This window comes from Lepisosteus oculatus, unplaced genomic scaffold, assembly GCF_040954835.1.
Source record: "Lepisosteus oculatus isolate fLepOcu1 unplaced genomic scaffold, fLepOcu1.hap2 HAP2_SCAFFOLD_74, whole genome shotgun sequence".
Lineage (NCBI taxonomy): Eukaryota > Metazoa > Chordata > Actinopteri > Semionotiformes > Lepisosteidae > Lepisosteus > Lepisosteus oculatus.
The window spans coordinates 1-63,198 of NW_027168298.1; the positions used below are offsets into that span (position 1 = coordinate 1).

Sequence of the window (63,198 nt, forward strand, 5' to 3'; positions counted from 1 at the left end):
AGACCGATTGCGAACGCGCTTGTTTTCTCTCTTTGACCAGCCCAGCTGCCCGCCACCCGAAAGCAGGGAAGCACAAAAATTGCAGGGAACTCATTCATGCTTCTCTCCGCGGGAATCTTTAGTAAAAGGCGAAAGATTTGTACGAAATGAAGAGAAACCAGAGTGCGTGGCTGCACAGCTGCAGGAGCCCAGGCCGCCTTCAAAGCCTCTGCGCTGCCGGTCGTGGTTTGCAATGCACCTGGCCTTACAAACGAGCCAGTGGGGCCCGTTCAGCTCCGGGCTCATCGCCTGCGGCTCACGGCTTGCGAGCGTGCCCAATCCGTGCGATAACTCGGAAAACACCCGGCCACACTGTGCCGGAAACGACGCACTCTGGGAAGCCGCTATGCAAAGCGAGGTCCCAAGATCCCCTGCGGCCGGACACTTCCCGCCCCCCAAAGAAATGAGCGCCAATCAGACAGCCGGAGACCGAGGACTCGCGGAGCAGACGGCCACAATTGCCATAACAAGAGTGATTGCGAACGTTTTTGTTTTCTCTCTTTGACCAGCCAGGCTGCGCCCCACCCGAAGGCAGGGAAGCACAAAAATTGCATGGAACTTATTCATGCTCCTCTCCACGGAAATCTTTAATAAAAGGCGAAAGATTTGTACGAGATGAAGAGAAACCAGAGTGCGTGGCTGCACAGCTGCAGGAGCCCAGACCGCCTTCAAAACCTCTGCGCTGCCGGTCGTGGTTGGCAATGCACCTGGCCTTACAAACTAGCCAGTGGGGCCCGTTCACCCCCGGGCTCATCGCCTGCGGCTCTCGGCTTGTGGGCGTGCCCAATCCGTGCGATAACTCGGAAAACACCCGGCCACACTGTGTCGGAAACGACGCACTGTAAGGCACCTTGAAGCGTGCACCCCCAACATTCTTCTTTGCACATCTGTGAAAGGTAAACTCTTGAGCAAACTCTGAACCAGCTCTAAGGAAACTAATCCGATTAGACGTTACTTTGACTCATCCTTTAAGGGACCCTTGATAATTGGAGAAATCAATGATTTCGAATGAATTCTGTATGCGTCAAAAGACAGCTATACACAGAAAACATGCAGGACACTGCTCATGATGTTTCCCGAGCCGAAACACAGTGCGTTTTTCCAAGCCATCTGACAAAGCCCGCCCACTGAAAACTGCAGCAGATCGTGTAAAGACGTTCAACTTTGTAACTACTGCACGCACAGGAAGCAGAATAAATTCCTCTTTTCAAACTGTCAAAGGTTTGCTTTGCGAACGCTGCAGGACATCGCAAAATCTCTTTTGAACGGGGACAAAAGATTTCTTATGGGGCGCAGTAAGTACAGACGTTTAAAAAGCTCCACTCATGCCGACGATGCAGCATGAAGAAGCGCAACCTAACGTTTGACAGACAAAAGCCGGGCGCCGCTACGAGCAATATGAAATCAAACTGACAGCACACGGCGTTTCGCGCTGACTCAAAAGTGATCTCGACAGACGCTTTTCTCTGCATAACACTGAAAGAGCTAAAGAGCGTTTCTGTTGAGACGTAACCCAGTGGGCAAAAGACGTATAATATACGTCTATTAAACGCATACCTTAGACGTCTAAATGTGGTCTGCAATTCGTCTAGAATGAAATTCTAATATACGTCTATTGTTATACGTCAATTATACGTCTATGATTAGATGTTCATTATACGTAAATGGTTGGAGTTCTATTATACGGATAAATTTAGAGGACTATTATACATATATGGTAGGAGTTCCGGATAACTTTAGAGGACTATTCTACGTATATGGTTGGAGGTCTATTATACGGATAACTTTAGAGGTCTATTATACGTATATGGGTAGAGGTCTATTATACGGATAACTTTAGAGGTCTATTATATGTATATGGTTAGAGGTCTATTATACGGATAACTTTAGAGGTCTATTATACGTATATGGGTAGAGGTCTATTATACATCAAAGTTAGGTTTTACAGGTGTAGAAACTAGTAAATCAACCCAATGATTTGGTTTAGAAATTTATTCTGAAAATACACATTCACACCTGAAAAATATGTATTTCAAATTATACATTGTATACAATCAATCAACAATCAACATATGGGCAATAATCATAAAAAACACAACTAGTCTTAAACTTCAGCTACAAATTCTGGTAATATGGCAATATACAGTATAGTAACGGCAAACACAAACTAATTACATTAACACACTAACTCAAAACCACATTTTGATTCAAATATACATTTTAAAATGTACAACTTCTATATTTCCAAGAAAAAAAAATATTACAATGGAAGTTAAGACAATTTTTGTCCACTATTTGCAAACCCTGTGTAATTGTCCTAACAGTTAGAACCAAAAACCTAGTATTTTCAGTGTCCAGATCTCCTGGCCCCCTGCCTTGCATATGCATTCTTCAAGTAACACATTGCGTGCTCCTTTATTTCTTTTTCTGCTGATTTAGGGCGGGACTTCAGCACCGCAGCTAGGAGAAAATTATATAATATTACTTCCCAAATTAATGATGATTAATATCTTCTTTAGTATAATCTAAAAAATGAACGGTTTACTAAGCTCAAAGCTGAAATAAATGTATAAAATTTGGCTTGCATCATAGAAGTTGAGCAATAAAGTCTGTCCTAATTAAAGAGTACCCAAAGTTTGAAAGTACAACATAGAATAAGAATAGAGAAACGGCAAAACGATTTAGTGTCATCTTCCCCATTCACACCATTCCCCATTTCGAATGAATTCTGTATGCGTTAAAAGACAGCTATACACAGAAAACATGCAGGACACTGCTCACGATGTTTGCCGAGCCGAAACACAGTGCGTTTTTCCAAGCCATTTGACAACGCCCGCCCACTGAAAACTGCAGCAGATCGTGTAAAGGCGTTCAACTTTGTAACTACTGCACGCACAGGAAGCAGAATAAATTCCTCTTTTCAAACTGTCAAAGGTTTGCTTTGCGAACGCTGCAGGACATCGCACAACCTCTTTTGAACGGGGACAAACGATTTCTTATGGGGCGCAGTAAGTACAGACGTTTAAAAAGCTCCACTATTTTTATGTGCCATTTTTTGCTTATTCACTTACTATTTTAATCAAAATAATATTAAGAAAGATCTGTATGTATTCAGATAGTATTATTATTGTTCATACTTACTCGTCAAAAGAGGATTGCTGAGATATTTGTGGATATACTTCTACGTTTGAAAAACGTGTCCAAAATGGTGACCAACGAATACTAGCAATGCATTGTGGTATATAACCGGAAAATATGCTGGGTTCGATATTTTCTCAACGTATGCGTTTATTAATGTTGTCGATATTATGGTTGAAATTTAACATTGATAATACATCGCGGCTATGTGCCCCCTGCTATGAGCTGATGTGCAATTTTAACGCATGCAGTTAGTAAGGATCGGTCACTGTTGTATGGTATTATATACAGTATAATGACATTATGGAATAGGATGGGGACAGGCCTGGCATCACGGGGGGAGGGAGGAATGTCGCCCCTTCAGTTTTGGGCAAAAAGATGTACCTAACTTACCTAGGAGTATACGGCACTCTGCACAGTGTACGAAGTAATTTTCGCAGTAATTAATTTATTATATTTACTATATTTATTATACACGTGTAAATTAATTACTGCGAAAATAATTTACTTCGTACACTGTGCAGAGTGCCGTATACTCCTAGTTGCGGCACACACGATACATACAGTAAAAAGCCTCAGGCACTGTGTTAGATGTGTTTTCGACGTTATATATGCGTTTATTAATGTCGTCGATTTTACGGTTGCAATTCGACGTTGAGTTTACGTCGAGGCGACGTATATATACGTATAGCCGTATTTTCGCCGTGAATATACGTATATTCGACGAATCAGTGCCCACTGGGTAAACTCTTCAGCAAACTCTGAACCAGCTCTAAGGAAACTAATCCGATTAGACGTTACTTTGACTCATCTTTTTATGCTCAGTGCTGGATTGCTCAAACTCCAGCTAGGGTTAGGGTTAGCATTCCCACGCTACTTAGACACTTTGTTTACGCTCAGTGCTTGATTTTGGGAACTTCAGGACGAGTGGGAATTTTCTCCTATCTGTCAATTCTGTTTTGTTTTGGAGACTCTTGGCTGCCTATGTTGTACAGTGCAGCGTGAAGGAAACATTTTCCAAAACTGTGTCAGCTCAAAAGTTGTAAGAAAACCTCTCCAGCTGCTTTAACTCTCTTCATTTTTGTCATTTAATGTGACACTCGATGTATAACTGGAGCCTCACATATGCAAATGGTGAGGCTCCAGTTCGACACCCAGTTCAACACCACTTTACAGTAAATGACAAAAGCATGGCAGACTGTGCCGGACCGGCAGATTACTTCCGCTTATTTTTACCATATTAAACAATGGAAATCCAACCACTTGCATTTGTGACACTTGATTTTGGCTGCACCTAAGACACTCTTAAATCTTCAAACACATTTCTCTTCTCCCGCAACACTCTTGTCTGTCGGCGCTATGTGGCAGCGTTGCATGACAACCCATCTCACCACGGAAAGGAACCTAACAGCTTTGGTAAGAGAGGAGAAAAGGACCTGGCCCGTACGCGGCTCAAACCCGCAACCTTGGCGTTACTAGCACCACCATCTAACCAACTGAGCTAACCGGCCTCACAACAGTGGTCCTCTCTGTGCTGCAAAAAATCAAACTCAGGGAATTTCTTTTGTCCTTTGAATAGAAAGCCGTGTAATTCAGTGTACGGGCTTTCTCGTGCAGTTTCATGGTTCTTGTAACCCAAATCCTACACTGGCCTGAAGTGCCCCCCCATTTCACAGCATTTTTCAGCTGATTTAAAATGTACCTAAAGGAGAAGCATTATTGAAGACCATCAATTACCAAGAGCTTTTGTCAAAGGTTTTGGTGGTCATTTTTAATGACCACAGAGCACTATGACCTCGGTTTTACATCTCATCCAAAAGACAGCGCCCTTTTACAACACAGCTTCTCCGTCACTATATTGGGACATTGGGACCCGTACAGACCTCAGAGTGAGCGCCCATTAACACCACTTCCAGCTGGAAGCTTTGTTTTTCCCTGTAGCTCACCCTCATCCAGGTACTGACCTGGCTCACACCTGCTTAGCTTCAGTGGGTTTTCAGTTGCGAGTTGCAAAAGTTGGGATGCAAGTGTAGCGGCAATGCTTGTTAATAAGACAGAATTAAGCGTTGGTATGCTGTCCTAAATGAAGCCCCATCTCACCCCCCATCTCTGTGGTGCAGCCACAGAGAAAGTATTCATGCAGACTGATTTAAGTTGTTTTCTTTTGATAAGGAACAGCTCCCAGACAGGGATGCACTTAGCTAAGCCTGGCTATCATGATCAATGGTCATCCATTGGCGCCTATCTGTCTAGGGAGTGCCGAATGGACATCTGGACTGCATTCTTAAGTGTCAAGAGTAAGTGACGTATATCTCACCTTGACCAACCAATCAGGGACTGGCAGGGCGTGGTAATACCACGTGGGTCTCCAATGCCCGCCAAACTCTCAACCAATCAGCACACATCTGTGTCTTGGTCAAAAAGGGAGCGCAAGCTCAGATCGGGGCTCTCCTTGGCCATTTTCGCGCATCCTCAGAGACAATCACGTGACAACTGCTGTTGTCTGCATAGGGACTTGGACTTTGTTCTAAGGGCGAGGCCAAGCATCCCGTACGTACTCAGAATTCTACTAACGTGAATGCTCCGTTTGATCAACGGCAGCCTACAGTTGGACCCTCGTCGACAACCTGAATAGCTTATTCAGAAGCAGCGCTGGACCGGGAACGAACCAGTTTCTTCCCAGGCAAAAGAGTGACTTGTGAGGACTCGCGGTCACACTCTGTGCATAGAGACTTTCTACTAGCCAGCCGGACTGCTGGTAGATCCCCTTGGAGCAACGACTGCCCTGCGCGCCGCAGTCAGATTCCTCCGCCCGTCCTACTCCGAGCTGCACCTTGACTGGTTGGCCGGTAGCCAGAGGACGCCGACACAACGCCCATTGGACAACCGCTGGAACAGAGGCTGCAACAGAGCTTGTCAGCTGGTTTGGTGTTCGTGCCGGGAAATTCCAAATCCATACACAGTGGATAAGTTAACCCCATGTTCTACATTGCGTCTCGAGAATTCAATTGTACCTCAACACAAGTTGTTATCAATTTAATTCATGAGTAATGTATTTACTTCCGAGTTTAGAGTAACAATGGGTAATAACACTGATTAGCGATTTGGTAACCGAACGATATATATTGACATATATTCTCTGTTGTGTATCTCTTTGTGTTTGCATCTCTTCGAGATTATATATCTTGTATATTGATAACCCTCACAGTAAGGTCTGCCGCTCGTATCCAGGCAGACTAGTATATGTTTGGTGCACAAATTATATTAATAAATGTATCTCGTGTATTGAACCCGTGTGTGTGCGTTGTTAGTTGTTCTGGCGATTGATTTTCTAAAAGCCCCAAGGAACAACCTCGTGATTACTGCTACAATTAATAATTGTCTCAGTAAACCCATCAAACCACTACATTTAATGGCGTCCCTGGGTGGGCGAGTTTAGAATGAAATGAGACTCAATTGCACAGAATAACTGATGTTGCTGTGAGTTCAAGTTCAGCACAGCACCGCGGCTTTTATACACGAATACCGGGTGTGCTGATAACTGCGTAAAGAAATCCCCCTGTTTTCTAGCGTTTAGTGTAACGTGTGCTGATTGGAAATCCATCTGCTCGGGTGTTTAGATTCCATACTGTATTTTGGTAAAAGGAAAAAAAGTAATACTCTTAAAGTTTCTCTGACGTAATGACAATGGCTGCTAAAATGTCTGAAGTGGAGTCGCTTATAAGTACTATTTCTAGCGACGACAATCCTGGTTACTGGAGCGGTATCGAAAAGTTGAACTTTGATGATATTGAGAAGCTGCAAGTAGATTTAGTAGCTAAGGTAGCGAACCAGCTTAACACAGGAGGGTCTGTGAACGCAGTTCAGGTCCTATCTAGTTTCGCCTTAAATCTAGCTAAACAGCTGGAACTGTCTTTGTCCGAGCTGACAAAGTTTCAAACGCTTCAGGGAAAGCTAGAAAGATATAAGGCGGAGCGAGTTGAGTTGTTGGATATAATCAGAGAAAAGAGAGTGAAAAGTGAGGAAAGTGAAGACAGACTCAGGGAAGTTTTAGGTAAATTAGATGACCTGTCTGCTAGAGAAACTGCGGCTGAGGTAGCTAGGAGAGACCTAGAAGCGAGCTTGAAAGAAAAAGAAAAAGAAATTGAGAGTTTAAATGAGCTCAGCCAGGAAAGGCAAAAGGAGTTAGATGCTGCCGTACTGGAAGCAAAACAGGCTAGATCCCACTTGCATGCCAGCCCACCTAGCAGCCCGGAGCGCTCACCCAGGAGGTTTCTCCCGGCCAGGGTCTGTGGTCGGATCGGCATGGGGGAGATCGCCGAGTCCTGCGCGAGACGCAAGGGCGATTCAATTCAGGCATAGACCCCCTGCTCCTGATCACGGCCGTCTCCCTGCCCGCGGAGAAACCGTAAAAATTAACCTCCACTCCCTGAGGCAGTTAGCCAAAGATGTAGAAAGGTTTGACCCGACAGTGTCAGGGAATAATGTGGAGACCTACATTGATGAGCTGAGATATACTTTGCAGTTTATGCCCGAAGCGTCCGAACAGGAAAAGGCTATGTTAGTAAGGAAAACTACCAGCCGAGCGTTCCACGAGTGGATGTCTAGACAAGGACCTGAGGTCTGTAATAGCTTTGAGGAGCTGTGTCAGGCAATGATCGGAGAATTTTCGGCTTTTATAGATCCCATATCTGCCGTGGCCACAGCGCACCATATTAAGCACGAAAAAGCTGAAGCCCCTCGCGACTATTACCCCTATTATATAATATTTTACTATTATATAACTAGTAAAATATTACCCCCGGTCCATTCTCTTCCAAAAGTGAGAAACACCTGTTTTCTACATTTTGTCTGTTTTAAAACCATATCTCTTTAAACCAAACCAAGAGTTTGTCTTTTGCACTGATATTCTGATTCATTTCAATTTCAAAGAAAAAAAAAACATTATCTTCCAAAGCATCATAAAATTGTCCATTCTTCCAGACTCTACTTCTCTCTTGTAGTAGTACAGCAGACCTTTCCAGGTGAGCAGATCACAGAGTCCGAAATATGCTTCCTCCATCAAGCAAAGTACCTGAACATGACTCGGTCTTCATAAAAGCGCCCCTGTAATAAAGAAATTAAATCCAAAATCAAGAGGGCAGTTGCCTACTGAAGTTCAAGAAGTCATCAATTTTAACCTAGCAACACATTAAAGGCTGCATCTATACAAGTACGATTCTAGAAATGCTCACCAGATTACGTTTTAAGAAAGAACTGCGCCTCAGGTTCCGCCGAGATCTTAACTCGGATGGCAGGATTCAGAGTCTGGAGTTCGGACTGATGGCGCACGGAGGGTCCACATACTGTGGATCCCTCAGTTTTCTTCCGCGTGTTTAAACCGCCAGCGTGTGGCTCTCCTGTCCCCGTGACCTCATTGCTCTGCTCTCACCTCTGTGCAGCTGAGCCCGACTCATGGTAACGTGGAAAAAAATATGCCCTCAACGTGGGATTTACTCTGGATCAAGGATAGATGTCACCTTTTTATCGTTGAACAGGATGTATGTGATGTGGCGACTAGGTTCAATTTTGTATCCTTTTAAAAGATTAAGGACTGGGGTGAGCGTGATTTATCACCCTTTCAGCTAAGAACCCGACGTGAGCACCGTTTAAGCTGCATAGACTCGGTCGTTTAACTCTTCTCCATTAGCAGGGTTAAGGTTAAAGAAAAAAAACATTGCTGACTTCTTTTTTTTGCCAGCCGCTAGCGCTGATTAACAATGTTTGTATTTCATGTTTTGCAAGTTCCATCAATTTTAAGAAAAACAAGTCGTTCAAGACAGGAAATGAATACTTGCATTTAATTAAGTTTAGCCGTAGGCAGTTGTCTGTAAGGACCAGTTCTGTTCGAGAAGACAGAACAAAGAAGGCACCACTGGGATTCGGACCCAGGATCTCCTGTTTAAGAGACAAGCGCTTTAACCAACTAAGCCACGGCGCCCCGGGAGTGTTGTCCTTTTGCAGCCACTTGGACACACCACTCAGACACATCTGCATTCGGTGTGTGCTCCGCCTGCTCGCTGAGCAAGTTGCCACCTTTACATACAATAGCAACATCGACACCAAGAGAAAGGATGACAAATGGCTTTTATCTGGAACTTTTCATGTCCAAGGAGCTCAATGTGCTTTCTGTGTACAACAGGGCCACTGAACTCCACACTGGCCACTGAACCACAGCAGTGGCTTGCTGGCTTGACATCTCCCAAGGAAATTGTTGAAATCGCATGTGGAACAGGAAAAGGACCCTCGAGTACGAGGGAAAAAAAAGAAAAAGATCATCTGGAGCGTGCCAACCCGTGTCTGGACAGCCCAGTTTCATTGACGAGGTGGCCGAGTGGTTAAGGCGATGGACTGCTAATCCATTGTGCTCTGCACGCATGGGTTCGAATCCCATCCTCGGCGCTCTCTATGTCTGACACGTGTGCCTGTTAGATGTTGGCCCTCCTTCTGTTTGCTCCAGTACTAGAGCTGTACATTTTCTAGCGGTGGCTGAACATGGTATAGTAGGCTAACGTCGGTATCGAGCAGTGGCAGTAACAGTATTTACGTGCCGCTGCTGCCAAGTGGCTCTGGGTTGAGACCGCATTTTCACTTACTTGCAGCACAAACGGAGAAAGCGATTTTTGACAGTCTCTCGAGAGACTGCGCTAGGTGTTTAGGGATAGACTTTGTCAGTTCCCCCTGGGATGATGGCCTCTCAAATAGTTTGTGATTCCTCTAGACGTTTATACAGTAGAAGCCTGCTTCGTGGCTTAAATCCAAGCTAAGGAAACGAGTTAGAGGTCTGATGCAGAACTGCACTGTATGTGTGAGGAAAGCTGCCCCCTTCTGTTCCATGTCGACCGAACAGAGGACTGTAAAGGATACGACCAAGAAACTTTAGGATGCTGGTTGGAATCCAGCTCCAAAGAAGCCCCTTTGGGTGTTATGTCATGAAAAAGTAAGAACAGAGAATCTCCCTTTGATCAAAAGCGCAACAGAACTGTTTTCCGTGGAGCAGGTTTCAGACCCGTAGACCTGTTTTATTTGTATGGCGTTCGTAAGCGCGCAAAACAAGGACAATTCCTGCGTCTAACACGAATGTAAATGCTTTTGAAAGTGCAGTGTGGTGCAGCTTGTAAAATCCTTGTCCACATTTGTGGTTTGTTGATGTTTTTTTTCTGTCTGCCAAAGTTGCATTTTGACATCCGGACGGTGAGACTTTATCATTTGAACGTGAAGCCAGCCTTAAACCCTCTGAGGCGTGTCTGTCTGCCGGCATGTATCTTGTGAAAGGTATTTTTTTTTTAACGGAGAGCGACTTTAAAAAGGTTTCCGCAGACACCTCGCACTCCGGAGGAGGAATGCGGCGGCGGCGAGCTCACTGTAGTTGTGGCCGAAGAGTTAAGGCGATGGACTTGAAATCCATTGAGGACTCTCTGCTCAGGTTCGAATCCTGCTGACTACGGCGTCTGCTGCACGTCGCCTTGTGCCTGTGTGGCAAAGGCGAAGTGCCGCTTCTCCTTTCCTGGTACTATAAAAATGCTACATCGCTTGGTCCTGCTTCCATGGAAAGCAGTTCTTCAGGTAATTCTACTCTCTTACCAAAGCTGTTAGGTTCCTTTCCGTGGTGAGATGGGTTGTCATGCAACGCTTCCACATAGTGCCGACAGACAAGTGTGTTGCGGGAGAAGAGAAAAGTGTTAGAAGATTTAAGAGTTTCTTAGGTGGAGCCAAAATCAAGTGTCACAAATGCAAGTGGGAAGATTTCCAATGTTTAATATGGTCAAAATAAGCGGAAGTTATCTGCTGGTCCGGCACAGTTTGCCATGCTTTTGTCATATACTGTAAAGTGGTGTCGAACTGGGTGTCGAACTGGAGCCGCACCATTTGCATATGTGAGGCTCCAGTTATACATCGAGTGTCACATTAAATGACAAAAATGAAGAGAGTTGTAGCAGCTGGAGAGGTTTTCTTACAACTCTTGAGCTGACACAGTTTTGGAAAATGTTTCCTTCACGCTGCACTGTACAACATAGGCAGCCAAGAGTCTCCAAAACAAAACAGAATGGACAGATAGGAGAAAATTCCCACTCGTCCTGAAGTTCCCAAAATCCAGCACTGAGCGTAAACAAAGTGTCTAAGTAGCGTGGGAATGCTAACCCTAACCCTAGCTGGAGTTTGAGCAATCCGGCACTGAGCGTAAGAAGATGAGTCAAAGTAACGTCTAATCGGATTAGTTTCCTTAGAGCTGGTTCAGAGTTTGCTCAAGAGTTTACCTTTCACAGATGCGCAAAGAAGAATGTTGGGGGTGCACGCTTCAAGGTGCCTTACAGCTGTAGGGAGTGATTCGAGACGATTCGTGGCGTGTGCTCGTTCCCATGTACCGTACGCCCCGGGGTGCAGTGCTAGGATGACGTACAATACCACTTGGGCACGTAACGGCGTTATGTGCAGGGTTTTCGTTTGTTCGTTTTGTTTTGCTCTGCTTTGCTTTGTTTTGCTTTCCATCGCGTTGGTAAGAGCGTAAATAAAAATGCGATTCCTGTGTCTACCACTAATGTAAGAGCTATTTCAAGTGCGACGTGGTGCGGCTTTTCAAATGCTTGTGGGCATTTCTCTGTTGTTGATTCTTTTTTTGTGTGTAACAAAGTGGCATTTTCATGTCCGGACGGGGAGACTTTATCATTCCGACATGAAGCCAGCCTTAAACCCTCTGAGGCGTGTCTGTCTGCCGGCACGTATTTTGTCAAAGGTATTATTTTTTTTTAACGGAGAGCGACTTTGAAAAGGTTTCCGCAGCCACGTCGCACTCCGTGTTAGATTAAAGGAGGAATGCGGCGATGGTGAACTCGCTGTAGTCGTGGCCGAGTGGTTAAGGCGATGGACTCGAAATCCGTTGGGGACTCCCCATGCAGGTTCAAATCTTGCCGACTACGGCGTCTGCCGCACGTCTCCTTGTGCCTGCGCGGCAAAGGTGAAGTGCCGCTTCTCCTTCCCTGGTACTATAAAAACACTAAATAGCTTGGCCCCGCTGCCATGGAAATGAGTTCTTCAAATAACCACACATCTTGCGTTCGCACCTCTGGTGTTCTACTTATGCCTTTGAAAACCTAATGAATAAAACTGAAAGAACCGACACAATATGTAGGTGCTCGTAAAGCATGCATTAAAGAACTGTTAACAGCAAGGGTTTCAGTGGGTTAACTGAGGAGAAGGCGTAATCGCTAATTGTTGACTTTTTATTTGGTGTTAGAAACACTCTTACTGTGCATGACGTGCAACAAATTTAGCCACAGAAATTGCATCACGCTTTCATGTATGCTATTGCAGACACCAACGTTGCCTAGATAGAAAACCGAAATAGCCGTGGGTTTGCTTGCTGGTCTGAAGGATCTCTCTTCGAATCTCTATCATTTGTCAATGGAAGTAAAAGGTGCTGCAATCTGATACGTTCAGAATCAAACCCGCAGCTGTTGTTCGACTTTATTTCTTGACTAATTACAACTGAGTGTCGCATGAGCAGTTACGTAAACTTGTCTGATATATTTGAACACAAATGCCTTTCTTCAATTAAAACTAACAGTACATTGTCAGGGACATTCAGTTCTATACAAACAAGAGACAGCACTCTCTTTTCTTTTCCCAGTGTTACTCATATCGGACTTTTTAAACCTAAAAAAAAATCGTTTTTTTTTCTTTCAATTATAACTGAAGTTTAAACAACTAGTGTTAAGTCCTTATTTTTCTGTAGTCAAAAAAAGCAAAAATTAACATTCAGGTCATGAAAAACTCAAAAAAACTCCCCAACCACTAAACTTTACCTCCCACCTGAGCGCCATCTTGAACGCCCCTACCACCAGAGAATGCTCACGATTTCGGAAGCTGTCTCCGGGACGTGCTGATTCCACACATCCTGAATAAATCATGATATTGTTAGTTGCTGTAGCTAGACGTTCAAATGAGTTTCATGGCCAGATGGACTGTTTCCTCCAGCGGTATAGTATTGCAGTGAGACAGCACGATGCCTGCAAGACTATGTCACGCTAAACGCCACAGATTGTGTTTGTCCGTTCGTGTCAGTCGTCCTGCAGCCACGGGAAGTGGGACACAAACATGCTGCAATGCTTTCAAGACGTTAGGATTTGTTTGTGCAACATCCAAGAAGAGTACTTGTGGCTTGAATGTGAACTGTACGTGCCCGCCCCCTTTCCGCTGTAGTGCATGAGTTCCTCCCGGCATGCCCTTCGTCATTGTTCTGTCATCTTGTATTTAAAGGGTTGTATCTCTGCTGCTGAAAATAAGCAACGGTTTTCTCACAACGCCCTTTGTTCCCAACGGAGCCCTTGTCTGTCATGAAATTCTTCAAAACCTCAAGCTAGAAGAAGAAGAAGACGACAAATATGAAGCGTTATAGCAACGACATGCCATGAGACGATCGATAACGATTTCCATAGGATCCCCGCGGTTGCCTGGCAACCGTCAGCTTTGCGCAGTGGCAGTATCGTAGCCTGTGAGGTTTAGCCGAGGCGCGATTATTGCTAGTTGAAAACTTTTCCCAATACCCCGCTTCCGCCGGTTTGCAATACAATCGGCGAAAGCAATTTTTGACAGTCTCGTCAGAGACTGAGCAAGGTGTTTAAAGACAGATTTGGTCACGGTGATATCATGGTAGAGAGAAACGAGCTTGTTACGTGTCAACAGAAACGCTCTTTAGCTCTTTCAGCTTTATGCAGAGAACAGCGTCTGTCGAGATTACTTTTGTGTCAGCGCGAAACGCCGTGTGCTGTCAGTATGATTTCATATTGCTCATAGCGGCGCCTGGCTTTTGTCTGTCAAACGTTAGGTTGCGCTTCTTCATGCTGCATCGTCGGCATGAGTGGAGCATTTTAAACGTCTGTACTTACTGCGCCCCATAAGAAATCGTTTGTCCCCATTCAAAAGAGATTGTGCGATGTCCTGCAGCGTTCGCAAAGCAAACCTTTGACAGTTTGAAAAGAGGAATTTATTCTGCTTCCTGTGCGTGCAGTAGTTACAAAGTTGAACGTCTTTACACGATCTGCTGCAGTTTTCAGTGGGTGGGCTTTGTCAAATGGCTTGGAAAAACGCACTGTGTTTCGGCTCGGGAAACATCATGAGCAGTGTCCTGCATGTTTTCTGTGTATAGCTGTCTTTTAACGCATACAGAATTCATTCGAAATCATTGATTTCTCCAATTAACAAGGGTCCCTTTTTGAACCTGCCAGAAGCATTCTTTCAATGTAACAGATTTACTCCGGGGAAGGGCAGCATGACATTGAGAGTAGCTCAAGCTTTCAGCACCTTTATCTGACTGCATGTATGCAGACACTGCTCAGAATCCCCTGTAAGATTCTCCTTCAATTCCGTTTTGCAGTGCTTTAGCTCTTTCAAAAGGCTTCGCTTTGCTAGTCACAATCCAAGGCTCATGACAGCATTTGAAAACATTCGCAACTGCGTTGGCCGGGATTCAAACCTGGGTTAACTGCTTTGAAGGCAGCTATGCGCAACACTGGCTCGCTCCAGAATAAATCTCACGTCGAGGGCATATTTTTTTCCATTTTACCGTGAGTCGGGCTCAGCTGCACAGAGGAGAGAGCAGAGCAATGAGGTCACGGGGACAGGGGAGTCACACGCTGGCGGTTTGAATACGCGGAAGATCACTGAGGGATCCTCAGTATATGGACCCTCCGTGCGCCATCAGTCCGCACTCCGGACTCTGAATCCTGCCATCCGAGTTAAGATCTCGGCGGAACCTGAGGCGCAGTTCCTTCTTAAAACGTAATCTGGTGAGCATTTCTAGAATCGTACTTGTATAGGTGCAGCCTTTAATGTGTTGCTAGGTTAAAATTGATGACTTCTTGTATTTCAGTAGGCAACTGCCCTCTTGATTTCGGATTTAATTTCTTTATTACAGGGGCGCTTTTATGAAGACAGAGTCATGTTCAGGTACTTTGCTTGATGGAGGAAGCTCATTTCGGACTCTGTGATCTGCTCACCTGGAAAGGTCTGCTATACTACTACAAGAGAGAAGTAGAGTCTGGAAGAAGGGACAATTTTATGATGCTTTGGAAGATAATGTTTTTTTTTCTTATACTGAAAATGAAAGGTAGTTGTTTCTATATGGACTCAGTCTTTGGAATTTGTATATTTATATATTTCAGTGAACCCTCAGCCATTCCTTCTGTATTGTAATTCAATTTCTCTTTTAAAATTCCTTCCCCACTTCTAGGACCTGCAGTTGCTGAACTCCACAATGGCTTCTATTGGAAAGTCTGTGACTGAGACCAAGTAAGTGTTCACTTTTTTATGAAACCATTATTTATTTAGGAGCAATGAGCAATTCTTATATAAATGCAATAAAATCATTATGCTCAAACTATGAGAGAGAAAATTAAGGATAATTTAAGAAATCAGTCTTAGCTTGTTTCTATACACAGATGGTATTATTTATTTTCAAAGGAAACCCGCGAGGATTCCCCTGGTGTGCAAGATGTGCCTGAATACTCTTGATCAGCTTCCTGCTCACTTGAAGAGGGCGTGTATGAAGCACGCCACGGCAGAAAAGATCAGGATGGCCTCTCAACAGGCGAGGGAGGACATGATGAATCACCTGAAGAACGGGGTCATCGTGGATTACCACAGAATAGAGATCGTGTCTGGTGAGGCAAACAGGATAGTGGTTGTAAGACTGCTAGAGTCCTTGGGCCTTTTTGTACATGGGAAGCCTGAAGACACATTGGCAAGGTGAGATATTTTTAATCTGTAAGGCTTCTGTAGTTTCTTTTTGAAATCATTGTTACAACATATTATGTAAAAGCATGTTGAAAAGAATCTACCTGCATTCCAGCGGCCCTGAGCAAGAGGCCGCTGTCCAGGAGGAAGAGATGCCAGAGGCTGCTCTAGAAACTGAAACAGAAGCAGATAAGGAAGGGGAAGATGTGAGCTCTGAAGAACTCTATCAGCAGTAAGACTTTTTATTTTTCAGATGTATCTATTTTTTACTAAAATTCTAATTTGTCTTATAGGTATAAAATGTTTAAACCGGTGTTTTATATCCTTACAGGCCCTGAGTAGTTAAAAAGTATCAGCAGGCCGGAAGAGAGTGGCCCAAGCTGGACTCTATAGAAAGCACTCCCTGGATGCTCCTCTCCTGATTGGATTCAAACAGTACCTTACCAAGGATCTGGGAGTGGCAAATTATTCTCAGGAGGTATTTATTTTTTAAAGGCATTTAAAATTAAGCAATGGTATCTTCATTGTAAATGTTTTTATTTCTTAGCTTAAAATTCACCCATGTGAAATGATGTGAGCCATAAACATCATGACTCTATATTTCCTACCTGAATCTATTCTACTTAAATTATTACATTATACACAATTTGAGTTCATTTTAAAAAGTAAAAGGTAATGAAAGGAATGCATTTTCATAAGAAAGATAATACCGATATGCATGTGATAATCTTCCTTATATCATGTAGTGCATCATTTGGACACTTTGTGGGCTTCAAATACAAAGAAAATCATGTTCTATGGTACAAGATAAATACAAAACTTAAGCTTTTATTTTAATTAGATTTCTTTATAAAGCATAAGCAATCATTTATTACATCGCTTCTTGAATTAAATCTTTTGACAAGAGGTAAGACTTCTGTTACATTTAAACCCATGTTTAGCTGTGTTTTTTAGATTTAACTGAACCAATTTCTGTGTGTGATTATGTCCTTGAATTCTGACAACATCACACTAAATTACATGATATAAAACAGCTAATGTTTCTAGAGATAAAGTTTCTGAGATGCTTCTAATTACTTTTTATTACCAGGGACAGTTTAATTCATCTTGTACAGTACTGTAAGACCAAGATGCTTTTTTTAAAAGTTATTTAACATTTTATAGAACTTTGTCTACTATGGCAACATGATGTGCTTGGTGAAACTTGGAAAAATACTGCTTGGCCACTTATCTTAAGATAAAGATAGGATAAAGGTTTATCTTTTGCACCTACCTGACCCCCAGGGAAGGCCAATGCTTTCTAAGTTGATGGTTCCCTACAGTAGACTGTACTTTAATTTCAAAGGTAATGTATATTGACCCAAATCAGTTTTGGAATCCAATCTACTAACGAGATGGAGCACATCCTTTTTTCAGGATTTTAGCATCATACGTTTGGTATATTTAGTCCCTAATGCTGAAAGAAATGATCATAGAACATTTGGACACTTTGTGGGCTTGAAATACAAAGCAAATCATGTTCTATGGTACAAGATAAATACAAAACTTAAGCTTTTATTTTAATTAGATTTGTTTATAAAGCATAAGCAATCATTTATTACATTAATATATGTGAAAATAACATTTTAGCATCATACGTTTAGTATATTTAGTCCCTAATGCTGAAAGAAATGATCATAGAACATGACATCTAACCTTACCTGCGGTGTTTTTAATCCCTATTGCTCAATGCACGGTGAAAGCATTCCATACATGTGTCTGACAATGAGGAATGGGCCCCTGAGACAGTCATTTGCCTGTTTCACAAACAGGGACCTGGACCTGGACCTAGACCTGGCCCGTACAGGGCTCAAACCCGCGACCTTGGTGTTATTAGCACCACGCTCTAACCAACTGAGCTAACCGGCCTCACGACAGTGCTCCTCTCTGTGCTGCAAAAAATCAAACTCAGGGAATTTCTTTTGTCCTCCTTTGAATAGAAAACCGTGTAATTCAGTGTACGGGCTTTCTCGTGCAGTTTCATGGTTCTTGTAACCCAAATCCTACACTGGCCTGAAGTGCCCCCCCATTTCACAGCATTTTTCAGCTGATTTAAAATGTACCTAAAGGAGAAGCATTATTGAAGACCATCAATTACCAAGAGCTTTTGTCAAAGGTTTTGGTGGTCATTTTGAATGACCACAGAGCGCTGTGACCTCGGTTTTACATCTCATCCAAAAGACAGCGCCCTTTTACAACACAGCATCTCCGTCACTATACTGGGGCATTGGGACCCGCACAGACCTCAGGGTGAGCGCCCCCCCGCCGGCACCATTAACACCGCTTCCAGCTGGAAGCTTTGTTTTTCCCTGTAGCTCATCCTCATCCAGGTACTGACCTGGCTCACACCTGCTTAGCTTCAGTGGGTTTTCAGTTGCAAGTTGCAAGGGGATGCAAGTGATGGTGCTCGCTGCAAAAGCCACCGCATTGGCCGGGAATCAAACCCGAGCCTCCCGCGTGGCAGGCGAGAATTCTACCACTGAACCACCAATGCTCAGTTCCTCGGCCTTCAAAAAAGACGCTTTTTTGGTGCTCTGTGCAAAACGCGTCGACATCTGCTTCCAGCTGCAAAATGCCATTTGCGGACCCTGAGGAACTTATTTCCAAGGCAGCGAGTACAAGCGATTGGGCGTTTTAAAACCACCAGGAACAGCAAAGAGGCGCGCTTCTTTGCTTGTGCCGAAACACACCGACTGAAGGCGGACAACGTAGTCGGCAGGATTGGAAGCTGTGCGGGGAGACCCCAATGGATTTCTAGTCCATGGCCTTAACCACTCGGCCACGACTACAGCAAGCCCCACCGCAGCTGCGTTCTTGCTACAATCTTACCTGGATCGCGAGGCGCCGGCGGAAGCCTATTTCAAAGTCGTTCTCCGTTTCAAAAAAACATTTCCAAAATACAAGCCTTGCAGACAGACACGCCTCAGAGGACTTAAGGGTGGCTTCATGTCGGAATGATAAAGTCTCCCCGTCCGGACATGAAAATGCCACTTTGTTACACACAAAAAAAGAATCAACAACAGAGAAATGCCCACAAGCATTTGAAAAGCCGCACCACGTCGCACTTGAAATAGCTCTTACATTAGTGGTAGACACAGGAATCGCCTTTTTATTTACGCTCTTACCAACGCGATGGAAAGCAAAACAAAGCAAAGCAGAGCAAAACAAAACGAACAAACGAAAACCCTCACGTCCCGCACTTGCATATAACGCTGTTACGTGCCCAAGCGGTATTGTACGTCATCCTAGCACTACACCCCGGGTCGTACGGTATATGGGAACGAGCACACGCCACGAATCGTCTCGAATCACTCCCTACAGCTGTAAGGCGCCTTGAAGCGTGCACCCCCAACATTCTTCTTTGCGCATCTGTGAAAGGTAAACTCTTGAGCAAACTCTGAACCAGCTCTAAGGAAACTAATCCGATTAGACGTTACTTTGACTCATCCTTTAAGGGACCCTTGTTAATTGGAGAAATCAATGATTTCGAATGAATTCTGTATGCGTTAAAAGACAGCTATACACAGAAAACATGCAGGACACTGCTCATGATGTTTCTCGAGCCGAAACACAGTGCGTTTTTCCAAGCCATTTGACAAAGCCCGCCCACTGAAAACTGCAGCAGGTCGTGTAAAGGCGTTCAACTTTGTAACTACTGCACGCACAGGAAGCAGAATAAATTCCTCTTTTCAAACTGTCAAAGGTTTGCTGCAGGACATCGCACAATCTCTTTTGAACGGGGACAAACGATTTCTTATGGGGCGCAGTAAGTACAGACGTTTATAAAGCTCCACTCATGCCGACGATGCAGCATGAAGAAGCGCAACCTAACGTTTGACAGACAAAAGCCGGGCGCCGCTACGAGCAATATGAAATCAAACTGACAGCACACGGCGTTTCGCGCTGACTCAAAAGTGATCTCGACAGACGATGTTCTCTGCATAACGCTGAAAGAGCTAAAGAGCGTTTTTGTTGAGACGTAACCCATTGGGCAAAAGACGTATAATATACGTCTATTAAACGCATATCTTAGACGTCTAAATGTGGTCTACAATTCGTCTAGAATGAAATTCTAATATACGTCTAAAGTTAAACGTCAATTATACGTCTATATTTAGACGTTCATTATACATAAATGGTTGGAGTTCTATTATACGGATAAATTTAGAGGACTATTATACATATATGGTTGGAGTTCCGGATAACTTTAGAGGTCTATTATACGTATATGGTTAGAGGTCTATTATACGTATAACTTTAGAGGTCTATTATACGTATATGGTTAGAGGTCTATTATACGGATAACATTAGAGGTCTATTATACGTATATGGGTAGAGGTCTATTATACATCAAAGATAGATTTTATAGGTGTAGAAACAAGTAAAACAAGCCAATGATTAGGTTTAGAAATGTATTCTGAAAATACACATTCACACCTGAAAAATATGTATTTCAAATTATACATTGTATACAATCAATCAACAATCAACATATGGGCAATAATCATAAAAAACACAACTAGTCTTAAACTTCAGCTACAAATTCTGGTAATATGGCAATATACAGTATAGTAACGGCAAACACAAACTAATTACATTAACACACTAACTCAAAACCACATTTTGATTCAAATATACATTTTAAAATGTACAACTTCTATATTTCCAAGAAAAAAAATATTACAATGGAAGTTAAGACGATTTTTGTCCACTATTTGCAAACCCTGTCTAATTGTCCTAACAGTTAGAACCAAAAACCTAGTATTTTCAGTGTCCAGATCTCCTGGCCCCCTGCCTTGCATATGCATTCTTCAAGTAACACATTGCGTGCTCCTTTATTTCTTTTTCTGTTGATGTAGGGCGGGACTTCAGCACCGCAGCTAGGAGAAAATTATATAATATTACTTCCCAAATTAATGATGATTAATATCTTCTTTAGTATAATCTGAAAAATGAACGGTTTACTAAGCTCAAAGCTGAAATAAATGTATAAAATTTGGCTTGCATCATAGCAGTTGAGCAATAAAGTCTGTCCTAATTAAAGAGTACCCAAAGTTTGAAAGTACAACATAGAATAAGAATAAGAGAAACGGCAAAACGATTTTGTGTCATCTTCCCCATTCACACTATTTTATGTGCCATTTTTTTGCTTATTCACATACTATTTTAATCAAAATAATATTAAGAAAGATCTGTATGTATTCAGATAGTATTATTATTGTTCATACTTATTCGTCAAAAGAGGATTGCTGAGATATTTGCGGATATACTTCTACGTTTGAAAAACGTGTCCAAAATGGTGACCAACGAATACTAGCAATGCATTGTGGTATATAACCGGAAAATATGCTGGGTTCGATATTTTCTCAACGTATGCGTTTATTAATGTTGTCGATATTATGGTTGAAATTTAACATTGATAATACATCGCTGCTATGAGCTGATGTGCAATTTTAACGCATGCAATAAGTAAGGATCGGTCACTGTTGTATGGTATTATATATAATGACATTATGGAATAGGATGGGGACAGGCCTGGCATCACGGGGGGAGGGGGGAATGCCGCCCCTTCAGTTTTGGGCAAAAAGTTTTACCTAACTTAATTTGCACCCTAAAAAAATAGTTGTACTTTGTCAATGGTCAGACAACACTAAATGACACGAACAGTCACTCAGTCTGTTTGATGGGCAGGAGGGCTATCCGTCCAGGAACTGCACATATTATTGAGTGTCAACATTACGATCCTGTTTGCTCAGGTGGACCGATTCCTTGCAGTAGTTTATCATTATACTTAAAATCGTTATATAACTAGGACTAGTTATAGCAGTCTGTGCTTTCTGTTGGTTTTACAACATTTTTTTCTTAACGATTCAGAACGTCCATGTAGCTGCAAAAATGAACGCTTATGGTACTTTTCGCTCCAGGCAGTACAAACCTTGAGAGTGACGAAAAATGTGAAACTGAACTTCATCGCAAATACCAGATTGCTAGTCGTTATCTTCTATCATGAAGCACTAATCAATGGCATAGCTGCGAGATTTCATTTGGGTAGCTGCACCGTACAGCTCCGTTTCAACCGAAATATCACTCCCCCCTCAGAATTTCAGACGCCCCCCTACAGATTTTTCCTCGGGCACCGCGCACTGATGGGGGACTTTTGTCAAGAAAATAAAAATAGAAACTCTTTAGGCACTCAAACATTTTACTGTTTTTTTTCAGGCAGGTGGCAAGACCCCCTCAGCAAAACCCTTGTTTGCCAAGCTGTGGGCATTGATTCGTCGAATATACGTATATTTACGGCGAAATTACGGCTATACGTATATATACGTGGCCTCGACGTATAATCAACGTCGAATTGCAACCGTAAAATCGACGACATGAATAAACGCATATATAACGTCGAAAACACATCTAACACAGTGCCTGAGGCTTTTTACTGTATGTATCGTGTGTGCCGCAACTAGGAGTATACGGCACTCTGCACAGTGTACGAAGTAAATTATTTTCGCAGTAATTAATTTATTATTTTTACTATATTTATTATACACGTGTAAATTAATTGCTGCGAAAATAATTTACTTCGTACACTGTGCAGAGTGCCGTATACTCCTAGTTGCGGCACACACGATACATACAGATGCAGCCATTCAAAATGCACGGTAAAAACCCGCGGTACGGTAACCTACCCACAAGCCACCGCGGGGCACCGGAGCATACCGCAGGGCAAGTGATTGGCTGGCCAAAATGACCGACAGGGGCACTCGTGGTGCATTGGTTGGTAGTGCAAAGATTTAATCATTTAATGTCTTTACTGTGCACATTTTAATCCGCTTAGTTTTGAATATTTATATGGATTTTACCACTAAAGGGAAATTTTAGTAGCTGAGCATAAAAAGAAGAGGAGCATAACGCATCTGAAGGTCATAAACGATATTAATTTAAAACATTACTGTATGTATGTAAACTGTACTGTGTATGGCTGGTCTTGGTAGTTTAAAGAAAAAATACACACCAGTCTTCCATTTCTCCCTAAACATTTTAAGCATGAAAGTTTTATGAAACGGTACCCAAATATGCGATTGCTGTATAGAATGAATTTTAATTAAAAAAAAATATTTAACACGAACATTAAGCTGTTTACATCTTCCGCCTGAGAACAGTCACCCGTTGCTACCCAACGCAGAATGGTGATTGGCTGACACCATCTGACACCCCTCTGATTGGAGAAAAAAGACGTGCTGGTTTGCTATACCAGGAAGAGGATTTCTTTCAATTCTAAACGTGTATTTTAAAAGTTTAAGAAATAAAAACCTTACAGCGTACACAGATTTCTAAACTGATCAGGATCGTTATCTTTGTCTTATGCATAATAATGTTCACCGCTCTGTCCAGCAAATTAATAATAAACTTTATTTTATATAGCTTTTTAAACGAATAAGTAATTAGATTGCTCATAAACCTAATCACTTGCTTTTTCTTTTTATTTAGGCTCAGATTTCAACTATAGATCGTATTATTAATAACCATAATAACAACCAACCAACAAAAACAACCATATAAACATAATACCAACCAAAAACATAGATAACAACCACAATACAAAATCAAATAATCAAACCATTTTACACTCGCAAGTCCTCCAATTATCATAATCCCGCCCCTTATGCAAAACCAAACCTTCCTCCCATCCCAGTTTATCCTGTTTATCATAAACAAAATCCACCTCAATTTTCAACATAAAGCATTACACAAAATCAATACCTCAACACTCCATACTCAACAACGATAATTCACAAACAGCCAGAACATGTAACTACACATTCCCAAACATACCTACTTTCCATAGCCCCGCCCCTTATGCAAAACCAACATCCCTCCCCTGTTCTCTCTCTCCCCTGGCGGTTGTAATTGTTTTTATTTTCAAATAAATTTTAGCAAAGTCATGTATTTTAAAAATCTTAAGATTTTTCTATATATGTCTTTATTTAGTGGTTTCATTAGTGACAAAGGCTAAACTTTCTTGGAAAAATGTCTTTTATGTAAACCATGTTTGCTATTAATTCATTCAGGGCTAAAATATGTTCATTGTCTTCTAATGAAAGAAGGGTTCCTTTCGCCGTAGTCGGGAGCCTAGCCTTTAACTAGTAAGTACTGTATTTACTGGGTTTTTGAGGGGGGGGGTGTCTTTCGCTGGAAATCTCGCCTCCTACTTTGAAAATACCCGTGAAACCGGTTCAATTCGTCACAGCCAGCACTCCTGCAGAGAGTTGGGTTGTACTTGCAGTGTATACAGTACACGCGTTATGCTCTTCATTAATGTCTGTGAAGTTTTATTTAATCTCTGAGCCATACTGATTTTTCTGGAAGCCAGTTTCCGCCAGGGAGTAAAAAAAAAAAACACACTATGGTATTCTCTTCAATGCAGTGCAGTTAAAAACATACCTCTGATGCTGCTCCTAAATGAATATCGTTTATGACCATCAGAAGCTTTATGCTCCTTTTCTTTTTCCAGTGGATTGAACAGGGAGAGGCATTTCATGATGTACTTTTCACTGATGAAACAACAGTGGCTCGGGAACAGTTTTCAACCAAGTCGTTTTATAAAAAGGGGAGATATGTACACGTTACTGAAGCTAAAAGTTTAGCCTTTGTCGCTAATGTAAACACTAAATAAAGACATATAGAAATCCCTACGTTACAGACTGTATATGGCTGGTATTGGTAGTTTAAAGAAAAAATACACACCAGTATTCCACTTTCTCCCTAAACATTTTTAGGATCAGAGTCTTACATGTGGTTATTTCGAAAACGTTTGTACGTGCTCCTTCTTACCATGTTACTGTTTACCGTTACTGACCATATTAAGTTTAAGTACGCTGGGCAAACGTTCCGAGGTCAAATTCTTCCAGCACGGGGGTACCTTTAAAGCGGAGACGACGGCACCGAAATTTTTTGGCGCGCCTTCTCTTTAAAGCCCTGGCCAATTTTGAAGACAGTACGTACAGTTATAATTCAAACGGAATTAAAAACTACACATCCCAGTAACCATGGTGGTGCTTGTGATCATTGCGTTTAACCAACGAAACAGGGCGAAAAATCAGTCACATGACTTTGGGGCAGAGTTTCGAAAGCTTAACCTATCAGCAACAAAGCGAAATTTACACGATAGGCTACCTCAAACTGTCAGTTACACGACTGTGTATGTCGCTTAAGCCACTCCTATTTGGCATTTTAGTTATGGAGGCGAGAAGACGCCCCCCCCCCCCCTCTGGGTGCCTGATTTGCCGCCATCTTTAACCGCTTCGTGTCCAAATCGCAGTAGCTACGCGTACGAAATAAAGTTCATCCCAGCTACAAAACATATATATTTTTGTGGTAAGAGGGAGCAAAACATCAGTATTTACTGCTATTAATTAGTGTATGATTTATAGTTGAAATCTGAGCCTAAAAATAAAGTTAAAATCTCGACAAAGCAATGTAGGAAATACAGAGAAAATAAATCCTTTCTGACATCTAAAATCAGTTTCGATCAAGGTCTCTAAAACGAACAAGAAAAAGAGGATTTTCGGAGGGCAATTACGCTGTATTTATATAGAATAAGTGATTTATGAGCAATCTAATTTCTTGTTCGTTTAAAACAGTGAAATGTCAGCTGCAAAAGATCGCACCAGAAACAGCACTCTCTCTGCCTGTCATAGACGTTCAGGAAAGGCTGAATGAAGTCATGGTGATCAATAATAACAGTTGTAGGACAAGAAACAAAAGATAGTGAAAACTTAAGATTTTTAAGGCTAAAACTCAAATTCATTCTACAAATTAAGGCAAATGAAAATTCAGGACGTTAAAGTGCTAGAGGTGTAAAAAAATACAAAAATGCACATGAGCAAAACGTTTTAGAAATGGAGCAAACAGAATAAAAGCCATGCCTATAGTGCAGAAGAGGGATGCAGGAACACTTGCTTAGATATACAAAAAAATCACAAAAAGGTCTATGTTACAAAAGAACATGTAAACATGTACATCAATTTCCCTTCGCGATCAATAGTCTTATCTATAAACATGAAACAGAGTGAGGAATCAGAAATTAGCATGCATAAAAAACAGCAATTCTGTCAGTGAGCCCTAAATGAATTAATAGCAACTATGGTTTCATGGAGGGCTTCTCAGATAGTTGGGCATTTAGGTAAACTGCCAGGTGAAAGGACTTGTAAACATATTTTGTTAAAGCAAGTCAGTTTTTTCCGCAACACATAAAAGACATTTTTCCAAGAAAGTTTAGCGTTTGTCACTAATGAAACCACTAAATAAAGACATAAATATAGAAATCTTAAGATTTGTTTTATTTAATGTTGGTAGCAGGATGAACTGTCAGGTTGAGCTAAGTGTATATTTTGTCACAGGGTTGCTGCAAGATGTTAACAGTGAAAAGGGTATTTAGAAATGAGTTATTTCAAGATGAAAATTTTCAGAATAATTGCAAATCTAGCAGGATAGAGAAAGCACAGAAAACTGGCAGTTAGATTGATCAGATTAGTATGAAAAGTCATTTAGCAAAGGGAATGAGAAGAGTGACAAACTAGTATACTTTAGATCTTTTTTTCTGAACCAGGGAAAATCTGATCATGTTTCCCTATAACAATAATAAAAAACTTTATTTTATATATTACCATTAAAGGTGGCATCTTAAAGCAATATGGTAGATGTAAAAACAGATAAAAGGACCACAGATTACAAAGTAAATACATATAAGAAAGACAAGCAGTTAGAGGTGCGACCAAAATTAGAAAATGAAGCAGATACAGACACTAAGTCTTCTGAAAAGAAAGGTTCTGAGGTTAGATTTAAATGCACTCAGGGTACGTGACTGATATCACTGGGAATACAAATTGAGAGCTCTGGGGTGCAGCTGGAGAAGACCCTGTCACCCACAGAATGTAGATGTTCTTGAGGACAGCTAGAAGACCAGAGTCAGACAGACAAAGGTGGGGGAGTAGACGGATAATAAGCCATATACTGTAGGTACAGAATGAGGATGAGGAATTTGAAGTTGACTCGAAACCTGATAGGTAACCAGTGCAAGGACTTGAAAACAGGTGTAATGCATCCCTGATAGGATTCTCGCTGTCATATTCTGAACATATTGAAGATTGCTCAGTGTGGATTTAATTTCCCCAGTGAACAGGATGTGCATTTATTAATTCTAGGAAAAAAAGCCTTTCTTAATTTCTCTAGTTCTTAGTTTCTCTAGTTCCCTTTAAAATAAACTATTATCCCACAATGCAGAGTATTAAATGGCCAGTATTTACACATGATATTTGTGATTTAAAGAAATGAACACAAGCAGCTTTTGGGGATTTAAGTGTTGGCTGAGTTATTGCAGGATAAAAGACTAGAGATGTTGGTAAGAAAAAGATAATTTTGGGAAAGCTAAGGAATACACTGATAACAAGAACACTTCCTAATGGGGTTAGGCATACTTTTGATGAAGATGATGAAGTTAACAGACTATATGTTTACATAGATACTGAAATGAGGATTGTATTTTAGATTTTGTGCAGTTACTAGTATTGAACTTTGTGTTGGATGCACATGAATTGAAGGAATGGGCAAACATAGCTGATGCGGATCCACAGAGCCAGCATATTAAGATGTTTATAATTAGAGGTAATTTGTTTAAATAACTAGGTATGGATACTGATGTGCAAGAGAGGTGGAAAGGCCAGCACTATAAAATATTTTATTCTCAGTGAGATGCTGCCATTTCATAGTGGGTTTCTAACACTGTGTATAGTCCATCTATTTCTAATCTCTTTATCCAGTACTGAGGATTTGGAGCCTATCCCAGTAAGCAACGGACACAAGGCAGAATACACCCTGGACATAGCGCCAGTCCATCACAGGACAGACAGACACAAACACACACACACCAGGGCCAGTTTTCCCATAAACCAATTAACTTACCAGTATGTTTTGGAGTGCGAGAGGGAGTCATATCACACATACGGAGAAAAACCATGTAACCCAGAGAGAACATGCAAACCCCACACACACAGGATGGCAGGAATTGAATCTAGGACCCCAGTGCTCCAAGATAGCAATGCTAACCACTTTGCCACCATTATAAATGGATGGATATCTTAGTTATCTTTCTAGTTCACAGGTTTGCATGCATAATTTAATTTTGAAAGGCGCTGAGACATCAGGTACTACTGTTGTATTTATGAAAAAGAAACAAAACAAAAAACATGCTAACAACTGTGCCATCCTACTCCTTAGTTAATACATTTTATTATTCATAAACAGTTAACATTGTTAGCAAAATATTTTGAATTATATTTAACCCTATTTTTTCTTTAGTTTTGTATTTAACTTATTATATGATAGTCAGACTTAATGTATATTTGAACAATGAAAATATATTTTTACAAGATTTTACATTAAGCACTTAAAATTAATATGGTTAATAATAGTAAACTGTAACATGCTGTAACAAGATCGGTTAAACTGCTAAGAAAATCCTTTCAGAGAAAATGTTTCAGGTGTGAAGAACAAACCTGTTCCCACACACCCTGCCCCCACTACCATTAGAATATACACAAACATTTTAGCGTTTCATTCTGAGCAGAAGACCCTCACACCTGAAGAGTGCTGGCTGTGACGAATTAAACCGGTTTTACAGGTTTCAATCACAGATTGGGAATCAGTAAAGTAACACACAGCGCCACTGGATTTGATAATACTGTACCTAACCAAAATCCGCAATATGGAAACAGAACCTGTGTAATTGTTGATAGATGATGTACTCGTAACATTTTTTCAAGACGAACTACAACATTTAAAAAATGACTTGTATGTACTTGATATCTCTAATCAATCCACGGGTTCCAGCACAAAACGAAACTAAAACGCATACCGTTTCGCGCTTCTTATTAGTTGCTCAAAAGTAATTTGACCGTATGAAATGCATAATATAAACCTAGAAACATATACGTGAGCAGTACTTAAGCACTGTAGTATCGGTGTTAAGACATACCTCTCAAATACTGTAAATCAAGTTAAAAATATCTCAAGACCGATTCTGGTCGTAATGAAACCATGTTTCGTGTATGTTTTCTTTTTCATCTTGAAATAACTCATTTCTAAATACCTTTTTCACTGTTAACATCTTGTTAACGATTCCATATTATATTCCCTTTAAATCAAATTCTAAAAGTATGCTTGTTGACTCCGGTATCACGTTAGTTAAAGACTTCGAAGCTTACAATGTTTAGGGAGAAATGGAATACTGGTGTGTATTTTTTTCTTTTCATGATAGGTGTCGCATTTTAAATCATTTTCGTAGTTAGAAATTATGAAACGCCCTGTTAAAAGCAAGGAAGTTTTTATGCCCGTTGAAGTAAAACGAAATGCCTGACAAAGTATGGCTTGGACAGATTCCAAGTGCTTGTACAAATGTGCTAAAGAAATTATACTTTGAGTATACAGCTTGTCCAAAGTCATCCATTATTAATACAATTAGTAATATCTTCAGTAAAGGCTTTGATGCATAAATATTTCTGATAAAGTTAGGTTGTGTACTTTTGTCCAACTGAGCAATCTTGCTTTCATAAAATATACCAACATTTTAATGACTGATGATTAACATGCTGTAATACACAGTTCAAAATTAAAGGCTCAAATGCTGTACATGAGAGGTTAAGCTCCCCCTGGCGGTTTTACAAGGCGACGCCGGATAGTTAGTCACGTGACACACGTGAACCGCGTGATACCCCGGTGGGCGTGTCGCGGTATGCCGCGAAATACCTCACCCATTTTGAATGGCTGCATCTGTACAGTAAAAAGCCTCAGGCACTGTGTTAGATGTGTTTTCGACGTTATATATGCGTTTGTTAATGTCGTCAATTTTACGGTTGCAATTCGACGTTGATTATACTTCGAGGCGACGTATATATACGTATAGCCGTAATTTCGCCGTAAATATACGTATATTCGACGAATCAATGCCCACTGGGAACAAGCTCGCTTCTTTCTACCATGATGTCACCATGACCAAATCTGTCTTTAAACACCTTGCTCAGTCTCTAACGAGACTGTCAAAAATTGCTTTCGCCGATTGTATTGCAAACCGGCGGAAGCGGGGTATTGGGAAAAGTTTTCAACTAGCAATAATCCCGCCTCGGCTAAACCTCACAGGCTACGATAGTGCCACTGCGCAAAGCTGACGGTTGCCAGGCAACCGCGGGGATCCTATGGAAATCGTTATCAATCGTCTCATGGCATGTCGTTGCTGTAACGCTTCATATTTGTCGTCTTCTTCTAGCTTGAGGTTTTGAAGAATTTCATGACAGACAAGGGCTCCGTTGGGAACAAAGAAACCCGTTGATTCTTTTCAGCAGCAGAAATACAACCCTTTAAATACAAGATGACAGAACAATGACGAAGGGCATGCCGGGAGGAACTCATGCACTACAGAGGAAAGGGGGCGGGCACGTACAGTTCACATTCAAGCCACAAGTACTCTTCTCGGATGTTGCACAAACAAATCCTAACGTCTTGAAAGCATTGCGGCATGTTTGTGTCCCACTTCCCGTGGCTGCAGGATGACTGACATGAACGGACAAACACAATCTGTGGCGTTTAGCGTGACATAGTCTTGCAGGCATCGTGCTGTCTCACTGCAATACTATACCGCTGGAGGAAACAGTCCATCTGGCCATGAAACTGATTTGAACGTCTAGCTACAGCAACTAACAATATCATGATTTATTCAGGATGTGTGGAATCAGCACGTCCCGGAGACAGCTTCCGAAATCGTGAGCATTCTCTGGTGGTAGGGGCGTTCAAGATGGCGCTCAGGTGGGAGGTAAAGTTTAGTGGTTGAGGATTTTTTTTGAGTTTTTCATGACCTGAATGTTAATTTTTGCTTTTTTTGACTACAGAAAAATAAGGACTTAACACTACTTGTTTAAACTTCAGTTATAATTGAAAGAAAAAAAAACGTTTTTTTTTAGGTTTAAGAATTTCGATATGAGTAACACTGGGAAAAGAAAAGAGAGTGCTGGGTCTTCGAAGGAGAAGTCTAAGAAACCTCAATCGTATATGTATAGCACTACAAGAAAATTGATGGCAACTAAAGGGAAAAGTGAAGCAGCTGGAGGGGACGTGGAAAGAGTGCTGGAGATGCGCTCGTACGCGAGCGTTCGCAGCCCAAGTGAGACTCAGCTGCCAGAGGAAGAGCCGGAGTCCCTGCCCAGCACACCTGTGAAAACCCCGGCAGCCAAGAGAGGAAGGGGCGACCTGACGCTGGAGGAGCTCCAGACCAACATCTTCAACATGATGGCACAGAGCATGGGTGAGCTGAAGGAAATGATTTGATCTAATACAGTTGCAATCGAAAGTCTTAAAAAGTCCATGGACTGTGTGTTTAAAGAGGTTGAAGACTTAAAGAGTGAAGTAAAAGTTCTTAAACAAGTAAATACCAAACAAGAAAAGCATATTAAAGAACTTGAATTGAAAGTGAACGATGTAGATAGATACCGTCGATGATGGAATTTAAAATTATTTGGAGTTAAAGAGGAACGTGATAAGGACCTTGTTGCAATAGTGAAGGGTATCTGTAAAAGGACCCTGCCGGACCAGGAGGACGTAATATCGGCCATTGACTTTGTTCACAGGCTCGGGAGAGCGAACATGTCTGGGCAAGTGCGCCCCAGATCGATTATAATACAGTTCACCAAGAGGACGGCGAGGGACATGCTGTGGCGAGCGGCGAGGGGGAATGAGTATTTGAATGGGAACAAACTGAGGTTTGCAGAGGACCTGTCTGCCGCGGACAGGAGTACCAGGAACCAGCTGTGGCCCCAGGTTGAAGCTGCCAGAAGAGAGGGGAGGAGAGCCTACTTTGTGGGAGCGAGGGCCTTTGTGGACGGGAAGGAGATTTGCTCCCAGTGACTGCTCAGTTAATGATTATGTTTGGTTATATTTGTTATACCAGTATATACTAGTGTTTCTTTAGTGTTAGTTTGGAATGGTGTAGTTAAGTGTTAAGGACTGTTATAGTTCTGGTTCTTTGAAAAACTCAATAGTTTAGACAGTCTTAGAGTTAGTTATTTGCTTTTGTGTATGTCTTTTTCATGAATGCCAGAGGTACTCGAAATGTTGTTAAAAGAAAAACTGTGTGCTGAGTTTTATTTTTTACAGGAAACGCATGCATGTTGAAACTAAAGTTTATAAATAATTGAGAAATATTAAAGCAAGGAAAATATGATATGTGTAAAATATACAATTTGATCACATAATTACTTAATTACCTCTGGTAGTTAAATGCTTTTTTCTGCTGCGTTTTTTTTCTCTTGTACATGACTCTGATCCTCTTGTTGTATTTGTATTTGTAAATTCTATGTTTAATAAAAAAAAAATTAAAAAAAGCATTCTCTGGTGGTGTCCTGCAGGCTTCCTGTGGGTGTGCGTTGATGGTATAGTGGTGAGCATAGCTGTCTTCCAAGCAGTTGACCCGGGTTCGATTCCCGGCCAACGCAGTGGCGAATGTTTTCAAATGCTGTCATGAGCCTTGGATTGTGACTAGCAAAGCGAAGCCTTTTGAAAGAGCTAAAGCACTGAAAAACGGAATTGAGGGAGAATCTTACAGGGGATTCTGAGCGGTGTCTGCATACACGCAGTCCGATACGGGTGCTGAAAGCTTGAGCTACTCTCAATGTCATGCTGGCTTTCCCCGGAGTAAATCTGTTACATTGAAAGAATGCTTCTCGCAGGTTCAAAAAGGGACCCTTGTTAATTGGAGAAATCAATGATTTCGAATGAATTCTGTATGCGTTAAAAGACAGCTATACACAGAAAACATGCAGGACACTGCTCATGATGTTTCCCGAGCCGAAACACAGTGAGTTTTTTCAAGCCATCTGACAAAGCCCGCCCACTGAAAACTGCAGCAGATCGTGTAAAGACGTTCAACTTTGTAACTACTGCACGCACAGGAAGCAGAATAAATTCCTCTTTTCAAACTGTCAAAGGTTTGCTTTACGAACGCCGCAGGACATCGCACAATCTCTTTTGAACAGGGACAAACGATTTCTTATGGGGCGCAGTAAGTACTGTTACTGTCACTGCTCGATACCGACGTTGGCCTACTATACCATGTTCAGCCACTGCTAGAAAATGTACGGCTCTAGCACCAGAGCAAACAACAGGAGGGCCGATGTCGAACAGGCACACGTGTCAGACATGGAGAGCGATGAGAATGGGATTCGAACCCATGCCTGCAGAGCACAATGGATTAGCAGTCCATCACCTTAACCACTCAGCCACCTTGTCGACGAAACTGGGCTGTCCGGACATGGGTTGGCGCGCTCCAGATGATCTTTTTCTTTTTTTCCCCACGTACTCGAGGGTCATTTTCCTGTTCCACATGTGATTTCAACATTTTCCTTGGGAGATGTCAAGCCAGCAAGCCACTGCTGTGGTTCAGTGGCCAGTGTGGAGTTCAGTGGCCCTGTTGTACACAGAAAGCACATTGAGCTCCTTGGACATGAAAAGTTCCAGATAAAAGCCATTTGTCATCCTTTCTCTTGGTGTCGATGTTGCTATTGTATGTAAAGGTGGCAACTTGCTCAGCGAGCAGGCGGAGCACACACCGAATGCAGATGTGTCTGAGTGGTGTGTCCAAGTGGCTGCAAAAGGACAACACTCCCGGGGCGCCGTGGCTTAGTTGGTTAAAGCGCCTGTCTAGTAAATAGGAGATCCCCGCCTACGGCTAGACTTAATTAAATGCAAGTATTCATTTCCTGTCTTTAACGCGACTTGTTTTTCTTAAAATGGATGCAACTTGCAAAACATGAAATACAAGCCTTGCTAATCAGCGCTAGCGGCTGGCAAAAAAAAGGAGTCAGCTATTTTTTTTTCTTTAACCTTAACCCTGCTAACGGAGAAGAGTTAAACGACCGAGTCTATGCAGCTTAAACGGTGCGCAAGTCGGGTTCTTAGCTGAAAGGGTGGTAAATCACGCTCACCCCAGTCCTTAATCTTTTAAAGAGGATACAAAATTGAACCTAGTCGCCACATCACATACATCCTGTTAAATGATAAAAAGGTAACATCTATCCTCGCTCCAGAGTAAATCTCACGTTGAGGGCATCTTTTTTTTCACTTTACCGTGAGTCGGGCTCGGCTGCACAGAGGAGAGAGCAGAGCAATGAGGTCACAGGGACAGGGGAGTCACACGCTGGCGGATTGAATACGCGGAAGATCACTGAGGGATCCACAGTATGTGGACCCTCCGTTCGCCATCAGTCCACACTCCGGACTCTGAATCCTGCCATCCGAGTTAAGATCTCGGCGGAACCTGAGGCGCAGTTCCTTCTTAAAACGTAATCTGGTGAGCATTTCTAGAATCGCACTTGTATAGATGCAGCCTTTAATGTGTTGCTAGGTTAAAATTGATGACTTCTTGTATTTCAGTAGGCAACTGCCCTCTTGATTTTGGATTTAATTTCTTTATTACAGGGGCGCTTTTATGAAGACAGAGTCATGTTCAGGTACTTTGCTTGATGGAGGAAGCTCATTTCGGACTCTGTGATCTGCTCACCTGGAAAGGTCTGCTGTACTACTACAAGAGAGAAGTAGGGTCTGGAAGAAGGGACAATTTTATGATGCTTTGGAAGATAGTTTTTTTTTCTTATACTGAAAATGAAAAGTAGTTGTTTCTATATGGACTCAGTCTTTGGAATTTGTATATTTATACATTTCAGTGAACCCTCAGCCATTCCTTCTGTATTGTAATTCAATTTCTCTTTTGAAATTCCTTCCCCACTTCTAGGACCTGCAGTTGCTGAACTCCACAATGGCTTCTATTGGAAAGTCTGTGACTGAGACCATTATTTATTTAGGAGCAATGAGCAATTCTTATATAAATGCAATAAAATCATTATGCTCAAACTATGAGAGAGAATTTTAAGGATAATTTAAGAAATCAGTCTTAGCTTGTTTCTATACACAGATGGTATTATTTATTTTCAAAGGAAACCCGCGAGGATTCCCCTGGTGTGCAAGATGTGCCTGAATACTTTTGATCAGCTTCCTGCTCACTTCAAGAGGGCGTGTATGAAGCACGCCACGGCAGAAGAGATCAGGTGGCCTCTCAACAGGCGAGGGAGGACATGATGAATCACCTGAAGAACGGGGTCATCGTGGATTACCACAGAATAGAGATCAAAGGACACTTTGTGGGCTTGAAATACAAAGAAAATCATGTTCTATGGGACAAGATAAATACAAAACTTAAGCTTTTATTTTAATTAGATTTATTTATAAAGCATAAGCAATCATTTATTACATTAATATATGTGAAAATAACATTTTAGTATCATACGTTTAGTATATTTAGTCCCTTATGCTGAAAGAAATGATCATAGAACATGACATCTAACCTTACCTGCTGTGTTTTTAATCCCTATTGCTCAATGCACGGTGAAAGTATTGCATACATATGTCTGACAATGAGGAATGGGCCCCTGAGACAGTCATTTGCCTGTTTCACAAATGATCGTATTTTACTAGAGATTCTGTTTGGGATTCAGATGTGCATTCGGACAGCAATCCCTTTCAACAAATGATACGTTCTGGATGAGGTCAAAGGTTCTGGAACACTGTATCTAGGATGTGTTTGCAGAGACTGTGTGTCTCCTGCTTCAACGCAGTGAGAAATAGATGTGCTCCTGTAATTCATTGGTACATGCCCAGGGCAGTAAGCAGTCTGAGGATTTATTTCCAGACGGCATAGAGCAGTGAAGCAGTGAAGTAGTGCAACACACTGGATCATTATATTATTAGAATCTATTCTACTTAAATTATTACATTATACACAATTTGAGTTCATTTTAAAAAGTAAAAGGTAATGAAAGGAATGCATTTTCGTAAGAAAGATAATACCGATATGCATGTGATAATCTTCCTTATATCATGTAGTGCGTCATTTGGACACTTTGTGGGATTGAAATACAAAGAAAATCATGTTCTATGGTACAAGATAAATACAAAACTTAAGCTTTTATTTTAATTAGATTTGTTTATAAAGCATAAGCAATCATTTATTATATTAATATATGTGTGTAGCGGCGAGGCTTATTAATAAGGCAGAATTAAGTGTTCTGAGCCTTCCCAAATGAGGCCCCATTTCTCTGTTCATCTCTGTGGTGCAGCCACAGAGAGACTATTCATGCAGGGTGATTTAAGGTCCTAGGACAGCTCCCAAAGGGGGATGCACTTAGCTAAGCCTGGCTATCATGATCAATGGTCATCCATTGGCGCCTATCTGTCTAGGGAGTGCCAGTTGGACATCTGGACTGCATTACTAAGTGTCAGGACTAAGTGACTCATATCTCACCTTGATCAATCAATCAGGGACTGGTAGGGCCAAGTAACCCACGTGGGACTCTGATGCCCATGGAACTTTCAGCCAATCAATGAGCTGAAGTTCCTCCAGGTAAAAACAGGCAACACAGAGAGCCTGTGAGATTCAGTAAGATTCAGAAGGGAGGATTCAGAGGATTCTGTGGACAATTCTAAAGGGAATTCAAAGGAGAATTCCAGGGCAGGGCGGCCCAGGAGCAGAAGGCTCCCAAGGGCAGGACATTCTCGCAGCGCGCCTCCTGACCATCCTGAGACTCAGCCCGGACAACCACGGAACGGCCAGTGTGTCCGAGTGCCAGAACTTTCCTTTGTTCTAAGAGTCTAGAGCGGAGGTTGCCAGAGAATAACCAGAGGATCCACCCGAGGTTAGCACCAGCAGCAGGCCTCGTGAACAGGTCGGAACTGTGGACGGCTGAATCACTATTCAGAACTAGCTCTTCATCAGAAACGAACCGGTCCTCTTCCTGACTTGCTGGGACCCACAGTCATCTTTTCTCCTGTGCACAAACTTTGCTAGTTAAAGCCAACACTAACTAGCCGGTCAGTGAGCATCAGCAGGGCAGCGTCGCAAGCCGCACAGCACAGCCTGGCACGGAGCCAGAGAGCGCGGATTGGACAGCAACAGCCTGCAACTGTTTCTTTGTGCCCGCAGGAAGATCTGAATCCCCAAAGATTGGATGAGTATTCAACTTCAATGCATTACAGCTCAAGAATTCAATTGTTATCCCAACCAGTTGATATCAATTTAATTCCTAAGAGTTATGTACTTGTTTGAGTATCTAATGTAGAAGTTATAACCAAGTTCATTAACGAAACGGTCTTAATGAATGATATACTGAACGTATGTCCTCTTGATATGTGTAACACTTCGTAACTGACTGAATATATATCTTTTGTATTCTGATAACCCTCTCGATAAGATCTGTTAGGTTTACATGCATATTTTATGTATTAATAAATGTATCCTCGTGTATTAGTACCTGTGTGTGCGCGTTGTTTGAGTTATGTCGCATGGTTGGATTCTAAAGCCATCAAAAGAATCAACTTTGTGATTTACTGCTACAATTAATAATTGTCTCAGTAAATGCCCAAACCCTACAGAACTGGTGCCTTCAGAGAGCCACTACATTTAATTTTGCTATGGCAACATTACATATTTTGCGTCCCTGAGCCGGTTTTCTTACATTATTTGGCGTCCCTGGGTGGGCGTGGCAAGACTGAAATGAGTCAACCAAGCGGAATAATTCAATATAAAACGCCGCTGGTTTCATACACAACAATACGGTGTGCTGAAAGCCGAAAGAAAAAAAAGTTCCCCTTGCTCTTTAAGCAGTGCTTGATTGTTTTGTGATCTTTTGCGATCTACCGGGTTGATTGCATACTTGATCTTGTGGTTTTCTGTGGTAAAACTGTGATTTCGTACTTAAAAGTAATACTCTTTAAGTTTAACGATGGTTGCTAAAAGGTCTGAATTCGAGTCGCTATTAAGCACTCTCTCTAGCAGCGACAGGTCTGACCACGATCTCTTCCATATCTCCGTCAGCGGAGAAGCTAGAAGGATAAATCTCCATTCTCTGAGAGAGCTAGCGAAGGACATAGAGAGATTTGACCCCGCAGTGTCAGAGAATAATATCGAGAGTTATATTCAGGACCTCAGGTATACCCTGCAGTATCTGCCAAACGCCACAGAACAGGAGAAAGTGTTTCTGGTCAGGAAAACTACCAGCAGAGCTGTACATGAGTGGATGGCTAGGCAGATGAAATAAGTCTGTAATGATTTTGAGAAGCTTTGTCAAGCACTTATTGAAGAATACAGTGCGTTTATTGACCCGACTGCTGCGATAGCCGCCGCTCTTAACATTAAGCACGAGAGAGCAGAGTCCCCTCGCGAATATTACGAGAGACTTAGACGAACTTATTTTGCAGGGCGAAATGATGAGGGTTGCGAAGAGAACACACATTTCAAGGGTTTATTCATTGCGAATCTCCACCCGTCAGTCAGAAAGATGATCTTAATGCATACAGATTCGTGCAGAAAGCCTGGGAGTATGATGTCCAAAGTCGCTCTGAGCAAAAAGCTGTTAAAGTGACTGTGTTTGCTGTCAGAGCCAGCAGGGTTAATTCCCCCCTGCTCGAAGGAGCACAGGCTCCTGAGCTGGCTAAGCCCCGTTCCAAAGCATGCACACAGGACCGCACCCAGCGTCCTAAGTGCCATGAGAACACCGGGGGAGGGAAAGGGCTAGATAAAGCTGAACAAAAGGATTCAGTAGCCGCCCGCCTGGCCAGGCTTGAACAAGCTTTATTAGGACAGGGACAACCGCTCCCCAAGGCTGCCGTAAGCGTGAATGAGCTGATACTCTCCACTGGAGGAGGCGGAGACCCACCCCCTCTCCCTCCCTCAGTCTATCTGATTGAGCGGAAGGGTTCCTGCCTGGATGAATTCAGCCACTCCCAAGTCAGTGCTGACTCCACCCCTGAAGTCACAGAGCAGGCAGTAAAACACAGAGGAAAAGCAAGTAGCTTTTACCTCAAGGCTGCCATGGGAGATGTCTTACACAGTGAGACACTGATTGACACTGAGGTTGAAAGGTGTTTGATGTCACACGGCAAGCTCAAACGGGTTGAAAAAGAAAAGGGCATGCGACTCAGAGAGGAACCTTTGGTGGATCACCAGAAAGGCAAAGTGTGGAAACAGGTCAAGGCTCCTAAGCCTTCTGTACAGAAGGAAAGGGGGGCCAAGAGGCAGACTGTGCTCACACAGTGCCCACCGAACACAGAAGCCTATGTGGAGATTCCTTCTGTTCCCTCTGGACAAGAAATAAAAATATTTCCTTGTTCCCCGGATATACAGGGAAGTCGTGTCCCGGCCAAAGTCCCAACAGCCTCCATGCCACAGGAGCGGTGCTACAAGCAGCCGCCTGATCCACCAGGTAAAGCACACACCTTTTACATCCCTAAAGAGGAGCAGATCTCCCCACCTGGCGATGAAAAGGAGCTTTCCCTGTGCACCCTGGCACCCAAGAGGGGTCAGGAACACCACCCTGCAGTGGTGGAAGGGATCCAGATGGCAGGAGAGCCGGTTGGTAATGTAGCCCTCACCCTTAGCCCTGAGAGGTCCTCTATTAGTGAGGATCTGCTTGAGCAGCTGTCACAGGGCCACCGCCAGGTGCCCCTGGTGCAACATTCACAGGTTAGACAGGAGGTCCAGCTGGACGCTGAGACTACTGCACTGTGGACACACCTGATCCCAGATGCCGATTCCCTCTGCTGTGACCCAGGGAACCTGCAGTCAGGTAACATTATTTCTCACAACTACCAGGTAGTGAGTGAGACTGACCTGATTGTTCCTGCCTCAACGGCAGGGTTGCCAACACACCCAGTCCCCCAGAAGGGACAGGGAATGAAAGCCGAGCCGGTTTTCTTACAGCCACCAGCTCAGTCTGTCAGTCTGAGTCTGACCAACAGTGGTTCAGCCAGACTGGAGCTGGATGGTCAAGTCACCCGCCTGCCAGTGCAGGACATCGCAAAGAGGGGTGTCAGAATCCCCGCCTGCACTGACATGGGCCTGGTGAGTGATAGTAAGTTCAAAGACAGTGAACTAGCTATCCCAGTACTGGGGCAGCTCCCCGAACCCCTAGCACGGGAAGGGGGGAGCGAGCAGGTGTCCTACACCCACGCCCAGCGAACGATTGTAAACATGCCGATAGAGGGATTCCTCAATCAGGAAGTGTGCAGGGTGGACCTGAACAGTGAGAATGGGGTAACAATCCCAGATCACTCAGGTGCTCCAGATGACCACTCAGCCGAGGGTCAGGCATGCTCCACCGCTGCACCGCCCCCTGCAGGGTTCCTAGAGCACAGGCATGAACAAATCGAAAAAGCAGATGCCCTGGAAAAGGAGGAGCAGCATCAGCAGCTGCGTCAGATCTCCCCATATTTCCAGGATGTTGGTGCCCAACATGCCACAGGGCATACTGAGAAAGACACCATGTACACGCTGCGCCAGCTTAGAAAGGCGACAGTCATTCAGAAGGAGATGACTGGGATCAGCCACCCGAAAAGACTTTTGGGAGGACTGATTGCTGTTGCACGTTTGCTTTTTTCTGGTAGGTTTGTGTGCTACTGGCACTCTCACCCTGACTGCCCCAAGAAGGCAGGGGTCAGAGATGCCGGAGGGTAGTGACAGACTGTATCGACAGCAGCAAAAGTTGGAAAGGGAAAACCCTACAGGCAATTTCCTATGCAACAGGGTTAAACCTTATTCCCCAACCAGTGGACATGATTGTTGGTGTTATACAGTGGGTTTATGCTTGTGTGCAACAGGCCAGAATGTTGACACAAGACCTATTAAGGGAGCTTAGTGCCACTGTAGCCAGTCTAACCACGGCACGATTCCCAACCCACTTGATTCCACTCTTCTCAGTAGAGGAGTATGTGACATTAACCCCATCGCTCATAGCTCACCCAGAAGGCAATCCAAGATTGAATTTGGTTCCAAATCTTGAGACGGGTATGGCTACCAAAGCTATCCATTGGCTGTGTCTAAACGATTCACCAATGAAGGGTGTAAAGCTACTAACGAGCAGAGGGAGGTTAATGAACCCCATGAAGAGCAGGTAGGAAGTAAATGGCTGGTCAGCACACCACATTTAACTGACACTATGACTTGTGACAGGCATGATACAGCTACCACAATGCAGCTACCTAATCAAACAGTTTTCCTGCAAGTTCCTGAGGAGGCCATAGTACAGCATGGTAACTTAACACTGTACGGTCTGGAACCAGACAACATAAGACCAAACTTGAGGTCATGGATGCCTTCAGGTGCCACACTATTGAATTGGATAGAAATCCAAGAAACAGTAAGCCCTGAAGAGGTACAGGTAGTTAGTTTGCTTTAATGGAACAAACCTCCAAACCACCCTAGCAGATACCCAACACAGGTGTTGTGGTTTATCGCGGGGCTGGGAACAGGAACTGGTTACATTTTAACACTGCTGCTGGGAAGCTGGATCATGACTGACAGTGTACTCTGAATGCTGTACTCTTGCATCAAAATGTAATCTGGGTAGCATGAATGAGTCAAAGGTAGCATGTCAAAAGAAAGGAAGTGATTTCTCCCCAAATATCTACTACAGAGGTATCAGATATTGACAGTGAACTTCCTGATGTGTAATTCCTAGACCTAGATAATGTCTCCTACCGTGTTTATACATACTCCAGATGTTATTCATCCTGTTTGTATCCAACACTGGTTCCGGTATGAATTCTCGAGGAGTAATGTGGACATTTAAGATTAATGTTCTAATGGCAAGGGACATCACTTAACTCTGTTTTGTTTTGAAGGCAACAACGCCTCAGGACCTCGTGACCTTCAAAAAGGGGGGATATGTAGCGGCGAGGCTTATTAATAAGGCAGAATTAAGTGTTCTGAGCCTTCCCAAATGAGGCCCCATTTCTCTGTTCATCTCTGTGGTGCAGCCACAGAGAAACTGTTCTGCAGGGTGATTTAAGGTCCTAGGACAGCTCCCAAAGGGGGATGCACTTAGCTAAGCCTGGCTATCATGATCAATGGTCATCCATTGGCGCCTATCTGTCTAGGGAGTGCCAGTTGGACATCTGGACTGCATTACTAAGTGTCAGGACTAAGTGACTCATATCTCACCTTGATCAATCAATCAGGGACTGGTAGGGCCGAGTAACCCACGTGGGACTCTGGTGCCTATGGAACTTTCAGCCAATCAATGAGCTGTTCCTCCAGGTAAAAACAGGCAACACAGAGAGCCTGTGAGATTCAGTAAGATTCAGAAGGGAGGATTCAGAGGATTCTGTGGACAATTCTAAAGGGAATTCAAAGGAGAATTCCAGGGCAGGACGGCCCAGGAGCAGAAGGCTCCCAAGGGCAGGACATTCTCGCAGCGCGCCTCCTGACCATCCTGAGACTCAGCCCGGACAACCACGGAACGGCCAGTGTGTCCGAGTGCCAGAACTTTCCTTTGTTCTAAGAGTCTAGAGCGGAGGTTGCCAGAGAATAACCAGAGGATCCACCCGAGGTTAGCACCAGCAGCAGGCCTTGTGAACAGGTCGGAACTGTGGACAGCTGAATCACTATTCAGAACTAGCTCTTCATCAGAAACGAACCGGTCCTCTTCCTGACTTGCTGGGACCCACAGTCATCTTTTCTCCTGTGCACAAACTTTGCTAGTTAAAGCCCACAGTGAGCATCAGCAGCGCAGCGTCGCAAGCCGCACAGCACAGCCTGGCACGGAGCCAGAGAGCGCGGATTGGACAGCAACAGCCTGCAACTGTTTCTTTGTGCCCGCAGGAAGATCTGAATCCACAAAGATTGGATGAGTATTCAACTTCAATGCATTACAGCTCGAGAATTCAATTGTTATCCCAACCAGTTGATATCAATTTAATTCCTAAGAGTTATGTACTTGTTTGAGTATCTAATGTAGAAGTTATAACCAAGTTCATTAACGAAACGGTCTTAATGAATGATATACTGAACGTATGTCCTCTTGATATGTGTAACACTTCGTAACTGACTGAATATATATCTTTTGCATTCTGATAACCCTCTCGATAAGATCTGTTAGGTTTACATGCATATTTTATGTATTAATAAATGTATCCTCGTGTATTAGTACCTGTGTGTGCGCGTTGTTTGAGTTATGTCACATGGTTGGATTCTAAAGCCATCAAAAGAATCAACTTTGTGATTTACTGCTACAATTAATAATTGTCTCAGTAAATGCCCAAACCCTACAGAACTGGTGCCTTCAGAGAGCCACTACATTTAATTTTGCTATGGCAACATTACATATTTGGCGTCCCTGAGCCGGTTTTCTTACATGTGAAAATAACATTTTAGCATCATATTATTACATACAGGTCTCTAGCTTCAACACAGTGATATATATATATACTCAGTGATTTATTGGTACATGCCCAGGTCAATAATCAGAATGAGGATTTATTTCCAGACGGGCTACAGGTAGTGTTGTGAAATACTTCAACACACTGGATCGCAGATTTAGACCCCCTGCACTCTTACTCCTTAAAAACCAAAGAAATGAAGATATGTAGCAATCACATTGCAACAGGGCTGACAGTGACTTAATGCTTATACTAGTGGACTTCTGGTACCTTTAGGGTACGGTGTTCCCTGAAGGGCTCTCAAACCCCGCATTTCAGATGCCTAGCTGTTTCGCTGATGTGTTGCACCTCAGAATCACTTTTAAACCTTACCTCTGGTATCTTTAATCCCTATTGCTCAACGCATGGTGAAAGTATTGCATAAATGTGTCTGAAAATGAGCAATGGGCACCTGAGAGACTCATTTGCCTGTTTCACAAATGATCATATTTGACTAGAGATTCTGTTTGGGATTCAGTTGTGCATTCTGACAGCAATCGCTTTCAAAAAACGATACATTCTGGATGAGGTCAAGGTGCAGGAACACTGTATTTAGGATGTGTTTGCACTTATTCTGTGTCTCTAGCTTCAACACAGCGATATATGTATATGCTCACTGATTTTTTGGTACATGCCCAGGGCAATAATCATTATGAGGATTTATTTCCTGATGTGCTAGGGGTAGTGTTGTGAAATACTTCAACACACTGGATCGCAGGTTTAAACCGCCTGCACTCTTACTCCTTAAAAACCAACAAATGCAGATATGTAGCAATCATATTGTAGCAGACACTCATTTGCCTGTTTCACAAATGATCATATTTTACTAGAGATTCTGTTTGGGATCCGGATGTGCATTCTGACAGCAATCTCCTTATCGCGGCTTTGCCCTTCTTGCCTCTTTGGACAATATCTCCATCTTGTGGTCGTTGTTGGTAATGTCTAGACAACATCTCCATCTTGTGGTCGTTGTTGGTAATGTCTTCTTATGCCCTTTTTTATTTTAATTCTCTATTAGTTGATTCTAGAATCAATACAATGGAGATGAAAACATCAGTTTTATAGCAGACAATATGACATTATTTATAGTCCAATTAGAAACTTATTACCCTGTTTTTAACATAATAACAAATTAAAATTGATTAAAACTAAGTTTGGAACACCAGGGAACATAACAAATGATTTTTTGGAAAACCATGAGGTTCTCTGTGTCCAATGCCTGCAAGGGGAGAAAGCTAGAATCCTTTGATTTTTTCAAAATTTGAAAATAAACATCATATAACAACAGCTTTCATTCCTAGGAGTGAAAAATAACCATTTTTGAAGACATAGTAGTTTCTAAAACACTACAATAAAGTTAAAAACATCAGTTTTATATTACATTATTTTTAGTGAAATTAGTCATTTTTTGCACTATTTTTAATAAAATATCTAATTAAAAGTGATTAAAATTAAGTTTGGAACAACAAGGAACACACAAAAAAAAGATTTTTAGGAAAACCATGAGGTCCTCTGTGCCCAATGCCTGCAAGAGGAGAAAGCTAGAATCCTAAAAAAAAGTTATCAATTCTAGAGCCTAAGAGGAAAACAAGACAAATGTATATCTCCAAATAATTTTATGTGCTTCAGAAGAGCCCAGGAAAGTTTTTTGCATACATGAAACCACGCCCGTTTGCACATAAGCAGACATGGTTGCACACACGACTGCATGAAAGCACACGTGCATGCGAAGTCATCCTGTTGAGCATTTGAAAAGCCGCACCACGCCGCACTTGAAATAGCTCTTACATTAGTGGTAGACGCAGGAATCGCCTTTTTATTTACGCTCTTACCAACGCGATGGAAAGCAAAACAAAGCAAAGCAGAGCAAAACAAAACGAACAAACGAAAACCCTCACGTCCCGCACTTGCATATAACGCTGTTACGTGCCCAAGCGGTATTGTACGTCATCCTAGCACTGCACCCCGGGGCGTAAGGTATATGGGAACGAGCACACGCCACGAATCGTCTCGAATCACTCCCTACAGCTGTAAGGCGCCTTGAAGCCTGCACCCCCAACATTCTTCTTTGCGCATCTGTGAAAGGTAAACTCTTGAGCAAACTCTGAACCAGCTCTAAGGAAACTAATCTGATTAGACGTTACTTTGACTCATCTTTTTACTCTCAGTGCTGGATTGCTCAAACTCCAGCTAGGGTTAGGTTTAACATTCCCACACTACTTAGACACTTTGTTTACGCTCAGTGCTGGATTTTGGGAACTTCAGGACGAGTGGGAATTTTCTCCTATCTGTCAATTCTGTTTTGTTTTGGAGACTCTTGGCTGCCTATATTGTACAGTGCAGCGTGAAGGAAACATTTTCCAAAACTGTGTCAGCTCAAAAGTTGTAAGAAAACCTCTCCAGCTGCTTTACCTCTCTTCATTTTTGTCATTTAATGTGACAATCGATGTATAACTGGAGCCTCACATATGCAAATGGTGAGGCTCCAGTTCGACACCACTTTACAGTATATGACAAAAGCATGGCAGACTGTGCCGGACCAGCTGGTAACTTCCGCTTATTTTGACCATATTAAACATTGGAAATCTTCCCACTTGCATTTGTGACACTTGATTTTGGCTCCACCTAAGACACTCTTAAATCTTCAAACACTTTTCTCTTCTCCCGCAACACTCTTGTCTGTCGGCACTGTGTGGCAGCGTTGCAGGACAACCCATCTCACCACGGAAAGGAACCTAACAGCTTTGGTAAGAGAGGAGAAAAAGACATGGCCCGTACGGGGCTCGAACCCGCGACCTTGGCGTTATTAGCACCACGCTCTAACCAACTGAGCTAACCGGCCTCAGGACAGTGCCCCTCTCTGTGCTGCAAAAAATCGAACTCAGGGAATTTCTTTTGTCCTCCTTTGAATAGAAAGCCGTGTAATTCAGTGTACGGGCTTTCTCATGCAGTTTCATGGTTTCACAGCATTATTCAGCTGATTTTAAATGTACCTAAAGGAGAAACATTATTGAAGACCATCAATTACCAAGAGCTTTTGTCAAAGGTTTTGGTGGTCATTTTTAATGACCACAGAGCACTATGACCTCGGTTTTACATCTCATCCAAAAGACAGCGCCCTTTTACAACACAGCTTCTCCGTCTGGAGATTGGGACCCGCACAGACCTCAGGGTGAGCGCCTCCCCGCTGGCCCCATTAACACCACTTCCAGCTGGAAGCTTTGTTTTTCCCTGTAGCTCACCCTCATCCAGGTACTGACCTGGCTCACACCTGCTTAGCTTCAGTGGGTTTTCAGTTGCGAGTTGCAAAAGTTGGAGCCGTTCGCTGCAAAAGCCACTGCATTGGCCAGGAATCGAAACCAAGCCTCCTGCGTGGCAGGCAAGAGTTCTAACAATGAACCACCAATGCTCAATGCCTGTACCTTCAAAAAAGACGCTTTTTTGGTGCTGTGTGCAAAAAGCGTCGACATCTACTTCCAGCTGCAAAATGCCATCCGCGGACGCTGTGAATTTATTTATTTAGACACCGCTCAGAATCCCCTGTAAGATTCTCCTTCAATTCCGTTTTGCAGTGCTTTAGCTCTTTCAAAAGGCTTCGCTTTGCTAGTCACAATCCAAGGCTTGTGACAGCATTTGAAAACACTTGCCACTGCGTTGGCTGGGAATCGAACCCGGGTTAACTGCTTGGAAGGTAGCTATGCTCACCACTATACCACCAACACATGCCCGGGGGAGCCCTCCAGGACACCACCAGAGAATGCTCACGATTTCAGAAGCTGTCTCCGGGACGTGCTGATTCCACACATCCTGAATAAATCATGTTATTGTTAGTTGCTGTAGCTAGACGTTCAAATGAGTTTCATGGCCAGATGGACTGTTTCCTCAAGTGGTATAGTATTGCAGTAAGACAGCACGATGCCTGCAAGACTATGTCACGCTAAACGCCACAGATTGTGTTTGTCCGTTCGTGTCAGTCGTCCTGCAGCCACGGGAAGTGGGACACAAACATGCTGCAATGCTTTCAAGACATTAGGATTTGTTTGTGCAACATCCGAGAAGAGTACTTGTGGCTTGAATGTGACTGAGCAAGGTGTTTAAAGACAGAGACTGAAAACTGTTAAAGGATGAGTCAAAGTAACGTCTAATCGGATTAGTTTCCTTAGAGCTGGTTCAGAGTTTGCTCAAGAGTTTACCTTTCACAGATGCGCAAAGAAGAATGTTGGGGGTGCACGCTTCAAGGCGCCTTACAGCTGTAGGGAGTGATTTCAGACGATTCGTGGCGTGTGCTCATTCCCATATACCGTACGCCCCGGGGTGCAGTGCTAGGATGACGTACAATACCGCTTGGGCACGTAACGGCGTTATATGCAAGTGCGGGACGTGAGGGTTTTGCGTTTGTTCGTTTTGTTTTGCTCTGCTTTGCTTTGTTTTGCTTTCCATCGCGTTGGTAAGAGCGTAAATAAAAAGGCGATTCCTGTGTCGACCACTAATGTAAGAGCTATTTCAAGTGCGCCGTGGTGCGGCTTTTCAAATGCTTAACAGGATGATTTTGCATGCACGCGTGCTTTCATGCAGTCGTGTGAGCAACCATGTCTGCTTACGTGCAAACGGGCGTGGTTTCATGTATGCAAAAAACTTTCCTGGGCTCTTCTGAAGCACATAAAATTATTTGGAGATATACATTTGTCTTATTTTCCTCTTAGGCTCTAGAATTGATAACTTTTTTTTCATTTTTGGCATTTTTCATCATTTTCCAGAAAGTGGTTGCAAGCCCGATATCATGCGAAGAAACTTCAGGATTCGGGGATCAGTCAATGGATTTTCTTCAAAGTTGGATTTTTGCACTCTGTGGACCAAGAGATGTTGTTCTATAATGTTTTTTTTTCAAATTTAAAAATATCATTTTTTCATGGAGCTTTGAATGGGATTGATTCACCCTCCTTTAGCCAGGACAGAGCTCCAGGAGCCTGGGTAGGATTCTAGCTTTCTCCCCTTGCAGGCACCTGGCACAGAAGACAATATTCTTTTCCTTAAAATCTTTTTTTTTGTGTTCCTTGTTGTTCCAAACTTAATTTTAATCACTTTTAATTAGAGATTTTATTAAAAATAGTGCAATAAATGACTAATTTCACAAAAATTAATGTAATATAAAACGGATGTTTTCAACTTTATTGTAGTGTTTTAGAAACTAATATGTCTTCAAAAATGGTTATTTTTCACTCCTATGAATGAAAACTGTTGTTATATGATGTTTTTTTTTTTCAAATCTTAAATGATAATTTTTTCATGGAGCTTTGAAGGGGATGGATTCACCCTCCTTTAGCCAGGACAGAGCTCCAGGAGCCTGGGTAGGTTTCTAGCTTTCTCCCCTTGCAGGCACCTGGCACAGAAGACATCATTTTTTTCCTTAAAATCTTTTTTTTTTGTGTTCCTTGTTGCTCCAAACTTAATTCTATTCACTTTTAATTAGAGATTATATTAAAAATAGTGCAATAAATGACTAATTTCACTAAAAATACTAAAAGTAATATAAAACGGATGTTTTTAACTTTATTGTAGTGTTTTAGAAACTAATATGTCTTCAAAAATGGTTATTTTTCACTCCTAGGAATGAAAGCTGTTGTTATATGATGTTTATTTTCAAATTTTGAAAAAGCAAAGGATTCTAGCTTTCTCCCCTTGCAGGCATCGGACACAGAGAACCTCATGGTTTTCCTAAAAATCATTTTTTATGTTCCCTGGTGTTCCAAACTTAGTTTTAATCAATTTTAATTTGTTATGTTACAAACAGGGTAATAAAGTCTTAATTGGACTATAACTAATGTCATATTGTCTGCTACAAAACTGATATTTTCAGCTCTATTGTAGAGATTCTAGAATCAACTAATAAAGAATTGAAATAAAAAAAGGGCATAAGAAGACATTACCAACAACGACCACATGATGGAGATATTGTCTAGACATTACCAACAACGACCACAAGATGGAGATATTGTCTAGACATTACCAACAACGACCACAAGATGGAGATATTTTCCAAAGAGGCAAGAGGGGCAAAGCTGCGATAAGGTAAAATCATTTTTTGAAAGAGATTGTTGTCAGAATGCACATCCGTATCCCAAACAGAATCTCTAGTAAAATATGATCATTTGTGAAACAGGCAAATGAGTGTCAGCTACAATATGATTGCTACATATCTGCATTTGTTGGTATTTAAGGAGTAAGAGTGCAGGTTTAAACCTGCGATCCAGTGTGTTGAAGAATTTCACAACACTACCTCTAGCACATATGGAAATAAATCCTCATAATGATTATTGCCCTGGGCATGTACCAAAAAATCAGTGAGCATATATATATATATCACTGGGTTGAAGCTAGAAACACAGAATAACTGCAAACACATCCTAAATACAGTGTTCCAGCACCTTTGACCTCATCCAGAACGTATCATTTCTTGAAAGGGATTGCTGTCCGAATGCACATCTGAATCCCAAACAGAATCTCTAGTAAAATACGATCATTTGTGAAACAGGCAAATGACTGTCTCAGGGGCCCATTTCTCATTGTCAGACACATGTATGCAATGCTTTCACTGTGCATTGAGCAATAGGGATCAAAAACACCGCAGGTAAGGCTAGAAGTCATGTTCTATGATCATTTCTTTCAGCATTAGGGACTAAATATACTAAACGTATGATGCTAAAATGTTATTTTTACATATATTAATGTAATAAATGATTGCTTATGCTTTATAAACAAATCTAATTATAATAAAAGCTTAAGTTTTGTATTTATCTTGTACCATAGAACATGATTTTCTTTGTATTTCAAGCCCACAAAGTGTCCAAATGATGCACCTTTGACCTCATCCAGAACGTATCATTTCTTGAAAGGGATTGCTGTCCGAATGCACATCTGAATCCCAAACAGAATCTCTAGTAAAATACGATCATTTGTGAAACAGGCAAATGACTGTCTCAGGGGCCCATTTCTCATTGTCAGACACATGTATGCAATGCTTTCACTGTGCATTGAGCAATAGGGATCAAAAACAGAATGGAAACAGACATGGAAACCAACAAGGATGGGATTTGAACCCATGCGTGCAAAGCACAATGGATTAGCAATCCATCGCCTTAACCACTCGTCCACCTCGTCAACAAAACTGGGCTGTCCCAACTGGGTTGGCGCGCTCCAGATGATCTTTTTCTTTTTTTTCCCTCGTACTCGAGGGTCATTTTCCTGTTCCACATGCGATTTCAACATTTTCCTTGGGAGATGTCAAGCCAGCAAGCCACTGCTGTGGTTCAGTGGCCAGCGTGGAGTTCAGTGGCCCTGTTGTACACAGAAAGCACATTGAGCTCCTTGGACATGAAAAGTTCCAGATAAAAGCCATTTGTCATCCTTTCTCTTGGTGTCGATGTTGCTATTGTATGTAAAGGTGGCAACTTGCTCAGCGAGCAGGCGGAGCACACACCGAATGCAGATGTGTCTGAGTGGTGTGTCCAAGTGGCTGCAAAAGGACAGCACTCATGGGGCGCTGTGGCTTAGTTGGTTAAAGCGCCTGTCTAGTAAACAGGAGGCCCTGGGTCTGAATCCCAGTGGATAACCGCCTACGGCTAGACTTAATTAAATGCAAGTATTCATTTCCTGTCTTTAACACGACTTGTTTTTCTTAAAATGGATGCAACTTGCAAAACATGAAATACAAACCTTGCTAATCAGCGCTAGCAGCTGGCAAAAAAAAAAAGAAGTCAGCAATGTTTTTTTTCTTTAACCTTAACCCTGCTAATGGAGAAGAGTTAAACGACCGAGTCTATGCAGCTTAAACGGTGCGCACGTCGGGTTCTTAGCTGAAAGGGTGGTAAATCACGCTCACCCCAGTCCTTAATCTTTTAAAGAGGATACAAAATTGAACCTAGTCGCCACATCACATACATCCTGTTCAATGATAAAAAGGTAACATCTATCCTCGCTCCAGAGTAAATCTCACGTTGAGGGCATATTTTTTTTCACTTTACCGTGAATCGGGCTCGGCTGCACAGAGGAGAGAGCAGAGCAATGAGGTCACGGGGACAGGGGAGTCACACGCTGGCTGTTTGAACACGCGGAAGATCACTGAGGGATCCACAGTATATGGACCCTCCGTGCGCAATCAGTCCGCACTCCGGATTCTGAATCCTGCCATCCGAGTTAAGATCTCGGCAGAACCTGAAGCGCAGTTCCTTCTTAAAACTTAATCTGGTGAGCATTTCTAGAATCGTACTTGTATAGATGCAGCCTTTAATGTGTTGCTAGGTTAAAATTGATGACTTCTTGTATTTCAGTAGGCAACTGCCCTCTTGATTTCAGATTGAATTTCTTTAATACAGGGGCGCTTTTATGATGACAGAGTCATGTTCAGGTACTTTGCTTGATGGAGGAAGCTCATTTCAGACTCTGTGATCTGCTCACCTGGAAAGGTCTGCTGTACTACTACAAGAGAGAAGTAGAGTCTGGAAGAAGGGACAATTTTATGATGCTTTGGAAGGTAGTTTTTTTTTCTTTGAAATCGAAATGAATCAGAATATCAGAGCAAAAGACAAACTCTTGGTTTGGTTTAAAGAGATATGGTTTTAAAACAGACAAAATGTAGAAAACAGGTGTTTCTCACTTTTGGAAAAGAATGGACCGGGGGTATTTTACTAGTTGCAGTGCTGAGCTCACCGGGTTGCAGTCCTGCAGTGTTGCACCAGGGTCAGTGGTGCAATGGATAACACGTCTGACTACGGATCAGGAGATTGTAGGTTCGACTTCTGCCTGGCTCGGGTCGTTTTTAAATGCATCAGGCTACTCCCTAAGTAGCCTGTGCTACTTACTGTATTGTAATCGTACCCAGTAAGAGATTTCCTTCATGTAAATGAACTGCACCTGACAGCTTTAGAAAAACACCTGGGCTCAGTACGGTGCTGAGAGCTCATCGTTGCTGTTGTTCTAATTAGCACGCACTGCATCGGCTATGAACCCGAACTTTTCAATTATTCCGATCAGTAAGTCAACACGTAGTCCACATGAACGGTAGAAATATTCTCTTGTCTGTCTCTTGTTTGTATAGAACTGAATGTCCCTGACAATGTACTGTTAGTTTTAATTGAAGAACGGCATTTGTGTTCAAATATACCAGACAAGTTTACGTAACTGCTCATGTGACACTCAGTTGTAATTAGTCAAGAAATAAAGTCGAACAACAGCTGCGGGTTTGATTCTGAACGTATGAGATTGCAGCGCCTTTTACTTCCATTGACAAATGATAGAGATTCGAAGAGAGATCCTTCAGACCAGCAAGCAAACCCACGGCTATTTCGGTTTTCTATCTAGGCAACGTTGGTGTCTGCAATAGCATACATGAAAGCGTGATGCAATTTCTGTGGCTACATTTGTTGCACGTCATGCACAGTAACAGTGTTTCTAACACCAAATAAAAAGTCAACAATTAGCTATGACGCCTTCTCCTCAGTTAACCCACTGAAACCCTTGCTGTTAACAGTTCTTTACTGCGTGCTTTACGAGCACCTACATATCGTGTCGGTTCTTTCAGCTTTATTCATTAGGTTTTCAAAGGCATAAGTAGAGCACCAGAGGTGCGAACGCAGAATGTATGGTAATCTGAAGAACTGCTTTCCATGGCAGCGGGTCCAAGCGATTTAGCGTTTTTATAGTACCGGGAAAGGAGAAGCGGCACTTTGCCTTTGCCGCGCAGGCACAAGGCGACGTGCGGCAGACGCAGGAGTCGGCAAGTTCCGAACCTGCGCGGGGAGTCCCCAACGCATTTCGAGTCCATCGCCTTAACCACTCGGCCATGACAAAAGCGAGCTCGCTGCCGCCGCATTCCTCCTATAATCTAACACGGAGTGCGAGGTGGCTGCGGAAACCTTTTTAAAGTCGCTCTCTGTTAAAAAAAAAACCTTTCACAAGATTCGTGCCGGCAGACAGACACGCCTCAGAGGGTTTAAGGCTGGCTTCACGTTCAAATGATAAAGTCCCCCAGTCCGGATGTCAAAATGCAACTTTGGCAGACAGAAAAAACATCAACAAACCACAAATGTGGAAAAGGATTTTACAAGCTGCACCACACTGCACTTTCAAAAGCATTTACATTCGTGTTAGACGCAGGAATTGCCTTTGATTTGCGCGCTTACGAACGCCATGGAAAACGAAACAAAACTAAAGCCCTCAGCTCCTGCACTTGATTAAATGCTGTTACGTGTCGCAACAGGAATTTACGTCATCCTACCACTGCAACACGGGGAATAGAGGGAAATGAGCACAAGCTACGAATTGTCTCTAAACAGTCCCTACAGTTGTAAGACGCCTGGAAGCGTGCGCCCACATCATTAATCTTTGCGCATCTGTGCAAGGTAAACTCTGGAGCAGTCTCTGAAACGGCTCAAAGGAAACACGTGATTGATTCCATGTGCATCTGGGGTTCATTTCTTATTTACATTTAATTCAAGGGAAAGGCTTGGGTCAGTTTCAGACGGCCTCCAACAGCGAGATTCAAGCGCCCCACCTTCAGCCCAATCTGCGCCGCCAGAACGCCAACGGCTCCTCTGGTCTTTGGGGTGCGGTTGTGACCCTGTAACCTAAAGTGTTGGTGGCAGACAAATGGAGACTAACAGGTGATGTCCTAGGACATGACTACATTGTGACACTCGGTGGGGATGGTGACCATTGCTTGGAAAAGAGTGCGAGGCCCCTTTAGAAAAACATTTTGTTAACAGGCATTCTGCCTCAGCCTAAACACCTATAGCTTGCAAAGCGCATGCTATTAGACAGGCACCTCTGCAAGACCTTAAGAGTCTCTTAAACTAGTGATAGTAAGGTGTTCCCAATGGGCGATGTTTGGCTTTCAAATCATCTGTCTGTGGAAGCGCCGAGATGCAGCTGTTTAAGGCTTAGAAGCAGCTGACTGTTTCACTACCTAGCTGATTACTGTCAGTCAGGGAGCTCAGAGGTGAAAAGCCTGTCTGAGAGACAATTCGCCGTCGATCAGTTCAATATGTTCCGTACCAGCTCGGCGCACCTGAGATCATCTTGGTAGCCGTGTAGCTCAGATGGGTGAGAGCGTGTCTGTGTGTACCACCGTGATTGGATGCCGGTCCTTCTCAGGTCACAGTAAACCTTCTGCTGCCTAACTTTCCTAATTTTGGGGATCCCTTTGTAAAAGCAAAGGAAAAAAAAAACTGGCTCTTCATCAGCATGATCGACCCAACCCAGTGTGCCCCAGTGGCCTAATGGATAAGGCACTGGCCTCCTAAGCCAGGGATTGTGGGTTTGAGTCCCATCTGGGGTGCTCCTGTCCCATTTTGAGCGTACAAATGTCCTTGTGATTTGCAAAGCTGCAACCCCACCTTACTCAGTGAGCGTCTCTGCTTTTCTCTCACATACAGTTGGGAGAAAAACTTTTGTAAACAGCCCTTCGGAATGATGTGGATTTCTGCATGAATGGCTCCTAACATGTGATCTTATCTTTATCTAAGTCATAATAATTAATAAAGAGAGTCTGATTTAACAAATAACACACGCCCAACATTTGACATTGCTGTTTCTTTATTGACCAAATGGTTTAAACAATCAAGGTCATTGATGGAAAAAGTACGTGAACCCTTATATTAAGGAGCTAGTGGAACCTCCTTTATGACAAAAACCTCAACCCCCACTTTCTGTAGCGTCTGGTCAGACCTGAGCAGCGGTTAGGAGGTATTTTGGCCTATTCCTCTATGAAAAACTGTTTCAGTTCATGTATATTTTTGGGATGTCTTGCACTGAACGGCCTGCTTCAGATCACGCCACGGCACTTCAATGGGATTGGGGTCAGGACTCTTACTTGGCCATCCCAAAATACGGAATTTCTTTTGTTTCAGCCACTCTGTTGTTGATGTACTCCTTTGTTTTTGTCATGCTGCATGACCCAGCGTCTTTCGAGTTTTAGATCACAGGCAGACACCCTGACATTCTGCTGTAGATTTTCCTGATACATCTTGGAATTCATCGGTCCCTCGATGATTGCAAGCCGTACAGCCTCCGCCATGCTTCCCAGGTGGGATGAGGTTTTGGAGTTGGTATGCAGTGTTTTGTTATCTCCAAACATAACGCTGTGCACATTTACCGACAAGTTCAACTTTTGTCACGTCTGTCCACAGAACATTGTTCCAGGAGTTGCTGTGGAACATCCATGTGGTCTTTAGCAAACTTGAGAGGGGCAGTGGTGTTTTTTTTGGGGGGAGAGCAGTGGTTTCCTCCATCGTGACCTCGCATGATCACCACTCCTGTTCAGATTTTTTCTTATGGTGGACTCATGAACACAGACGTAAGACAAAGTCAACCACCTGTTCGCTAGATCCCATCCCCACTCAGCTAGTCAAAGATTCCCTCGAAGGACTGGCAGGACCTATAATTAGTATGATGAATGCATCGCTTGCGTCAGGCGTTGTACCTGATCAATTTAAGGTAGCGGTTGTTAGACCGCTCCTTAAGAAGTCAAATTTGGATCCACAAGTTCTTAACAACTACAGGCCTGTCTCAAAGGTCCCATTTCAATCTAAAAGTCTTGGGAGAATAGTTGTTGCCCAACGTCAATCGTATCTGGATTCAAAAAATATACTTGAGAAATTTCAGTCTGGTTTCTGAAACTGCATTAACAAGAGTCGTAAATGATATTCTCTTAGCTACTGATGCGGGGAATGCAACAGTGCTTGTGCTTCTAGATCTTAGAGCTGCCTTTGACACGGTTGACCTCTCTGTTTTGTTACACAGGCTTGAGTTTGAGGTTGGCTTATCTGGAACCGTCCTTCAGTGGTTTACTTCACATTTAACTCATCGTTTTCATTATGTTCAAATATCTAATAATTGTACTGCTTCATCAATGTCACCAGTTCAATTTGGGGTACCAGAAGATCAGTGCTGGGACCAATATTGCTCTCTCTCTCTACATGCTGCTGCTAGGTAGGATAATATGAAAAAATAATATGAACTTTCATTCATATGCTGATGACACTCAAATAAACATTTTGTTTACACCAAACGACAACTCTTCTATTATCAGTTTAGTTAAATGCATTAAGGAAGGAAATACTTGGATGTGTGAAAACTTTTTGTTACTCAACTCTGAGAAAAATGAGGATCTGTTGATCGGAGGCAACAATACTGATAGGACTACTATAACTTCAGCACTTAACTCAGAGGATTTAAACATTTGCCTCAAAGAGACAGCACGTAACCTAGGCGGCATATTAGACACAAGGCTCTTAACAACTTGCATTGTTAAGTGCCTTGGGACAACCTTGTTGTGAAAGGCGCTATATAGAAATACATTGATTTGAATTGAATTGACAATGTAAAATGTTGTGTGTGTTGTTTGTTAAACAAGACTGTCTTTATTTATCAAAAAATAAAAGGAATTTGCTAGGAATGCAAACGTTAGGTTGCGCTTCTTCATGCTGCATCGTTGGCATGAGTGGAGCTTTTTAAACGTCTGTACTTACTGTGCCCCATAAGAAATCGTTTGTCCCCGTTCAAAAGAGATTGTGCGATGTCCTGCAGTGTTCTCAAAGCAAACCTTTGACAGTTTGAAAAGAGGAATTTATTCTGCTTCCTGTGCGTGCAGTAGTTACAAAGTTGAACGTCTTTACACGATTTGCTGCAGTTTTCAGTGGGCGGGCTTTGTCAGATGGCTTGGAAAAACGCACTGTGTTTCGGCTTGGGAAACATCATGAGAAGTGTCCTGCATGTTTTCTGTGTATAGCTGTCTTTTAACGCATACAGAATTCATTCGAAATCATTGATTTCTCCAATTAACAAGGGTCCCTTAAAAGATGAGTCAAAGTAACGTCTAATCGGATTAGTTTCCTTAGAGCTGGTTCAGAGTTTGCTCAAGAGTTTACCTTTCACAGATGCGCAAAGAAGAATGTTGGGGGTGCATGCTTCAAGGCGCCTTACAGCTGTAGGGAGTGATTCGAGACGATTTGTGGTGTGTGCTAGTTCCCATATACCGTACGCCCCGGGGTGCAGTGCTAGGATGACGTACAATACCGCTTGGGCACGTAACGGCGTTATATTCAAGTGCGGGACGTGAGGGTTTTCGTCTGTTCATTTTGTTTTGCTCTGCTTTGCTTTGTTTCGTGGTCAAGAGGCGTAAGGTAAGTCGTAATCCAGGGAGAACACTGGTGGCAAACAGTCCGAGGTGAGAGGCGAGGTCCAAAGTCGAAAAGGCAGAAACGCCAGGTAGAGCTCTCAAGGAGTAGACTCAATACCAGTGGGAAGCAGGTAAAGATGGTAAAAATAGCACTGCGTACCGCACGGTGGAGTGTGTGCAGGTGGGTTAACTCATGCGGCGGCGTTTGTTAATAATCACCCGCTGCTGGTGCTGTTTAGATTGCTTAAGAGTTGGTCTTAACTGCCTGGCGGTCATGACAAGCTCCTCTTTAAGCTGTGGTTTAGTTTTGCATTCATGTGTTTCTAGAGCAGTTATTTATGGGGGTGGGTGGGTCTTTCACAGAGGCTCAGGACAAATCCCCCGCCTGAAAGTCTAATGTGTGCGTTCAGACAGTCACAGGTCAAGAGCCAGGCAGGAGGACAATGGACAGAAGAGCCAACGAACTAAAAATAAAAGAACAGATATGAAAAAGCCACCATCTTTTTCTTTTTGACATTTTCCGACTTTCATGCAAGCCAGGACAAAGTTGCTCGTAGCTACTTGTGGATTCAAATACTCTATCGAGTGCTTTGATGAGTTTTTGCAATTTGATTGTCGTCCTGTCAGCCTGTTTCTGTTTTTTTTTTTCAATCTAGTGATGGAAAGTAAGAGGGAAATGATGGAGCAATCAATAACCGCTCCGGAAAAATGGCAGAAAGAAATGGCCCGTCACTAAGGACATTTGTGAAGCAGAGGAGTGACATCACCACAAAGGCAACTTATTCTGCTGATCGTTTTGGTGAATAATGATTGAGGCGTGTTAAGAGAAAGGTAGCTGCGTCAGCATGCTTAGGCTGCAAAGGATAAAGCAAAGGTTTACTCCATGCTGAAAAGAGAAGAAAAGAAGCACAACGTTTCGGCTGTGGAGCCTTCTGCGCCATCTTCTTTAGCAATGGTGATGATGTTTACATTGGAAAAACTGAGACACGCATACTGGAGGGGCTTGAACCACCAACTTTTCAGCACCACAGAGTCTGACAGTCTTTTGTGCGCCCTACATTTGCAGGTTTATGGTCAAAGAAAACAATCACTTGCGCTTCTTGCAGCCGGCAATCTTTTTCCACTGACAACCAAGAAATGGATTTCATCTTTCACAAGCTGTATGGATTTCTTCAAAAACAAGTTATTCCAGAAAGGAAATGAATTCTTGCATTAAACTGAACCAAGCTGTACATGTTTGTCTGAAATGAGACATGCGGCACAACAAGACACGGAGAGAGGCACCGCTGGTATTCAGACCCAGGATCGCCTGCTTACTAGGCAGGCACTTTAAGCCACTAGGGAACAGCGCCAGCAGAGCACCGCGCTTTTACAGACACTTGGACACATCTGCGTTCGGTGTGCACTTAACCTGCTCTCTGAGCCCGTTGCCTCCGTCCCATTTAATAGCAGAACTGACGCCAAGAGAAATGATGAGAAATGGCATTTATCTGGCACTTCTCATGTCCAAGGAGCTCAATGCCCTTGACACCTCCCCAAGGCGACAGAGCTGTGCATTCTTTGGCGACAACATTTTTTCTTTTGTTTTATTTCTATACTTATTGATAGAATAAAAACGATATGTCATGTACTGTAAGGGAAATGTCTCTTTTCATGGGGAAAGCTAGCACCAGCAAATGTTGTGTTTAGAAGAAGTGATTTAACATGACACGTGACCTAATTTACCGGAGCAAAAGCTCACCCAGCAAGCCCTGCTTTACTTCTACAGGAGAGAAGTACTGTAGAGTCTGCAAGATGTTCAGCTGGGTAGCTACGTCAGCATGCCTCGGCTGCAAAGGAACAAGTAATAGGTTTATTGCATGCTGAAAAGAGAAGAACGGAAACACAGCGTTTCGGCCGTGAGGTCTTCTCACACCTGAAGAAGCCTCACACCTGTAAAAGGCTCCATGGTTTTCTTTCTTCTCTTTTCAACATGGAATACACCTATTGTCTGCAAGATGTGACAAGTTCACGGTGTTTTGGAAGAAAACCTTTTTTCTTTGAATTCAAAATCAATCAGAATTTCAGCATGACACACCAACACTTTTTCTGTTTTAAGGAGATGATATTTTAAACCTGATAAAAATAGTAGGAAACACAAGTTTCTTGCTGTGAAAATTTAGATGGGGAAGTGTACTACTGGTAGCAGTGTAGAGCTCTCTGTGGTGGAGTGCAAGCGCATGTTCTATGGGCCAGTGGCGTAATGGATTACGCGTCTGACTTCGGATCAGAAGATTGTAGGTTCGAGTCCTGCCTGGTTCGTGAGGCTTTTAAACCTCTCAGGTTCCTCGGTAACAGGTTGCCGTCATGTATATGAACTATAGAAAAGCATCTGCCACAACAAGTAAATTAGCACGCAAGTGCGGGCTAGTTAACACAGAACTGTATGGAGATCATCTCCAGCTCCGAGCTCAATTGCAATGATAAAACATGCAGAACAGAACTGGAGAGCAGCTGAATTTGTGCTCAGTAGGGTGGGGAGGACTCAGCATTGCTATTGTTCTAATTGGCATGAACTGCAGGGGATCTGAATCAGAACACGTCACTTAGTTCGATCATTGCGTCAATATGTAGGCCACGTTAATATAAAATTATTACTTTGTCTGTCTCGTCTTTGTATATAGCTGAATGTCCCTGACAATTTCATGTTAGTTTTTAAGAACGACATTGGTGCTAATATATACATATATAGCATATAAGGAACACGTAAAAGTTTAGTCCATGCTGAAAAGATAAGAAAACCGCCACAACGTTTCATCTTGGAATAAATCTTTACTTGTTGTTTTGCAGCCTACCCATTCTGACCTAACTCCTCCCTTGAAATTCCCTAACAGATAAGGGTACGTAACGGCTCATGCGATGCTCAGTTGCAATTTGTCCCAAAACAAACAAGAGCAGCAGCTGAGGGTTTGAGTTTGAACATGCACTGTATTAAAGCAGCTTTTATTTCCATTGATAAATGCTAGATATTCCTACAGAGATTCTCCAGGTAGTAAGCGATTCCTGTTTCTGTTTCTATTTCTGTTTCATATATATATATACAGTATATATACAGTATTGTACTATTATTATATAATTGTTACACTGTGGCTGTATTGTGTGTGTTAAGCTGCTGTTGCACTGCAATTTCCCTCACGGGATCAATAAAGTATCTATCTATAAGAAGACATTACCAACAACGACCACAAGATGGAGATATTGTCTAGACATTACCAACAACGACCACAAGATGGAGATATTGTCTAGACATTACCAACAACGACCACAAGATGGAGATATTGTCCAAAGAGGCAAGAGGGCAAAGCCGCGATAAGGTAAAATCATTTTTTGTAAGAGATTGCTGTCAGAATGCACATCCGTATCCCAAACAGAATCTCTAGTAAAATATGATCATTTGTGAAACAGGCAATTGAGTGTCTGCTACAATATGATTGCTACAGATGCAGCCATTCAAAATGCGCGGGCGTACGCTGTACGCAGTCTACCACAAGTTACCGGTAAATACCGCGAGTTACCGGTAAATACCGCTAGCAAAATAATAGTATCCGGAATTTCCGCAAGGTGGAGCTAATAAAGCTCAACTTCTCATGTTTGAGCTGTAGCCATCAAAGTCTTTAATGAAGATATTACTAATAGTATTTATAATAAATGAACTTGGACAAGCTGTAAACTCAAAGTATTGCCCTGGTCCACATTATTTTTTTCATTGACCGTCTTTGTAAAAGTAACACCACAGCATTTCGCAATCACGCATTTTTTTCCAATCATGCAAAGTACAGTAATTTTTGAGAATCGATTCACCATGCCTTTCACATGCTCATAAAAGAGGTTGATTTAGGAACATAAACATATTACCGTATGCAAACTGTACTGTATACAGTTTGTATATGTATATGTATATGTATATTTAATGTCTTAACTGTGCCCGTTTAAGTATTGAATATTTATATGGAATTTTACCACTGAAGGGAAATCTTAGTGCCTGAGCATAAAAAGAATAGGAGCATACTGCAACACGTGTGAAGGCCATAAACGATATTAATTTTGGAACATAAACATACAGTATATGGCTGGTCTCGGTACTTTAAAGAAAACATACACGAAACATGGTTTCATTATGACCAGAATCGGTCTTGAGATATTTTTAACTTGATTTACAGTATTTGAGAGGTATGTCTTGACACCGATACTACGTAAATACTCCTCACGTATATGTTTCTAGGTTTATATTATGCATTTCATACGGTCAAATTGCTTTTGAGCAACTGATAAGAAGCGCGAAACGGTATGCCCAGGGCGTTTTAGTTTTCGTTTTGTTTTAATGCAGTGCAGTGGATTGATTAGAGATATCAAGTACATACAAGTCATTTTTTAAATGTTGTAGTTCGTCTTGTAAAAATGTTACGAGTACATCATCTGTCAACAATTACACAGGTTCTGTTTCCATATTGCGGTTTTTGGTTATGTAATATTATTTTCTAATTTCACGTTGTGAATATATGATTTGGGCAAACAGAGCCGCAAAGAAGTACATTATGGGTTGTTGTTGTTTTTTTGCAGTTTTATCTAAAATAAGCGATGCTTAAACCTTTGTCTGATTCTTGTGAAACTATCCACACGACAGTTACCTAGGAGTTGACTTCAGTGATGTCACTGATGGGATGTTTCTAAAAATCCATCCTCTGTAAAACATCTTCTCTAGTTGTTCTGCATATGTATTCGCTAATGAAGCTGTGTGTTCTGAGCCTGGTTCTCTACATTTCTGTATGAACCAGCTTAGAGGGCTAAAGACAGCTTGTGTTTAAATTGAGTGTAAGGTAATTTATGCTTCTAAAGTCATGGTCAGCATTTATTATTGTACTGTGCTGTAAACTGCTTCTGTGCCTAATTACATTATTTTATAGTCGATAATGTTTCTGTAGTGCTTTTTCAGCCCTCAGCATGTGTCTGCGCTGGTGGTGCTGTGGGTTAGGTTCCTGACTCCTATGTCACATGGTCTGTGGTTGAATCTCATGGAACTATGACTTTAATTTTTAACAAACATTTCTTTGAAAAAATGAAACATTTCCCTTGGTCAGAGATTAAATAAAACCTCACTCGCATCAAAACAAATTTATATTTCTAAATATCACAACATGATCGAATTTACGTCTTTTTAATAACAATGAATAGTCACCTATGCGTTACAAAATAAACATTTATATTGATTTGAATCGCGTTTTGATTTAAATCGTAAACGCGTGTTTAAATATATGTGTTTAAAGGCGATATACTGTATAAAAGCGCTGATTCTTATGGAATGTGTTTGGCCGGGGATTCAAAAAATTTTTTTTTTAATCGCGTATCTAAGGAAAATTGCAGTATAACTTTGTTCATGCACAAACAGTGGCATGTTACATTATAATTTGGGTGTCTCCTCTTGCCAGAAAGCTCTAAATTGCATTTTGAGTGCGGTTTTTGACTTTTTCTAAATTGCAACCCATAAATAAAGCTGATACAGTTTAGACTTACTGTATTCTAAACTGTATTACAACATCACATTGGACAATGCAACGTAAATTGCAAAAATGCACTTGGAATCTGTCCAAGCCCTACTACGAAAATTATTTAAACTGCGACACTTATCATTCATCTTTAAATAAACTTTATTTTAT

The 63,198-nt window shown here is 42.3% G+C and overlaps 10 non-coding genes across 10 annotated transcripts; 6 read left to right on the forward strand and 4 right to left on the reverse strand.

The window, feature by feature from the left end:
- Window positions 1-51: 51 nt before the first annotated feature.
- Window positions 52-166, reverse strand: LOC138234158 (U5 spliceosomal RNA). Its single transcript, XR_011187854.1, has one exon. It is a non-coding gene; the product is annotated as a U5 spliceosomal RNA (small nuclear RNA).
- A 391-nt stretch (window positions 167-557) lies between these two features.
- LOC138234157 (U5 spliceosomal RNA) lies at window positions 558-674 on the reverse strand. The gene has a single exon (XR_011187853.1). It is a non-coding gene; the product is annotated as a U5 spliceosomal RNA (small nuclear RNA).
- An 8,862-nt stretch (window positions 675-9,536) lies between these two features.
- Window positions 9,537-9,618, forward strand: trnas-gcu (transfer RNA serine (anticodon GCU)). Its single transcript has one exon. It is a non-coding gene; the product is annotated as a tRNA-Ser (tRNA).
- A 2,434-nt stretch (window positions 9,619-12,052) lies between these two features.
- Window positions 12,053-12,134, forward strand: trnas-cga (transfer RNA serine (anticodon CGA)). Its single transcript has one exon. It is a non-coding gene; the product is annotated as a tRNA-Ser (tRNA).
- Window positions 12,135-13,679: 1,545 nt separating this feature from the next.
- LOC138234103 (U4 spliceosomal RNA) lies at window positions 13,680-13,821 on the forward strand. Its single transcript, XR_011187798.1, has one exon. It is a non-coding gene; the product is annotated as a U4 spliceosomal RNA (small nuclear RNA).
- Window positions 13,822-30,065: 16,244 nt separating this feature from the next.
- Window positions 30,066-30,207, reverse strand: LOC138234120 (U4 spliceosomal RNA). Its single transcript, XR_011187815.1, has one exon. It is a non-coding gene; the product is annotated as a U4 spliceosomal RNA (small nuclear RNA).
- Window positions 30,208-32,453: 2,246 nt separating this feature from the next.
- trnag-ucc (transfer RNA glycine (anticodon UCC)) lies at window positions 32,454-32,525 on the forward strand. The gene has a single exon. It is a non-coding gene; the product is annotated as a tRNA-Gly (tRNA).
- Window positions 32,526-46,100: 13,575 nt separating this feature from the next.
- On the reverse strand, window positions 46,101-46,174 carry trnai-aau (transfer RNA isoleucine (anticodon AAU)). Its single transcript has one exon. It is a non-coding gene; the product is annotated as a tRNA-Ile (tRNA).
- Window positions 46,175-54,591: 8,417 nt separating this feature from the next.
- Window positions 54,592-54,664, forward strand: trnar-ccu (transfer RNA arginine (anticodon CCU)). The gene has a single exon. It is a non-coding gene; the product is annotated as a tRNA-Arg (tRNA).
- Window positions 54,665-59,733: 5,069 nt separating this feature from the next.
- trnar-ucg (transfer RNA arginine (anticodon UCG)) lies at window positions 59,734-59,806 on the forward strand. Its single transcript has one exon. It is a non-coding gene; the product is annotated as a tRNA-Arg (tRNA).
- The last annotated feature ends 3,392 nt before the right edge of the window (window positions 59,807-63,198 follow it).